The sequence below is a fragment of the Curcuma longa genome, chromosome 14 (genome assembly GCF_044706935.1).
Source record: "Curcuma longa cultivar G26 ecotype Majalengka, Jawa Barat chromosome 14, ITB_CL_G26_1.1, whole genome shotgun sequence".
NCBI classification, from domain to species: Eukaryota; Viridiplantae; Streptophyta; class Magnoliopsida; order Zingiberales; family Zingiberaceae; genus Curcuma; species Curcuma longa.
The window spans coordinates 9,659,629-9,731,717 of record NC_133874.1 but is presented as its reverse complement, the minus strand read 5'-3'; the positions used below and the strand labels follow the sequence as shown (position 1 = coordinate 9,731,717).

General features: G+C 36.4%; 4 protein-coding genes across 4 annotated transcripts in view; 1 reads left to right on the top strand and 3 right to left on the bottom strand.

Annotated features, from left to right (window-relative positions):
- Nucleotides 1-14,317: 14,317 nt before the first annotated feature.
- LOC141844682 (uncharacterized) lies at nt 14,318-15,053 on the bottom strand. Its single transcript, XM_074732682.1, has one exon. The coding sequence runs from the start codon at nt 15,051-15,053 to the stop codon at nt 14,400-14,402; it is 654 nt and encodes a 217-aa protein (XP_074588783.1). The 3' UTR covers nt 14,318-14,399.
- An 18,369-nt stretch (nt 15,054-33,422) lies between these two features.
- Nucleotides 33,423-36,068, bottom strand: LOC141844869 (uncharacterized). The gene is made up of 4 exons (XM_074732847.1): nt 35,584-36,068; nt 34,225-35,479; nt 33,576-34,135; nt 33,423-33,444 (listed from the first exon to the last, which is right to left on the bottom strand). The coding sequence occupies exons 1-4, from the start codon at nt 36,066-36,068 to the stop codon at nt 33,423-33,425; spliced, it is 2,322 nt and encodes a 773-aa protein (XP_074588948.1).
- Nucleotides 36,069-42,347: 6,279 nt separating this feature from the next.
- Nucleotides 42,348-46,501, bottom strand: LOC141845501 (respiratory burst oxidase homolog protein B-like). Its single transcript, XM_074733556.1, has 10 exons — nt 45,689-46,501; nt 45,437-45,596; nt 45,304-45,352; nt 45,117-45,230; nt 44,232-45,050; nt 43,929-44,140; nt 43,750-43,852; nt 43,615-43,685; nt 42,736-43,310; nt 42,348-42,651 (listed from the first exon to the last, which is right to left on the bottom strand). Exons 1-10 carry the CDS (start codon nt 46,353-46,355, stop codon nt 42,542-42,544), a joined length of 2,880 nt encoding a protein of 959 aa, XP_074589657.1. The 5' UTR covers nt 46,356-46,501; the 3' UTR covers nt 42,348-42,541.
- Nucleotides 46,502-69,567: 23,066 nt separating this feature from the next.
- The window catches only part of LOC141845592 (putative GPI-anchored protein At5g19250), a 5,445-nt gene continuing 2,923 nt past the window's right edge, over nt 69,568-72,089 (top strand). The window contains exon 1 of the mRNA XM_074733655.1: nt 69,568-69,744. Coding sequence (XP_074589756.1) covers nt 69,675-69,744 — 70 coding nt within the window. The 5' untranslated portion in view covers nt 69,568-69,674. The remainder of the gene's footprint in view (nt 69,745-72,089) is intronic.

The following is a 72,089-nucleotide window of genomic DNA, read 5'->3' as shown; positions in this document are numbered from 1 at the left end:
TCATGATCATTCATCAAATAAGAGAGAGTTTAAATTAATTTAATGGAGTGAATTTACAATTTAAAACGCTTGGTTTAAGTCAAAATATAAATGATTCTTAGATTAATAAACATGAATCATTAACATGAATCACCTGTATTAATTATTAGAACACCAAATAATGTTAGCAAACAATTATTGTATACATCAAAAACAAAACAGCAGATAACAAGGTGCATAAATTAACAAGAATAGCTGCCTAATTAACAAGATCAATTTGAAGATAATGCGTCATCCTTGTGACTCCCCTGTGTAGAAACATCTTGATACAATATTTCTTATCTTTACGATGGAACCACGTAATATGAGATTGAGATTTTCTGCAGATAAATTTCAACCATTTGATCAGTTAGGACAACAATATTCATCATGACTAGTTATACACCCTATACTTTACCACCATGGATGTGCATGAAAGACGAATTTATATTTATGACTGTGTTTATTCCAAGTCCAACGAATCTGAAAGAGAAGATTGATATTTTCTTGCAACCTTTGATTCCCAAGTTGATGAATTATGGAATGTAGGATCAAAGACTTATGATGTTGCAAGTAAAATCAATTTTACCTTGCATGTTACCTTATTATGGATAATTAGTGATTTTCAGCATACTCAATGTTGTCAGAATGAAACATAACTGGTAAATGAACATGTCCACATTGCATGACAGAGTCTAATGCATTTTCATTACCATGCAGTGGGAAGATATCTTGGTTTGATAATCATCGTAAATTTTTATTAGTTGACCACACTTTCAAGAGAAATGAAAGAAATTTTTTAAAGAATATTGTAGTCAGAAAACTGCCGCCAATAATGAAGTTAGGTGCAAAAATCATTTACCAAATGAACAGTTATGAATTTGTACCATTATATGATCTTAATTTTGAGGAGATAAATAAATACATTATTAGGATTTGCAAATATAGTTAGAAGAAAAGAAGCATTTTTTAGGACCTATCATATTGAAAGTTGATTCGATATAATTTAGATGTGATGCACGTCGAGAAATTATAACTTAACCCCTAGGGGCAATGGTGCCGCGGTAGGACATCCAGTTTGTCACCCAGGCACCTGCGGTTTGATCCCTAGCTACGGCGTATTTGCAGAAATTTTCCTCCAAATGGTGAACGCAATCAAAGGATGCTGGGCATCTGGGCTGGCCGCTGCGTGCACTTCCCGATTTACCATGATGGCCGGTGGTAAACTTCCGTGGGGCCGGATCGGTCACCCCTAAAGATAGTCATTGGGACTAACTGGGATTTATCTTTTTGAATAACTTAACAAATTCAATATATATATTTATGAAATAATCGAATCATGATACAAGTTAACCAATACAAACTTAACAATTTCAATATCTTAAATCAATCCAGTCACAACATATCAAACATAACAAATGAATACATTCAATATGTTAAATATCTCAAGTTAAATTAATTCAATCACAATACAAACACAAATATGAAATATCTGAATACAAGGGATAACATATCAAATATCTTACTACAATGATAGTGTATCAAATGTCTAAATATAATCAAACCTATGAAATATCTAAACTCATCAAGTCAAAGTATCCAATCCTGCAAAAAAAAATATAATAAGATAGATAGTAATAATTCAATGATATGTATCTATTTTCATGAGTCATAATTAAAAAAAGAAAATTTATAAATGTTAACATACCTATGAAGTAGCTACTAATCATGATCCTGAGGGTCTTAAGGGTCCTGAGTCTCCTATGAATCAAAGTCATGCGGCGGCTATGACGTTTGACTTATGCAAACCATGAATTCGTGCATCTCCCGCGTAATATCCTCGTATCACAATTGAGCTTGGCGAGACTCTTGAAATGTCGCCTCTAATGCGGAAGGTCGATTCTTTAATTCTTGATTTTCTTACTCTAGGGCTTCTACCATAGTAGATGATCCACCGACCACATCATAATAGATCTTATAATAGATGATTTTCTTTAAGTCATAGGGATTCTTTCGCTTGGGCTCTAGATGATAGAGAGTGGAGCTTTTCTTCCTCCCACCGACCACATCATAATAGATCTCATTTACCTGGTCGGTAGAGAGAGCCTGTATGTCACCTCCCTCTCTATCAGGCTGAGACGTCTATGCTACTCTGGCACTCATTTCAGTCTGTTTAAAAATAAATTCATATAAAATATAAAATTAAAAAAGACAATCATTTTTAATAGTTAAATAAATTTAAAATTTAAAAACTTACGTCTAATGCCAGCAATCGAGGATCGATAAATATGTCATCCTTAGACTTGTATATCTTAGTAAAAATCTCCCAACAAGTAAATGATCGTTGTAGCTCATGCTCTGAAGATTAAAAATACAATTAAATTAAAATAAAATTATTCATAATTAAATAATTCTAATAGAAATATATTAAGTGTAAAGTCATCGAGGCCATGGCGGCATGCTCGACGATGGAACAAGATCCGGGTGTATGCCTTGTGGTCCGGTGTTAGGGTCAACCAGCTCGGTGTTTCTGTTAGCTCGAGTTGTCGTCGAATTTGATTGTCATTTTTCTGTAGCCCAAATTGTTTACAATGGATCTCAAATATCAACAGGGATAAAAGATGGTCTTATGCCCTTTCATCTGTATTTGTAGAGTAGATCCTTGTACAATTTGGCACAGATATTAATTATTCTATATTTCTTTAAATGTCTCTTCGTGCCCTGACTCCCAGGTACACTTGTTTTGTAAAAAAAAATTAAAAATTACTATAAACAAATAAAACTTTTGTTAATTAAAATGAATTACCAAAAACTCCTGATAGTAAACGTCTCGCATGCCCTTGTCGACATGCCTCTGAGTAATACCTGAAAGGCAGACTCTCTTTTTAAATTTAATAGATATGTATGCCACAACTCGGTGACCATCTGGAGTAAAACTATTTTATAACACATATAAATATTAGACATATGTTATAAAAAATTATATAAATTGAAAAGTACTAATAACACTAATACTTACCACCCCCAACAACTCGCAAGGCAGTTTAGCCACCGGGTGTTGATGCCTGGTCTAACATATCAATATCTACAAAATAACATTATAGCACATACACATTCAAAATAATAATGAAATCATTAATGAGATATACATGTAACAAAACAAACAATTTTAACTTGTTCTGAATTAATTTACAATAATGCTAATATTCATTCATCGTTACGATCTAAATCATCAGCATTAACATTTTCAAGATCCTCCCTGCTAGACTCAATTAGTTCAACAAACTTCTCACTGTTTGACATGTTTCTATTATCCATCTCCTGGTAAGGTACACTAGCATCTACAAATAAGACGGATGTTGATTGAATCTGAAAATCTACTAAATGTATCTCCATTTCTTCATTTTAAACTGCATCATGGTGTTGTGCTATGATGAAGTTTGATATTTCTTTGGTCGAACGAGCCTTTGTACGATAAATAGCTTATTATTCACTAACTTTTATTGCCTTCGTCGTATATTCAAGATAGAAAATCTGACCCACCTAGACCGCAAAAATGAAAGGTTAAAACTTATTGAACATTTTGTTTGCATTAACCTTGACTAAATTATAGTTTGAGTGTATTCTGGTTTCTGTTCTGGGAGTCAGATCATACTAAGAACATTTAAATAACACACACATTTTTATGGGTAAGGCAAGATATTCAATCTCAATTATTTCTTCAAGTCTCAGTAATAATCAAACTCTAAATTATTATTGTTGATAGATCCTTTTAGGTAAACACTGGAATTAAAGGTCAGTCATTGTAAATCTCGTTGTGCCACGTGAAATTTGAAATCAGTAACGTAGTAACCAGAATATACTTGTATCTTGCAGAGGGGTCCAGATACAAGATTGATTATCCTTCCATCTTTCACATTTGATATTCTATGATCGTTCACCTATAATAGTAAGTATGATATAAATTAGATCAAAATTTGATACTGATGTATAGAAAATTATTTCCTCTTTAACTTACATAGATTTAAAACCATAATGCAAATTTCGTCTCTAATTTTTTGTCGGCTTCACTTGCACTGATTAATAGATTTTGATACTGAAGTTATTGTTCGTAAAGACTATAATGGATGAAAGGTAACTTTAAGACAATTGAAATACCAAATATAACTAAAAATGCATTAGTAGTACTCAAGATATCATGTTTGATATATGTTGTGATTGAATTGTTAAATTGTAGTGTTGCTTATTTAAGTTGTTAGATTGTATATATTGTTAAAACTATCGCTTTTACATTTAGTTATGGAAATATAAGCAGAAAATTGTAATAAACAAGTTGAATATTATGAAAAATTAATTAGTATTAGCGACGGAATATTAATGAGAAGTAATAATTTTAACTATTATATGTATGAAACATGTGTTTGCATCTCTAATTCTCGACATAATCCTCAAATTAAATCTAAAACCTTAAAATTAAAAAAAAAACCATTAAAAATGGATCCCACATATAATTAATTTATCTTGCTTCTTGAACAATTAACGTTGGACGCTTACTTTATATATATAATCAATCTCTTTCATTAATTTTTGTTTTTCAATTTAAAATTTTCTTATCGTATCGAATTACCGTGGAGTTATGGGAACTATAGCCATGCATGTATTCTTTATTATTAAACCAGTTACTTATTTAGAAAAAATTTAATAAAAAATAAAATTCACCGTCCCAACCGTTCTATACGGAATTTAGAAAAATAATTATTGTTGAAATGTCTCTCTCATCTAATTTTGAAAATATTGATGGATTCAATTTATAAAAAAATTTAGACAGTTCATTTTTTTAATCGACATTTATGTGTCTCCTACAAAAATAATAAATCTCAATTAGCTCTATTGACTATATATCTTTGAAGGTGGCCAGCTCAGCCCTACGGAAATTTCCCACCGGCCACCATGATAAATCGGGAAGTATATGCAGCGGCTAGCCCAGATGCCCAACATCCTTTGATTGCGCTTCCTATTTGGAAGAAAATTCTTGCAAATACGTCGCAGCTGAGGATCGAATCGCATGTGCCTGGGTGACAACTTAAATGTCCTACTGCGACCGGGACATATGTTACAATTAGTTAATTAAATGGATGGATCCATATATCGCTTAATTATTACGCTAGCTGCTCTATATATTCTCATCGCATCGCGCCATCCTTTCCATCAACTGAAATCGAGTCGAAGTGGCATTTCGTCGAGCAATAACATGGCATTGTCCAAATCCGCCGCCGTCGGTTTCCTCTGCTTCGCCCTGTTCACAGGCGGCGCGGCCCTGTTCCGATGGAATTAAAATATCTCTATAATGGCATGATATTGTCCACTTTGGGCCTAAGCCATACTTTATTTTTGGGCTCTCCCCAAAAGACCTCATATCAATGGAGATATCTTTCATCCTTTTAAACCTATGATCTTTTCCATGTGTTTTAGATGTGGGACTATATTTGCACCCTTGCAACCCAACACAAGAAACCTGAAAAATCTTCGTAGATGGGTCATCCACCAAAAAGGAAAGTGGAGTCAGAATCTTATTATGTTCTCCTAATGGGGATATGTTACAGATAGCCATAAAACTTCATTTTAAAGCATCTAATATTGAGGCTGAGTATGAAACCTTAATTGCTGGGTTACAAGCAGCTAGACATGTAGGAGTAACTCGAGTTGTTATCTGTTCAGACTCTCAATTAGCTACCTAACAGATTGAAGGAACTTTTGAAATTCATAAAGATAGGCTTCGAAGGTATATCAAGGCCTTCAAGAAATTAAAGGCTTCTTTCTAGGAAGTTACTATTCAAAGAATACCTTGGGCTGAAAATTAAAAAGCAGATGAGCTAGCTCGATTAGCTACTCCTTGATTAATTGGGAACAAGAGGAACCCATAGTACATGATCAGCTTATAGCCCACATTGACAGGTCACAGAAATAAGTGAACTTGCTGGTTCCCATCATTGCCTCTCTTAAAGATGGGACCTTGCCATCCAACTCCAATCAAGCTAAAATCCTCAAAAGGTGTGTAACTAGATTCACTTTAGTGGGAGACATCCTATACAAACAATCCTTCTCTCGACCTCTACTCAAGTGTCTTGATACCTGGGATGCTAAGTACGTTATGTAAGAAATTCATCAAGGTATTTGTGGAAATCATATAGGAGGAAGAACTCTAGCTAGAAAAGTATTGTTAGCTGGATATTTCTGGCCCACCTTATAAGTTACATAATTCGGATGACTAGTGTCTGCCTAAATTACTAAAGACATTAGAATCTTCCTCATCATCCTATAGAGTTGTTAAGAACTACCACTTCTTTTTGCCCCTTTGATCAATGGAGTATGAATATTGTATGTCCTTTCCCGATAGGACCTAACCAGAAAAGGTTCTCTTGGTAGCTGTCAATTACTTCTCTAAATGGGTAGAAGCCGAATCATTGGCAAGGAACACCGAAGAGGCTATCTTGTAGTTTCTATGGTAAAATATCATTTGTCAATACAGAATCCCTTACAAGTTAGTATTAGATAATGGACGACAGTTCCAAGGATGCAAGTTACAAGAATGGTGCCAAGAACTTGGGATTATACAAGCCTTCACTTTTGTAGCATACCCACAAAGCATTGGACAAGTGAAAGTGGTTAATAGAGAACTCGTTAAAGGTCTCAAGATAAAGTTAGATCAGGTGTAAGGTAATTAGGTGAATGAAATACCCGATATTCTATGGGCATACAAAACCACCCCGAGAGATAGCACCCGGATGACTCCTTTTCATCTCGTCTATGAAGGAGAAGTAGTAGTTCCTATGGAGATCAGGGAGGAATCATCACGGATCCACACTAATGGAGATGACAACCCTGACAAGCGATGTGCAGAACTCGAGTTCGTTACTGAAACCATAGAGTTGGTAGCAACCATACTCACTTCATATCACCAGCGAATATTCTAGACCTACAACAAGCGAGTGATCCCTCGTTCTTTTCAAGTATGAGATTTCGTTTGGAAGAAAATAAAACTAGTAAGTGACGTCATGAAATTAGAGCCACAATGGGAAGGATCTTATCGAGTTAATTCAACGACTCAATAGCAGATCTTATTATCTGGAAGATACTAGAGAAGAACGCTACACATCTTAGACCTCATCATACTTAAACTAGATTTGACTTTGTCTTGATTTGCTTATTTATTTTTCTTAGCAATTTATGATAAAATATCATGAATTTTTCTACTTCATGATCTTGTCCACTTTTCGTCGAGCCCCGAGCTTGCAACTTTGCCTTACGATAGACCCGGAACACCGAGCCCTGAGCTAGCAACTTTGCCTTATGACAGGCCCAGAAGACCAAGTTTCGAGCTTGCAACTTTGTCATACGATAGGCCCAAAACACTGAGCCCCAAGCTCACAACCTTACCTTACGATAGGCTTGGAACACCGAGCCCCAAGCTCGTGATTTTGCCTTACAACAGGCCCGAAACACCAAGCCCTGAGCTCGCGACTTTGTCTTATGACAGATCCAAAATATCGAGCCTTGAGCTCGCGACTTTGCCTTACGATAGACCTGGAACATCGAGACCCAAGCTCATGACTTTGCCTTATGACAGGCCTAGAACATCGAGCCCCAAGCTCACGATTTTACCTTATGACAGACCCGAAACACCGAGCCCCGAGCTTGTGACTTTGCCTTATGATAGGTCTGAAACACCGAGCCCCGTGCTCATGACTTTGCCTTATGATAGGCTTGGAACACCGAATCCTGAGCTTGCGACTTTGCCTTATGACAAGCTCAGAACACCGAGTCCTGAGCTTGCAACTTTACCTAATGACAGGCCTGAAACATCGAACCCTGAGCTCGCGACTTTGTCTTATGATAGACCCGAAATACCGAGCCCCGTGCTCACAACTTTATTTTATGAAAGGCCTGAAACATCATGTCCCGAGATTGTGACTTTGCCTTACGACAAGCTCAAAAAATCAAGCCCCTAGCTTGTAACTTTGCCTTACAACAAGCTCAAAAAAATGAGCCCCGAGCTCACGACTTTACATTATGACAGGCCCAGAACACCGAGCCCTAAGCTCACGACTTTACCTTACAATAAGCCCGAAACATCAAGCCCTGAGCTCGTAACTTTTCCTTATAATAGACTCGGAACATCGAGTCCTAAGCTCATAACTTTTCCTTACAACAGGTCCAGAACATCAAACTCCGAGCTTGCGACTTTGCCTTATTACAGACCCAAAACACCGAGCCCTGTGCTCGCGACTTTATCTTATGACAGGCCTAGAACATCGAGTCCTGTGCTCGCGACTTTGCCTTATGACAGGCTCGGAACACTGAGCCCCATGCTCACGACTTTGCCTTACAATAGGCCCGGAACACCGAGTTCCATGCTCGCGACTTTGCCTTACGATAGGCCTGAAACACCGAGCCCCAAGCTCGCGACTTTGCCTTACGATAGGCCCAAAACACTGAGCACCCGAGCTCACGACTTTGCATTATAATAGGATTGAAACATCGGTCCCGAGCTCGCGACTTTGCATTATAATAGGACTGAAACACCGAGTTCCGAGCTCACGACTTTGCCTTACGATAGGTCTGGAACATCGAGCCCCGTGCTCATGACTTTACCTTACAACAAGCCCAGAACACCGAGCTTCATGCTCATAACTTTGCCTTACTGCAGACCCGTAACACCGAGCCTCGAGCTCACGACTTTGCCTTACAACAATCCCAAAACACCAAGTCCTCAATTTGTGGCTTGAATTTTGATATACCACCACCCCGGGTAAGTACTATCGTTTGATTATGTAAAGTTATTATTTAATCTTTACATATCCTTGTCCTTCACTTAGTTCATATTCAGGGTAAGCAATATAGTTTGTTTGAGTAGGCTAATATTTAATCCCTATATGTCATCGTCTATTACTTTGTTTATATTCCTAATAAGTAGTGTAAATTTATTAAAAGATTTAAGTTCAAAGCTTTAGGAAAAATCTTACAACTATTAAAAAGTTGTCTAGCATTAACATTAGGAATAATGATAAACACTTTCAACAAAAGTAAAAGACAATAACTGAGATTATTACACCAAAGTAACTATTCTAATTTTCTCGGAAGGAGGTAGATCATCCCAAACATTTTGAGGGTTTAAGAAACTTAGGTTGGCCCCTCTTGGAATAAGCCCTGATTGAAGAAATTGGCGACCTGATCCTTCAAATTCGTATTTTAACATCTTGCCAGTCTGAGTCCTTAGCATGCCATAGTACTCCTGGGAAGTAAAAAAGGTTGTCTTCCGTTCCACCCAACGCTCTGCTTCTCCTCCTTTATAATCTACCAGCTCTTTCTTTATTGACTCTAAATTGGAAAGAATTTTTTCTTTCTCTTTTCTCTCCTTAGAAAGTTGTCGCTCTAGGTCCTATCTTTTAGATACTGTCTCACAGAGATCGCGGTGAACTTCTCCTTGTTGGGTATGAAGGGATGTTAGTTTTTCTCTGGCCTAGTCAAACTTGTTCTTAAAAGCCTTAGCTTCTTCCCTGGCTTCTTGAACTTCTCTCTCAGCCTCTTGAAGGGTTGACTTAACCTTCTCTAGAGATTGCTCTCTACAACTAAGTTCTTTTAACTGGAGCTTAGCGGTTTGATGCATTTTTCCATCTTTGCTTGAGATGTCTCGACATCTAGTTTGGCAGCCTCTACTTCTAAACGGGTCTTTTCCACTAAAGCCCTAGCCCTAACTTCTTCAATATCTCTAGTCGGAGCTTTCAACTGGTTCTTGTGTTTAGCCACTTGGGTTTCCAGTTGTCGGCACTCCAAGGTAGTCTGAGGAAGACGCCTCAGAAGCTCCTGTCATTCCTTAAGAGTCTACACACATCTTTGCGTTAGTATAACCGCCTTAAAAATAAGCAGAGCTGTAGATATCCATACCTTGGCAAAGGAAACATTAAGGTGCTCGCTTAGAGCCTCAAGGTCCAAACGAGGCAAGATCTCAGTTTCATAGCGACAGAAGTTATCTATGACTTGTTTAGAGCGCTCATCCAACTTATCATAAGTAACTTGGGGGGCGGGGCACGAGGAGGAAGAGTACTAGATCGATGTGACCGGGTCTCAGATATTGATCGAGTAGAGGTACAATATGGAATTGGAATTGGAATAGTTTTGTTCCTCTAGTCATGCCGATGCTTGGTACTACTCTCAGGATGCATATCTCGAGGAAATGGGGTCATTGGAGAATTTTTTTCTCTAAGGAGATTGCAGGGACATCAGCAATAGGAAGATCCTTAGACAAATGGTGGGTCACCCCCCTGCTTCTAAGGAAGAGGCCTGTAAATTAACCCAACTTCTTTTCTTCGATCGAGTCTTGGGGCAAACCTCGGGGATTGTTCCTATGTCCTCATTAGAAGTTGTAGCTTTGGAAGGTTGATCAGGAAGTTCTTTTTGCAATGAAGAATTTGTGGGTTCTGAAGTCAAGGCCTTAGAAGCCTCAACCTCCACTGGCTGGCCACTAGACACTACAATAGTTGAAGAGTCTGCTACATATTTCGAAACCCACTAGCTATCGGTCGTTGTTAGATCACATTTCAAAATCTTATGAACCAAAGCGCTCAACATGGTATGGTCTACACAAAATTAAAGATTAGTTAGTATGAATAAAAGAATAGTAGAGAATAGAATCCTTACTCAGCCTATCTTCTATAAAGATAACATTTGGCTCAAATCAGCTAGTACAAGAGGGCTTCATTGTTCACCAAAATGTTCACGTCGAATTTCATTCTGAAGAAGATATCCACTGCGGATAAATAAGCAAACTCTAACTTATATTGTCCCAAGTCCGGTTGAGGAGGCATCTCGGAATGCCAAGTGGTGGGCCAAGTATAAGGGTGAGGAGATTTGATGAAGAAATACCTATTTTCCATCCCTTGTGGGAAGTAGGGTATTTGTCTAAGAAGTTGCAACTTGGTCTTGCTACCCAATACGTTACTCCGGGCTCTCCTCATTTCGGAGAGAAAAAGTAGTGAAAGGTAGCTCAGTCTAAGGGAACTTGATATACACGCGAGATGATACGGGCGCTACAAATTAGGCAGATGCATTTGGAACAAATTGGGAAAGGGAACACTGAAAATAAAAGCCAAGTCTTGAATAATTGAGGGTATGGGAAACCTAAGACTGCTCACTAATTGACCTAGGAAGAAGGTGACATAGTCTGACGGTGGCTCATGCAGACGGTATTCTGGTGTCGAAATTCAAATCCAATGATTCGAGGGAATACTATATTGTTCTTTGAGCATTATGTCATCACCATAGGTACATGTTGATCTTTGAGTTTCATACCATGGAATCAGAGCAGGGTCAATCGCTATGAAGAAGAGGAAGAGAAGGGGGAATAATACTAAAACTTACTAGGATATAGTTGTTGTCGAACACTGAAGATGAAAGAGGGCACAAAAGGAAGAGGAGGCGAATAACAAATGATGTGGTTTAAACGATGCATACACTTCGACAAATATACCTTAGGGTTGTTTTGGTTGCCCGCGAGACTGTCAGATAAAGCTGAAGAAGGATTGGATCCCATCCCATGGTCACGTCATGCGAAAATATCTCTCTTATCTAGGACTGACATAATAATGCCTCGAAAAATGTGAAGGTTTAAATTCGACCATTAGATGTTCAAAAATAGAAATGAGGGAGCATCTGTGTTGTTCAATTTGTATACACGACATCAGTATCACCTGTACACGTCTTCGGCAAGGCATGGTGGGCTTGCGGCGCAAGAAAGATAGCGCATGTTGTCATTTAATGAGACTAGAGAACACACCAATGAAAAGGTTGATAAGCAATTCTCAGTATCATATGCATTTAATACAATAGCTTATCTTGGTACCATGTCTATAATTTGATTCATGAAACATGTCCTGAACGATTCAAAAACTCAAGTCCAGTCAGTCAGACTATGCCTCCTTCGACTAGACTAATCGAGAAGGCTTGTGATGCAGTGGAGTCTCTAGACCAACACGTGGTTGCTGTTGGAACATCACATGGCTGTAAAATAGGAAGGAGTAGACTCATTAAGAAAGATTAGATAAAATTTGAAAGGCAAGTAATTGATAAACTTACACCCCATAGGTCCTATTGGTAGTTGTCCCTAAGGTCTAAGGCCTAACCTCAACACTTGCTCAACATCACGTGTCGACCTTATCTCGGCCTTGAGTCCTGATCTTGAGTTTCAACCTCAACACTCACTCAGCATCACTCGCCGACTCCATCTCGGTCTCGAAATCTGACCTCGAGTTTTGTTCTCAGCACTCACTTGGCATCACGTGCCGATCCGATCTCGGCCTCAAATTTCGACCTCAACACTCACACAACATCATGCACCGACCTCATCTCAGCCTCGAGTCCTGACCTCGAGTTCCAACCTTAGCACTCACTTGATATTACGCGCCGACCCTATCTCGGCCTCGAATCTCAACCTCGAGCTCCAAATCAAGCTCCGGCCTCGATACTCGCTCGGTGTCACGTGCCGACTTCATCTCTGCCTCGAGTCCTAACCTCAAGCTCCGGATCAAGCTCCAAACTCAGCATTCACTCAACGTCACGTGTTGACCTCATCCTGACCTCGAGTCTCGACCTTGAGCTTCGGGTCAAGCTCCGGCCTCAGCATTCCCTCAACGTCACATGCCAACCTCATCCTGACCTTGAGTCTCGACCTCGAGCTTCGGCTTCGGCACTTGCTCGACCTCACGTTCTGACCTTATCTAGTCTTAGGACCCCATCCTAGAGCCTAAGGAGTCGATTGGTCTACACAATCTGGGGAGCCTAAGACTGTTTCTTCCAAAAATAAGAAAATATCTCTTAAAGACATAAACAATCAAAATCTTTTTCTAAAACTGGAACAAATATTTCAGAGTAATATCTTAAACAGATATGAATAACTCTATAAAATAGGACTCATACCTATCAGCATAGGTATGCACACATCAATCCTAATTTTTTCAAGTCATTAAACTCTTTCTTCATATAAAATCCTAACTTGAACGTCGAAGTGGCTTGCCGAGACTATCCTTGGCGTCATTGTAATTCTCTTTTTGACTATTTTTTAGGTTCCTTCGTCTTTCTCGACAGTTATCTTCAAATAGCGTGCACATCAGCAATTCGTGAACCGGTAGCTTGATCATCTACGATGTATTGGCCGGAATAATAAGTATAAATGATATGCTGCTAGAACTCATAAGAATGAACTTTGGAATACTTAGTTTAACCCTCAACTAGAACAACCATTAGTCAAGGCAATCCTTCATCCAAAAATCTCCTTAAATCAAGACACCTCTAAGTAGAAACTCACTACTCAAAACACCACTAATAAAGTCGTCACTTTCCATAATCTATAAAGATCATCTCGAGTAAGTTCCATTCATAACTAGAGACCTTCTAGCAAATTTTTACAAAATAAAACACTTCTAGATGTCCTTTAGAAACAATAAATCTATCAACAAGCAAATGCCCACTCTCCCTAAAGACAATGAAAAAAAATTTGAGAAAAGAGATTACCAAGAGCATGATTAGGACCAAATGCCTTCAACCTTATCCAAGCTCTTTGATTGACATAGACACTTCAAGTTCAATGACCATCCTTGAGCTCGAAGCTCCTAGTGACTTCTCGCTTGATCTGAATATTCATCATCCTCCAAGTTCGATCTTCGATATTCAATGTTTACACAACCAAGTCAAGCAGTCGAGTTCAACAAATTGATTGACACTTGTGGAGGAGATTATGATAAAATTGTTAATGTAATCACACCCAAATAGTCAACTTTCACCAATTGATTTTAATGTTTGAGTAAAAATTTAAATTATACCTATATGTATTTATTGATAAAGATTGTTGTGAAGGTGTAAGTTACTCATAAAATTATTACAGGTATAATTGATGAAGTCCAAATTATAAAGATTTATTAAATATTTGACAATTAGAGAAGAATACTTGACAAATAGACATCTAAGTAAGTTAAGAGCTACTAAATGTTTGATATCTAATAAATAAGAAAGAAAGACCTAAAGGTGGATCATTGGGTTCTTTAACAGGCTTAGTTTAATGGGAAGACTAGTGACGTAGGATGTCTTAGTGCTCTCCTAAATTAGCTTATCAAAGATGAAAGATCATGAGAATGATTTATCAATTCAGTTCCTGATGTTAAACTACTTTTTGAGTAAACCCTAATTTACGGTCAACATTGCATGCACACATCTTTACAATTTACACGACAAATCTTTTGGAAGAAGAACAAACAAAAGAGAGAAAAAAAAAGAAGCAGAATTTGAACAGCATTGCCAGAAATATATGTAATGATGCTCTTTCTAGCTAATCAATGGCTCTCCTTCTTCTTCCGCCTCCTCTTGAACGGTTCGATTCCCCTCCTCGACCTCCTCTCTGATTCGCTTATCGTCTCCAGCTTCGGCGTCCACTGCCTGGACTTGCACCTCACCAACGTCCTGTACTCCTTCTCCAGCGCATCCGTCGTCACGACTCCTCCGCCTCGTCTCTGTTCCCCATCGCGCTCCCTTTCCCCGAGGAACTCGTCGGAGAGCGTGATCTGGAGCGTTCCCGACGCCGTCTTCCGGATGTCAAACGGCCGGACTGCGGCGGCGCCCTTGGCGCCGCCGGGCCCGACGAGGGAGGCGGCGAGGGTGACGAAGGAGAGAACGGAGTGGAAGAAATGGGAGGGGAGCAGGAAGTAGGACTGCCCCGGCTGGAGCCGCACGCCGGCAGCCAAAGACGGTACCTTTTGCCCGATGAAGAAGGCGTCGGAGCGGCACACGAGGTGGCGAGGGTGGTCCTCCATCACCTCAGCCACCGTGACCGGGCGGTCGTAGACTTTCACCAGGCCGTCGCAGGCGACGACGCGAACGCCGGAAGCATCCGGCGCGGGGGTGGGGCTGGTGCGGGTGGAAGGCGCCCCGCCGCCGACCAGGTGCCAACACCAGGGGATCATGCCCGCACGGAGAGACTTCAACCCCATACTTCTCACCTCAACTCCGGCGAGGAGCTGAGGAAGATAAGGATGAGAAGCGACAGCTGTGAGGCGACTAGTTATTTATACAACGGATTAGAATTCAGAATGAGGAAGAGCTAGAGGAGGCGCCAGGATCAGAGTTTGCTGTTCAAACAAACAAAGCTGAAGCCTGACAGAATAGTCAAATGGGCGTCGGCCTGCGGCACCTTTACCAACTTTTTTATCGGGCGGGGCGCGGGCGTGAGGGGCGTTCCATTAGTTTATGCATGTCTCCTTTTTCACTTCAGTTTCAGTTCTCGACTGATTCTTCATCTTCGTCTTCGTCGTCGTCGTCGATTCAATCCGCCGGTAGCTGGATTTGGCCGTGAATCTCTAGAAGGTATCAGCATCGCTCAGCTCTCCGCGACGCCGGCGAAGGCCCGGAGTTGCAGTCGGGAGCTGCAGATTCTCTGATCTCTTCGATCATCGATCGGTAGCTGATTCAAAGTAGAAGAGACTATATATTTTATATATACGAAGTACTGCAGCGGCAGCAGACACATGAATAGCCTCGGTCGTTGAGGCATCCATGGCAATATTAATTAATTGCTGAGCTTGTTTCCGATGAACTGTGCAGGTAGGTGGATATATAGCTGGGTGGTCCTGGAATTGGCCACGGGTTTAGTGGATCATGTAGCCAATAAAATTAAGATTGCAAGGAACGATGCCATTATCTTGATCATATCAGCTAGCTAGCTAGCTAGCTAGCACATCGAGAAATTAATTAATTAAAACTACTTTTGTTTAGACCAAGAGAGAGTAAGACCCAGATGAGAGCTATTAAGAAGCTTTCTTTATTTATCGGTTTTTTTTACTAAACAGCGCCGCGTAGATTTCAGAATTTCTTATTTTATGTACTTACGTTTTATAATACTCAAATCACTTAGAATATTTTTAAATACTTCTATGTCCATGAAATTAAAATTTTTTGAATCATTTTAAATCAAAATTAATATATGCTAAAAAACTTTTTTACTGTATTTATGCTCTCGATAGTGTAAATTAAAAATAATAAATTTTTAATCTTATAAACATTTGATAAAATTTATCATAAATTCATTATAAAGTATAGGACAATGATACTCACTAGCTAATATCACTAATAAATTTTTAAAATTTTTTTGATTCAAAAAATATCAAACTTTTAAATTTTAAATAGTATAGGTTTTCATTCAAAATTGACTAATGGACCTAAAGAATTTCAAATTACTAAAGACTAAAAATCAATATACTCCTGAAGTCTCCTTAATATATATTCATACCCTCATATATGAATTCGATAGTGTAAATTGAGAGTAGTAAAATTTTAAACTTATAAAGACCCGATAAAATTTATCACAAGTTCATTATAAAGCCTAGGACAATAACACTCGCTAATCAACAACACAATCAATGAGTTCCTATGACTCTTTAATAAAAAATATCAAACTTTTAAATTTTTAAACAGTGTAGGTCTATCGACTAATTTCGTCCGAAATTGACTAATAGACATAAAAAACTCTGAATCATTTCAAATTAAAATCATTGTACTGTATATTTGAAGTGTCCTAAGGTAATCACCTTACGATTATACTATTTATTGGATAAATTGGATCTTAAACTCATTTACTGAATGCCCACAATACGATTCATAGCATAAGAGAATTTATGATTGGATCATAACTAGTGAGCATCTTTACATGTGCAATTATGAATGTATTGAAATTATCCTAAGTCAAGGAATTGATGAGTACGAACGTCATCGATTCTGTGGAGACTGGTACGTTTTAAATTCCTTGATTTACCAAATAGCCAATCTCACTAGCTGGAGACATTGGACGTTGAGAGTTAAATGTGGATGCTAGTTAAAGGTAACTAGTTTATTGGAGTGACCTGCCGTGAGACTTCATATGGTTCTATACATATGTCAATGAAAATTTCAATGCAGCTTAAGTGCGAGTTTCCTTTGACTTGCGGTATTCAAGTCACCTTGGTCATGGAGGCTTATACTTTGACATCTTAAGCAAATATCTTCAACGAGGTGTGGACTCGGGATGATTGGGTATAAGTCAAAATGCCCGAAGGTGTTTGGATAGCCCATAATGGATTCACTGCTCTTTGAAAAAGGAGATGTATACCCTGCGATGCTTATTAGGATTGCTACTAAAAGTCTTTGGTCAAAGCATCACATGTTAAGAGTATGACACTTTTGGACACATGTACAAGTAACATGAATCCACATGACAAAAAAATAAGTTTGGATTAGATGTGATGTAGTCAGCCTAGTGGGGACTAACACATATAAACTATGTCCTGAACTAAGCGGGTATAAGATGGTGAAAGGAACGAGGTACGTTTCATTATAGCTGCTAAAGGGCTTAGAAATATTCTAGAATCAATCATTGATTTTTTGATCAATTGGGGATCATCTTCTACTATTAGGTGTCGCTCATGATCGTTCCATAATTAATGGTTAATTACGGACGATCAACATAACCAGGAACCTATTGGGTCACACACACTACAAGTTCTTCGAATGACTTAAGACGAGTTTGAGAATTATATTCTCAGATTGAGAGAAATAAAATCTGGTTGAATCGGACAAAAACTAAAATGATAGACTTTGTTTTATGAAGACGAAATAAACAAAATTAGTTTGGTTCAAATCAGAGGTGTTTTGGTTATTGAACCAAACTATTCAATTTTGAATCAAATTGAACCAACTTGGTTTGGTTCATGATAAAAAATATTTTGGCAAAACGAAGGTAATGAGGGGTTTCATCTTGTGAAGACGAAATGAACAAAACTAGTTTGGGTCAAATCGGAGGTCGTTTGGTTATTGAACCAAGAAATTTAATTTTAATCCAAAAGAAACCCGATTTGTTAAGTGCTGGTTCGGTTCACAACAGTAACAAAGCTAAACCCGATTTAGGTTATGAGTCAGTTTACTTCAATTTTTTTCTTTCTCAACCCAACACCACAAAACCCCTAAATCGCACTGTAGCTTCTCATATAAGAAAGATCGTGATTTTTGAAATCGTGGCTTTCCTCCCTGCCGGCGATCGCACGCCTCTACGTCAGCAGTCACGCACCTCTGCTCTAGTTGGTCACGCGCCTTTGCTCTCGTCGGGCGTGCACCTCTACTCTGCTCGGTCGCGCACCTCTACTAATCATACCAATTATACTAATCATTCCACATTTATTACACCACATTCATTCAATACAAATCTTTAATCATATCATAAACACAATCACACAATCTATTCTCCAAATTATACATATAACATGTTTATACAACAAATTCACTACATGCATGATACCAAATCAACATCAACATGATAAAATCCAATCCACTACATCCAGTCATAATATAAATCCACATCCATATAATACAAATAATATAAAGAAGTCTGAGGACAAGAAAAAGATATAATAAAATCGTCGTCGTCGTCTTTGCCCTCCAGCGACTCTGCTTCCTTCTTCGTCAATATCTTTTCTCATCCTGCATAAGAAAACGAAGAAAGAAAAAGTATCATTCTTAAAAATAAACTGAAACTTATAAACTATATATGTAAAGACTTACCTCTACTTCTTATTTGGCTTCACCAATCTTGTTTAAAAAGAAATTAACAGTGTTAATAAAAAATATATAAATTAATAACTTAAAATTTAATAAAATGATAAATATTAATAATACTGATTGTAAAAAAATTCATACAAAATAAACTCATAAAGAACCACCACCATCATTGTCATCGTTGTCATCATCACGAGGAGCGAAATGTAACTGAAGATATTGCATGATCAGATTTTGTTGTCGATGTAATTCATTAATTTCCTAATCTCTTTGCCTCATTTCTTGATCTCGTTGCATTAACAAAACTTTCAAATGGCTAACCTTTTCAGTCAAATTATGGATTTGTGTCGTTATGGTTGGAGAGATGGTAGAAGATGTATCAATAACTCTTTGAGTTCTGCTCAAAGAACTCATACCCAATATTCTTCCACCACCTTTGGATCCCCCACTGGCCTTCAGCCATAAACGACTCAGATCATTCTGAATAGAGGACTCAGATCCATCATTTTCAGAGTTAACACTTGAATTTCGATGTGCTAGCTCAAGCTCATCATATTTTTCCTATATTATCATAAGAAATATTAATATGTTGTAATATTTGAGAAACACATATAAAAATATTTAGATACACATCTAAACCTTAATTGATTTAGCTCTGTCCCTGCTCCAAGTCTTGTCTTTCTTTTGAAATATGCGAGTAAAAGTATCTATAAAAAATGGCTCTCGCCTCATTTCCTTGGCCTAAAAAATCATAGTTAAAAATAATAAAATAAAATTAAAATTGAAGTGGTTGAAAAAAATTACCAATATGTATGTATACTCATCGATATTGATTGAGCCACTCGCATATGTCGCAGATAAGTCTCCAGAATTATAAGCTTGATTAAGTTTATTCTGATGACTCCTATTTTTGCCTAAAATTGACAAATTCTAACCCAATTCTCCTTGGTAATGCATGATAGCTTTTTCCCCTTGTTTTTTCATGATTAAGCACATAGCGGATGTGATCACCACATTTTTTTTAAAATCTTCTAATTTTCAATTCATCGTTAGGGTCCCAAGTGAACACCCACTGAAAGGAGAAATAAATAATTTATTATATATTCAATAATAATATTATATATAAAATAAAGTGGATAGTTTACCTTAAATTCATTCCATCACAACTCTTTGGTGGGATCGGAAGTACTTGTATATGTCATTGAATCCCCTCGCCAATGGTTATTCAGGATTCGATTAATACCGTAAATAACACGTATAGAATTAGCAAAACTATAATATAATATGAAATAAATGATGTTAAATAATTATAAAAATTAGCAATATTAATTAATTTAAAATACTTATGAATCGCCGAGAGGGGATCGATATAAACTTTCGAGTATCGGTGATCTCTGCAGCTGATTGTCGAGTTGAAGGATCTTCCATGGATACTTGGGAATGGGAAAGTCCTGGTGAGTCATATGTCTAAGATGGTCCTGCACCTGAAGGAGTGGGGGTCGTAGGTGCAGAATGGTCATGACTCATGCTGTGTCGACCACATCGAAACTGTAAAAAAATATTAGGATAAAATAAATAAAAATTATTTACATAATGAGTAATATAAAAAAAACTTACCATTATGCTATCTTTTTTAAAGATTGCGCTAATCAACACACTACTAAGTCACCTCTAATAATCTATAGGAAAAAAGATAATGCAGTTAAAATATGACTTTAAGACAATAAATATATAACCAACAAAATAAATTAAAAATTTTATAAATCTATCTAGTAAATCAAAATTTGCATACTCTGAAGATTAAAACTAAATTTACAAATTAAAATGAAATATACACCTACACTTCAATATTCATATATTAAAATAAATTATTAATATTTTTTTAATTTAACCTAACTTACTCATCATGAAAAATCAAAATCATCATCGTCATCGTCGTCGTGGGCATGGTCATGGTCGTCATCATCATCATCATCATTGTCGTCTTCGTCTTCGTCTTCATCGTGATCATTTTCATGAATTTCACTTGTATCTATGTGTATCACTACTCCGTTGGGATCTTGTAATGTAGGAATATGATATTCCTCAGTTTGAAATGTGATTACAACTTCGTCTTTTTGATATGCAATATCTTGCCAATGTTCTTCAATTTTTTTCTATGCTTTTGTTTTACAAACAACAAACTAATCATTTTTGTCTCGTTTCAAACTAGGATATGAAACATAAAATACTTGAATTGCTTGTTGTGCCAACACAAATGGTTCATATCTTTTATATAATCTCTTATGATTGATTTCAATCAAATTATACCGTGGATGCACCTTCATCCCTCTAACAAAGTTAAACCAGTAACACATAAATAAAACAACTCATATTTCTGGACCTGAGTATTCCACCTCTATAATTGCATCCAATAACCCATAAAAATTATTACTTGCAGCTTCATCATTGGATAATTTAACACAAACACCACTATTCATTGTAGCCCTCCCCATTCCATATTCCTGAATATAAAATTATATCCATTTATGAAATATATTGGTTAAGTCCGTACTATTGCTTTTGGACCCCATGAAAGATGGAATAACAGATCTTGCTCAACATGAGTTTGATTAGCTTGAATCTAAAATCAAATTTCAAAATTAATTAAAAGTTAAAATATGTATAAATCAAATTTAAATTTTATACTCACATATATTTTGAACCATGATGCAAATTCTTCATCGCAGAAGCTATTAAACTCTTGTGTTGACATTTCAGAGTTTAAATTCTAAAAAATCCTATAAAAAATAATTATAACATAAATTATTTATGATCGAAGAAAAAAATATAAAATATATACTCACTCAAAATACGATGTTACTTCTGGATAATTCAGTAAAATATATGTATGGATTGCGCGTCATTCTTAACCAATTAAGTATCTCTCTTTACATGGTCCACTTGATCGACCAAAATAATTAAAAATTAAAAATGATGTTAAATTGGGATCAATAGAACCCTAATTATTTCTTTCTGCTTTTCGTCTTTTTCTTCGGACGGGAGGCTCAAAATAATATGATGCAAAAGTTGTTACTTCCTCCACAATGTATACATTAACAATAGGCTTCAACATATGCCTTATTTTTTACTTTTTTCTTCAGATGATGTAGAAATCTGATTGTAATAAAATAAATGTATTAGATATTAATATATATGAAATAACGAAGTATATATAAGTAATATGATTTTACCTTTCAAATGGATACATCCATTGAAAATGTACATGACCTCCAACTTTAGTTTCAAAAGGCAAGTAAACCAAAAGATGTTCTATCGAATCAAAAAATAAAGGTAGAAAGATTTTTTCTAAATTACATAAAATTATTAAAATTTCTCTCTCTAATGTCTCCATGTATGCAGAGTATCTCAAAATTGTTGAGCAAATATCATTAAGAAAAATGCTTAACTCCCCATACAAATTTTGGTAACAACTTCTTAAAAGTGATAGGAATAAGTCTTTTCATGAATATATGACAATCATGACTTTTTAAACTAATCAATTTACATTCCTTTAAATCGACACATCTTCCAAGGTTAGAGAAATAACCATCTGGAAATTTTAATTATTTCACTTATTCACAAAGAATACATCTCTGATCTCTATTCAATGTATAAACTGCCTTTAGTTTTAGTCCCCTATTACTTTCATCGACATTAAGAGTGGGTTTTTTTATAAAAGAGTTGCATATCTTTTCTTGCATTCAGATTATCTTTTTTTTTCCAGGGATATCCATAGCTGTATTAATCAGATTATCAAAAATATTCTTCTCAATATGCATTCCATCAAGATTATGATGAATTAAATGACTGTACCAATATAGTAAATCTCAAAATATACTTCGTTTAATTCATTTATGTATACTTCCATTTCATAAGGTGTACCATATGGATCTTCAATAACAGATGAAAAATTATACACTCTATACCAGATTTGTTAACCTATTAATCTCAATAGCGGGGGTGTTCTTTCAATTCTATTCTTTGTGAATTCTTCTTTATTCCTTCTGAAATTATGATTCGATGGTAAAAATTATCTATGACAATCAAAATAACTCAGCTTCTTCCCATATTTCAATCTGATTGATTTTGATCTCTCCATACATAATGGACATCCTAAAATCCCATCGGTATTCCATCCTAATAACATACTATAAGCCAAAATGTCATTTATGATCCAAAAAAGTGCAACCTTTATTATAAACATCTGATTAGTATGCACATCATAGGTAGGAAAACCTTCATTCCATAGTTGTTTCAACTATGCAATTAATGATTGCATATAAACATCTTTTAACTTCTTCAGATTTTGTGGACCAGACAAAACCAATGTTAAAACATATGTAGTGTTTTCATGCACATTATAGGTGAAAGATTATACAGAGTTACAATAATTGACCAACAAGAATAATTGCTTCCTAATTTACCAAATGGTGCTTCCTAATTTACCAAATGGAGCAAATCCATCAGTACAAAGACCTAACTGAATGTTTCGAGTTTCCTTCACAAGTTCAGGATATGTTCTATCAAAATTTTTCCACTGCTGTCCATCTGATGGATGACACATTGATCCCTCTTCTGTTTGATGAATTGCATACTAAGTCATGTGTTGAACAGTGACTTTTGATGCATAAAGTCTTTATAACCTAGGAGTTAAAGGCAAATAAAACAACTAAGTGTATGCTTTACGTTGTTGTTGACTCCTTCTAGTAGTCTTGTATCTAGCTTGATTACAGAATTTATAAACTTCTGCATTTTCATCATCACCTCAATATAACATACAACCATCTCTGCAAACATTAATTATTTCCACTGGAAGACCTAAGTCTTTGACGAGTTTTTTCATATTGTAATAATCATTGGGCATTATGTGATCACGTGGCAATGCCTCTCCAATAACTTGAACAAAATCATTAAAATAATTTTCAGATACATTATGTTCTACTTTGACATTCAACAGTCTTGTTGTAAAAGATAGTTTAGTGTGATTGTCATAACCAGTCCACAACGGTTCATCTGTAGCACTCAATAATTCTTGAAATTTGAGATATAGTTCATTATTCAAATTTTCACCAACTCTTGGTATTTCTTGTTAGACATCAAAACGACGTTGGGGGGGGGGGCTTGTGGTCCTTTGTTTGAGGGGGAATTGTCAGGTTGCAAGGGTGCAAAAATAGTCCCACATCTAAATTACATGGAAAAGATCATGGGGTTAAAAGGATGGAAAATATCTCCATAATGGTATGATATTGTCCACTTTGGGCCTAAACCCTCATGGCTTTGTTCTTGGGCTCTCCCCAAAAGGCCTCATACCAATGGAGATACTTTCCATCCTTTTAACCCATGATCTTTTCCATGTAATTTAGATGTGGGACTATGTTTGCACCCTTGCAACCCAACAATCCCCCCCTCAAACAAAGGACCACAGGTCCCTCCCAACGTTGTTTTGATGTCTGAATCCTCGACCCACCAGGACTTTTTGCCCATCAGTCCACCCGACCTACTAGGACTTCCCACCTAGCCGCACCTAAGACTTTTTGCCCCTCGGTCCACCCGACCTACTAGGACTTCCCACCTAGTCGCAACTAGGAATTTTTGCCCCTCAGTCCACCCGACCTACTAGGACTTCTCACCTGGTGTCTAGTCCTCTTGATTCAGACACGGGAGCACCCACTTCCTTTGTTTAAGGTTCAAACCACATGGTTAGATCTGGATCATGGCTCATCCGGTGGTTAGTCCGATGAAGAGCGGTCTCGCTCTGATACCACTTGTTAGTACCGATGGAATCAAAATATCTCCACAATGGTATGATATTGTCCACTTTGGGCCTAAACCCTCATGACTTTGTTCTTGAGCTCTCCCCAAAATGCTTCATACCAATGGAGATACTTTCCATTCTTTTAACCCCATGATCTTTTCTATGTAATTTAGATGTGGGACTATGTTACGTTTGCACCCTTGCAATCCAACATTTCTGTCTCCTCCAATGGTGATGCATAAGGAGTAAACATTTGTTTAACCATTAGAGAAAAACTAGAACTTGAACCACTCGGTTTAGTAATGAAATTCTGTACTGCTGCATCTGTTACCATCATCTGATATTGATTAAATTAATCATAATAACTCTGATCCCCCATAAGTGAGTATTGTATGTTTTGTCCATAATCCTCATCGCCTATGAACGGTTCACCATGACAAGTCTAATTATAGTAATTGGGAGTGAAACCAAATCTACAAAGATGTTCTCGAACTTTATCACACTGTAAAAATTTACCATTGTGGCATTTTCTGCATGGACATCTTATCTTATCTTTATCCATAAACTCAACATTACTTAAAGCAAACTCCAAAAATTATTCTAACCCCATAATAAATTCATCAGTTAAACCTTTACATTTAGATAAATTCTTTTTATACATCTAACTTCTTGCTTTCTGTATTTTTCTTGAACCCAAAAATTTTAACATATTAAAATATAATTCATTCTTACTTAATTGTAATAATTTTTATCTACTATAAATAAAAATTATTACAAATCTCCTCATCAATTGCATAAACATAATTAATTCCTACTAAATTATAATAATAAACACTAATATTCAAATAAATACAATTATAGCTAAATATTTTTATATTTTCAAAAATAACTATAATTATAAATACACCTAAAGTCGATGAACAAAAACGAGTATCTCTCCAAGTGCTTTACATCCACGCAAATTGCAAACCTGCACAAACAACATTATAAAATCAACACTTAAATTTAATATGCACAAACAAAAACTACAAAAGCTGAATTAGTTTCGAGTTTACCGCCAGTGACCACTGAACGCGGCAACCACCGATCATTGCCAACGCAGCGAAAACCAACCATGGTCAGTGGCTAACAACACCCATGGCCAGCGGTGACTGCGGACGGTTGTCCCAATTCAACGGCAGCCGACCAACTGCCAACTGCCGCCAGGCAGCCGGCGCAACCACTGGTCAGCGACCGGTGCCTTACGGATCGCGCCTGTTGGCTTGCAGGTCGCGGCCGCTGGCCCCATGGCCTGCGGGTTGCTGCCGCTGGCCCTTGCCTGTTGGCGGCCAGCTGGGCGTTGGCCAGTTGCGACCCACCGATGCAAGGGGTCGCGACCCGCCCTTGGCCACTGACACCGAAGCAAATCCGGCGTCGAGAAGCACATCCGACGTGCGCGAAGTGAGGAAGGGAGGAAGGGAGAAGCTTACCTAGCCTTAGACGCAAGGAAAACTTGGAGAGATCCAGCAGAAGCGACGACGGCGGTGATTGGCGACGACGGAGGCGTGCTGCGGGAAGTGAAAATGCGAGAAGGAAGAAAGGAAATAAGATCGGCAAATCTAGAGTTAATGCGAAAATTTGGCAATAAATTTCAAGTTTCGTCGCCAAATTGGCGACAAATTTCAAGTTTGGTCGCCAATTTGGTGACGAATTTGATTTTCGTCGTCAAAATTTGACGACAAATCAAGTTTTCGTCGCCAAATTGGCGACGATTTCTCTATTCATCGCCAATTTGGGCGACGAATAGAGAATTCGTCGCTAATTTACGAACGAATTTTTTTTTGCATCGCAAATTAACGATAAATTTTGCGATAAAAATATTTTGCATAACGAAATTTGCAACGAATTTAATATATTATAGATTTAGCATCAAAAATTTTTTCGTCATAAAATTTATTGCTAATTAGCTATGAAAATATTTTTCATCATAAAATATATTGCAAATTTAGGATAAAAAATTTTTGTCGCTAATTCTCGTCCCTAAAAAATCATTTTTTTTAGTGACCAATCTCAGACGAAATTGACAGATCAATATAAAACAAAAGGAGAAGTATTTCAACAATACACTACGTGATTTAAATATTATAAAAATTAGATACTTGAAATAAATATGAGAAATTCTGAACTCTATATCCACTATTCAATTAAAATCCGTTTATTTATTCACCTAATACATGTATACTCTCCACGAGGGAAGGGGACTGTGAAAAACTTGTGAGCCCCAAACTTGAAAAGCAGAATCTGAAACAAACAAACATACATATATACAGTTTCAATTCTAAGGCAATTAAATGGCATCTTTTATATTGAGACTCTGGTCTGATGAGGGGTGACAAGAATATTTCCAAGTCTCGAGGCTTCACCCTGACCTAGGTCTTGATATCAGAAGATCATTAGTTTAGTTGTCACATGTACGATAGCAATGTGAAGAGTGCAGCTAGATGAAGGCATTAAACAGATAATATCCTCCAGCAGATGGTGCAGGCATGCCACGCACGGTTTTGCTGCGTTCGAGGTTGCATGTCCCTTTTAGGGTTTATATATAGCAGTGCTACTCTACGTCATCAACCGAATCTTTGCCATACATCGGCTTCTACACGTACGTCCATACACATGCACGCTTGTTTTTGCTCTGTAGTGTTTTTGTTTTTGTTTTATAGCAGATATTCAGATCTTCATCTTAGCGATTCCATACGATCGGCCCTACGACCATTTATAAGGAGGTAAATCGAGAAACTACAATTGGTCATTAATTATGAGATTCAGTATCCCGATTAATTATGAGAGTAGTCCAAATTGGATTTTACAAACTAATTAAGCACGACTTCCCTAAAAGAAACCAAAAGAATTAATCAACTTAGTAATTAGGTTAGAAACCAAAAGACTTGTCACAAAAATACATGAAAATATATTCTTGAGAGTATTCTCTTGTAAGATGAGAATATTTTAGCTCTAAAAAAACTTATAATCTCTCTTACTTTGAAGTAATAATTTTTTTTATCAAGACATGCCCACATGACCTTGCCCCATGTCAATTAGGACTCTCAAGTGCCCCTACATAACTCGGCTTTTTAAGTTCCTCATCCTACTCAATCTAAAGAGTTCACATAATTTGACCTCCAAAATATATTGAACAACTTAATGAGGTGGAGGAACATTACAAAATTTTAAGATTCTATTTTTTGTAATTGGTGTTAAAATCATGTATATATTAATTGGACTTCCCTAATGCTCATAAATTTGTTCTAATATTAATTAAATTTATTTGTATCTTTTAAATGAGACAAATCATGCATGTACTCATGTCATAAGGAAATAGATGATCGGGTTGTTAGAAAATGAATGGTCATTTGACAAATAGTCTTTCTATATATAATCCGCTACTCCAGCGGCCTCACATGATCGCCTTACAACCATCTGTGAGGAGGTAAATCGAGAAACTGCAGTTAGCCATGACGAAGGAGGGTATTATTTCAACTTCATCGAGATTCGAATTCTTGCCCTCTTCTGCAACTCTACTTCTCGCCATTATCTCTTAATTATGTTGATAATAGATTATGTCAACTCTTATACTGTTCTAAGCATGTGATAGTGTCTCATGGTAACCGAATAAAATTAATGATTGGGGTGCTGAAGCATTAATAATAAATGCAACCTAACATGAATATTTAATATGATTTGGAGGTCCCCAGCTCACTTCTAGGGAACGCAATCAAAGGATGTTGGGCATCTGGATTGGCCGCTGTATGCGCTTCTCGATTTACACTGGTGGTCGGTAGGATTACCATAGACTGACTGGGATTTATCATTTTTTTTTAATATGATTTGGAGGCTCACCTTGCAAATCCACTATTACCACTCTTTGAAACAACAAAATGGAGCAAGCCTTTATATGAAAGGCTCACAATCTTCAAGGATAAATTGTTAGAGCTGTTGAAGTCGTTAGAGGGGGAGGGCTGGTGGTGAATAGTGATTCGCATTTCTTGTTCGTTCGTTGATTGTATGTTCATCAGAAAAGATTAATACGTAGAGGGAAATAAAATTACAAAGCATAACAACAAACACTAGAACACCTAGATTTTACATGGTTTAGAATGTTCGATATCTACTTCACGGTCTAGAGTCCTAGCACGGTCTAGAGTCCTAGCGATAGCATCGCTATTCTTCTTCCTTGTCTGACACCTTTAGAAGGTAGAAAAATGTCTTACAAAATATGTTCTTATAAGCAACACAAATCAAATACAAAAATAAAGATACAAATGAATACAATATAAATAAACTGTATAACTTTGTTTTGGTCATTGTTTGTTACTTGTAGATTGCTCCCTAAAAGTCTGGAATGCAGCAATATTCACCCACGAACCCTCAAGTATCAGTCTTATTGAAATCCTTATGAAAATCCTCTTTTATAAAGTAGTTATCATGATTGAAATCCGCCTAGCAATTGACTGATCACCATCATTCAAACATTGTTGTAGCTTTGGCAATCCAAAGCTGTTGGGATCCATTTGGTACGACATTATGCATGTTTACACATTTCACAAACATGCGTAGCGAAAAGAAAAATAATAACTAAAGCTAATTATTATAACACTCGCAACACACACATGTACAATATAATAGATATATGACATAATTGAAAATTTTAAATTTTAAAATAATGATTTATTCTATGTATACCTGACATATGACACTCAGCGGGAATGACATCAATCAAGCGGCTCTGTCGAAGTTCCGCCTCTACCAGTGATTCACACCAGATTCTCTTCCAAATGGCTTCTTAAGCCACAAGTCGTGTTATCATCTTCGGTACTAGCTGTCAAACAACAACGATCGATACAAGAGAAAACTCTAATATCGAAAACATGTAACAACACACGTTGCGTTTATTTTCGGGGTATTCTAACTATCGCCGACAATCGTGTTTCCGGTATAGTTACAGTAGTCAACCTTTGACCACCGATTTAGGATAAAAACTCAAAACTATTCCGACGAGTATGGAATGATCTTCGGAACCTTCATGAGTTTCCACGACAATCCCTAACAATAAGCCAGCAGCTGGATCCAACAGCGAATCCACTCCAACAACAACTTCAACGGTGGCAACAACTTTGGTAGTGGCTTGAGCTCCTCGACGGGCGTGGAAGAGGCTAATCAGGAGAAGGCAACAGGATCACCTCTTCCGACAGTCGAGTGCGGGCGAGAGAACCTAGTAGGGAGGAGCAATGGAGGCTCAAGAAGCTTCAAAGAAGAGGTGACGACGATCACTTCCTTCACACTGTCGGCAAACCCAAGAGTAGAGTCCGATCGAGATGGTGAAAGAGGTGGCTGGCGATGCTAGGGTTCCTCATGACGATGAAGGGAAAGGGGCTGGCGGCGCTAGGGTTCGCTCTTCCTTCTCCCACGCGGTCCAAGGTGGCCTTATAGTGCTCTCCTCGCGATTTTATTGCCGGTGGATGCGGGATCACGAGGAGAATCACGACCTTATCACCAACAGAAACGGAATCGCGAGGAAATTGCGATTCACACGTGCACGTGCGGCAGCCAAGCAGAGAGAACTGAGAAGAAGGAGAAATTGGGTTTGGCTTGAACTAGGCTTAACCTAGGGTTTACTGTAGCGAACCGATCCGGTTATTATAGCAAATCGGACTGAGCACTGTAGCAAATCGAGTTTAATGGGGTTTAAGATTTGAATGGTTGTAATTGATCCTAACCATTAGAATTTAATGCCAACCGTTTATTCCTTTTTGATATTATATATTAAACAACATCTTATTGGGTTTGGATCTAATCTAAAAACTTTATCCCCTATATCGATCAACTTAAGTTCGGTTCAAAAATAAACTAAATTGTTTTGTTTAGTTCAAAACCAAATCGTTTGGTTCAATAACCAAAACACCTTCAATTGAAACCAAACCAATTTTGTTCATTTCGTCTTTAAAAGATGAATTCCAGCATTGCTTTCGATATGTCAAAATCCTTTCCATCAGGAACCAAATCAATTTGGATTGTTTCATCTTCATAAGATTAAATCCATCATTTTTGTCCTTTGTCTAGTTCAATCAGACTTTCTTTCTCTCGTTCTGAGAATCCAATTCTCAAACTCGTTTTAAGTCCTTCGGATAAACTTGTAGTGTGTGTAACCTAATAGGTTTCTGACTATGTTGGTCGTCCATAATTAACCATTAATTACTAAACGATCATGAGTGACACCTAGTAGTACATCATGATCCTCAATTGACCGAAAAATCAATGATTGATTCCAGAACATCTTCTAAACCCTTCAGTAGCTCCAATTAAACGTGTCTCATTTCTTTTACCGTCTTATACCCGCTTGGTTCAGGACATGGTCTATGTGTCGGTCTCCACTAGGCTGACTACGTCACACCTAGCCCAAGCTGCTTTCTTGCCCTGTGGATTTAAGTTACTTGTATATGTGTCTAAGAGTACCGTACTCTTAACATGTAATACTTTGGCCAAAGACTTTTAGTAACAATCCTGACAAGCGGCCGCAGGGTATATGTCTCCTTTTCCAAGGACAGTGAATCCTCTGTGGGCTATTTAAACACTTTCGGACACTTCGACTTATACCCAATAATCTCGGATCCACACCTCATCGGAGATGCTTGCTTAAGATGTCAAAGTATAAGCCTCCATGACCAAGATGACTTGAATACCGCAAGTCAAAGGAAACTCACACTTAAGCTGCACTGAGATCTTCATTGGCATATGAATAGAACCATATGAAGTCTCAAGGCAGGTCACTCCAATGAACTGGTTACCTTTAATCAACATCCACGTTTAACTCTCAACATCCAATGTCTCCAGCAATGAGATCAGCTGCTTGGCTAATCAAGAAGTTTAAACGTGCTAGTCTCAACAGAATCGATGACGTCCATGCTCATCAATTCCTCGACTAAGGATAATTTCAATACATTTCAATTGCACATGTAGAGATGTAGAGATACTCACGAGTTGTGATCCAATCACAAATTCTTTCATGCTATGAATCCTATTGCGGACATTGAGTATTTGAGTCTAAGATCCATTCAAATACATATGAAATGTGCACTCAAATAGTGAATTACTATTTATCCAATAAATAGTATAACCGTAAGACGATTGTCTTAGGACACCCCTCAAATTTAACAGAAAATTCAATAGGAAATTAACAAGTGAAGAAGTCCAAGTGGGTCACGATTGATCGGACACTTGGTAGTTAAAAATTTAACAGGAAGTTTGCAAAGGCAAAGTACAAGTAGATTATGAAGGATCAAACACTTGACATGGGTAAGTCCAAGTGGGACAAGGTTAATTGGACACTAGGCAATGGTGGAAGTATTAATAGGTCATGGAGGATCAAATATTAAGCGTGAAAAAAGAAGTCCAAACAGATTAAGGTGGATTGTATGTTTGGCAATGGCGAAGTCCTTAAAAGTCAAAGTTGATCAAATATTAGACAAGAGATGAGAAGTCTAAACAGATCAAAAAAGATTAGATGTTTGACAATGGAGAAGCCCCAACATATTAATGTTTATAGGATGTTAGACATGAGATGAGAAGTCTTAGTAGGTTAAAATTGATTAGATGCTAAGCTGGTAAAGTTTAGTAGGTTGAAGTCAATATAATACTAGGCAAAGATGATGCCCTAGTAAGTCAGGATTAATCGATACTAATCGTACGAGGAAGTTTTAGAAACATAAGGGTCCTTTAGCATAAATGAATTCGGTGTGAATAATATTTTCAATACTTCTATAGAATTTATGCTTTAGTAAAAATTGATTGACGAAGAGTATCAGTCGACTATGAATAGTATTTTTGTTATAATGTTTCTACTATTCAGAATACAATTAAAATTACACATTAAAAATACATGAAGAAGATCATGGATTTATAAGATGAAAGATATCTCTATTGATATAAGGTCTTTTGGATAAAGTTCAAAAATAAAACTATTAGGGCTTAGGGTCAAAGTGGACAATATCATACCATTGTGGAGATATGTAGATCCATCAGTCCAACAAGTGGTATTAGAGTCATGGTCTAATAGAGCCATGTAAGGAACTTCAGAAAAAAAAAATGAAAGAGGTAGGGGAGGCCCGGACTATAGGAATAATGGTAAGGGAGCTCTCGGCCTAAGCAGGCAGTGCTCCAGGTAGTACACGTAAGGTGTGCACCCAGGGGCGGATCCAGAAATAATTTTTGGCGAGGGCTAATAAATTTTTTTTTACAATATAATAATCATTTCAAAACATTCTAAAATCATAAAACAATAGGTAAAGTTTCTAAATAAATTTGGCACATACTTATGGAGCAAGTTCTTAAGTAGTTGAATCAATGATGAGCATCAGTTACCCCTACTCCAAGACCTTGCCTTAACAATCTATTTTTGTTGAGAGACATGTAATATTATTGTAATAATATCAAGTTGAGTTTATTGTTTTCAGAATTAGATCCCACAATAATATACTCAAGCTACAGCTAGTGTTCTTTTTAAACCTCAAAAGTTATGTAACAAAGCTCTAAAATCTCTATTTCTTGACCTCTCGAACATTATGAACACATCCAGAAACTAACAAAATCCACTTGAATGCTAGTAGTTAGAAAATAAAATAAATATCAGCATGAATACAGTTCAACCTCACATAAATTTCAGCATTTAATAAGTAAAAAAATAGAATAAATAATTGCATGCCTTAATAATGCTTCAAGTAATCTTTACCACAAGATATCAGGTTGCAAAGCCGAAATTTGTGTTCTTCCACCAGCACCAGTGTCTTCATATTGTGACCTAAACAACCACTTTTAAAATTATATGAAGTGCAAAAGAAAATATGGAGCCAAGTAGCCAACATATAAAATCTTAAAAGTCATACCTCTTTTAGTGAATTAATGTAGCTTCATTTCACATATTCTTCACCTTCATAAGGTGTCAAAACTTCTCTTAGATATCCTCTAAAATGGACCTGTGAATATAATACACCATTTACATCTTATAGCAAAAGCAACTATATACAGAATAGCAAAAACAACCATATACAGAATAGCAAAAGAACATACCAGGACAACATATTAGTGTTGGCTGTGGTCTATAGACCTTGTGGTCTTCGGATAAGAAAGAGGAGGCAATTGCATCCTGCGACTTTTCATCTTTTGAAAACGTTGCAATATTTGTTCATTTTCAATTGTTGAAAAGATATCCTTCTCGATGTATACGACTAGACTGTCATTCATCCACTCGTCTCCCATTCTATTGCGTAAATCAGTCTTTATCGTCTTCATTGCAGAAAATACTCTTTCAACGGAAGCAGTCGCAACTGGTAGAACTAATGTCATCTCAATCAGACGATAAACCAATGGATAAGCTTGATTTTTTAGAGTTTCAACCATTTTCTGAGCAAGACTTCCCAAATCTTTAATTTCAGAAAAATTTGAATCTCGTCGTATATTATGAATGAAATTCTGAAGTTGTTGTTCAATAACTATACAATCATTAGTTGAGAAATCCTCAGGATATAAATCACAAAGTCGAACTAGTTTCTGAACATTGAATTCAGAAAAAGAATTTCTTGGATGAAGACATGCCATACACCTAAGCAATTCTGTGCCAACTTCGGAAAAGCGAGTATTCATCTCTTGTATAACTGAATCAACAACCTAACATTATAATTTGCAACAATAATAATTAATTAGTAAAGAAAATCTTATTAGCGAATATAATAATGTAAAATTTTTAGAAATAATACCTGATAGAAAATCTCCACACGATAATAATGCAAATTGGTGATAAGTTGCTTTCTGCGCCTGCTACGACCACCAACCAAACAATTATCATTCATATCCAACACTGGGATCTCATTCAACTCACAAAATGTATTGACTTTATCCATAATTGTATACCATCCTTCTTCCCTAAATATTTGAAATTGATCTTTCACACTTTCAATCAAACTTATGGCTTGGACAATATTTTGATCCTTTTGTTGCAAGACAAGTGACAATTCATGTGTCATTCCCAATATCATCTTCATCAAGTGCAATATGAAAACAAACTCATAATTCTCCATTTTCTGAATCAAACTTTTGGCAACCCCTCTACTATCAAAAGAACTAGAATCATCACAAATATTCTCCATAACTTGTATCACTGAAGGCCACATAGATAATAGACGAATCAATGTCAAATAGTGTGATCCCCAACGAGTATCTCCTGGCCTTGCTAAATTAGTTTCTTGATTTTCACCACTGCCAGTACTAATCTCTCCACCCTCTAACATTGCAACAATTCTATCATGTTCAATTTGTCTAAGTTGATCTCTCCTTTTACATGATGCTCCAGTCGTATTCACAATCATAGAGACATAGTTAAAAAAATCACTTACATTGATATTACTTTTGGCAACAGCAACAATAACTAATTGCAATTGGTGAGAAAAACAATGAATATATCTTGCATATGGATTTTCTTGCAAAATGAGAGTTTTCAATCCATTGAATTCACCCCGCATATTTGAAGCTCCATCATATCCTTGACCTCTTAACCTGGATAATGATAATCCATGTTTCACAAATAAAGCATCGATAGCATCCTTCAAAGAACGAGAGCTAGTATCAGATACATGTACAATTGCAAGGAATCGCTCAATCACTTGTCCTCTTTTGTTCACATATCTCAAAACAACTCCCATTTGCTCCTTCACTGAAATGTCTCGAGACTCATCAACCATTAAGGAGAAAACATTATTTCCAATATCTTCAATTATGGAAAGTGTGATCTCAGAGGTACAAGCGTGTGTAAGATCTTTTTGAATTGCTGGAGAAATCATTTGATTGTTTCCAGGAGCATTTTGATTAATAACCTTGGAAACTTCTTCATTTCGTTGACTGTACCATTGAAGCAATTCAAGAAAGTTTCCTCTATTTAAAGAATTACTTGACTCATCATGTCCACGGAAAGATAGTCCCTGCTTCAAAAGAATTTCAAAAGAAATCGCGTAACATCTAACATTACTGTTAAACGGGTACGATAAGAAACCTTCATATCTCGCCCATGTGCTCGTAATATATTTGAAATACCATGTCTTTGATCTTGAAAAGATTCAAACTGTATTCTAGCATTATTATGACAACTATCCACAACACCAATATGCAAATTAAATCTTTCTAATGCATTTTTCCAATTCACGAATCCTGTTTTTATAAAGACATCCTCTTTATATCGACCTCCTTTATTTGTTGGTTTAAAAAGATAACACCATAAGCAAAATGCCGCATCTTTTGATATGCTATATTCTAACCATGTATATATTTTATACCAACTTTCTTGGAAACTTCTTTCTTGATTACCAAAAGCTCTTTTTGGATACACATGCCCAATTGGTTGACAAGGGCCCCTAGTCAAGTACTCTCTTCGGACTTGATCTCGAATAGAAATATCAAATTCTTCAATTGACTTTCGTAATCCTGGATCACTAACAATATCATTTAAATCTAATTCGACATGAGATTGATTTTCCACAGCTTCACTAATATTAGGATCATTGGAAGAATCCTCGTTACGAAAACGTTTAGGTTTAAAATACCTCTCCATAATCTACATAAATAAATAACCCTAATCAATTTCTGATCAATGCATCAAACTTCCTAACTAAAACCAATTTACATTCAAGGTTTATCTCTATTAATCAACTAGAAGCAACTAGATTTTACCTCAGAATGGATTCACAGCTTTCCTCAGATTGAAGCCCAATCTAGCTCTAGATTCCTCTTCCTCTCTTCTTCCTTTTCACAACCGCAATCTCACTGTTCTGTTCATAGAAAATAGGGCAGCTTTATCATGCCGACACACAACAACGCATAAGGATCTAACCCTTTCAAAAATCCAACCAACTTAATAAGAACTTACCAGATTTGAAGCCCTAGCCTTCCTTGACGTAAAATCCAGCCTTTTCCTCCTTCTCAACCACACCAATTCCGTTCAAATTACAGCAACCATTCAAATCACAGCAACCAGCTGTGAAGGAAAAATTAATCAAAATCCTAGAAAATTGAAACCTATCCAACCCTAAATCTACCAAAACCCTTACCTATCTTCCTCTTTGATCTTGCTGCCAATCCGCCTCCCAACGAGTTCCTTAATCCTTGGACGCAATCAAAGGCGAAGTCAAAGGCTCCAAATCGCCCTTGCTGACCACCGGCGGGGCAAGCTCGACGGCGCCGGCGTCGGACGGAGGAGGAACCGCGAGGAACCCGAACCGCGAGGAAGGGAGGAGTGGCGGTGTCGGCGGCCCGCGGCGATGGCTTCGGCTGGTGAGGAAGACGGCGCGAGAAAGCAAAAGAGAGGTGGCAGGCGGCAGGCGATGGCAGCGTCGGGCGAAGATGAGGAGGAAACAGAGTGTCGGCGAACGGGCGAATAGGTTTCGACGTTTATTGGTTCTTAACGGGTTAACGGGTTGTATCCATTAAACTATCCTATAACCCCTTAATCGCATGCCTTAACTCCAGCGGGGCGCTCTGCGCTCAGCGATGTGCTCGCGGAGACGCAGAGTCGCGACTGAGCCATGAGGCGGCGACGCAGGCCACGCGGCGTTGGTGAAATCGCCGTCCCCGTCTCGCTGTCGCTGATCGCCTCTCCCAGTCTCCCTGCTGGCTGCTGCAGTGCGGCTCGCCTGCTCCAGACCTCCAGCCGGCCAGGCGCCAGCCCTCTCCAGCCCTCTCCACTCTCCAGCCCCCTCCAGCCCGGTGAAAATGCTGGTCCCAGTATTCCCCACAGGCGGCACTGGCGATCCTGGCGAGGGCTTCAGCCCCCTCCAGCCCTCGCCTGGATCCGCCCCTGTGCGCACCCAACCGCAGTGGAAAGGAGTGACCTCGATTGGATTATGGTGGTCCTTCATTTAAGAGAAGGATTGTTGGAAGTACAATTAAAGTCTTACATTAGAAATATGGAGAATATCATGAATTTATAAGATGGAAGATATCTCCATTGGTATAAGGTCTTTTAAATAAAGCTCAAAAATAAAACTATAAGAACTTATGCCCAAAGTGGATAATATCATACTATTATGGAGATATATGAATTCCATTGGTCCAACATCTGCTATAGTAACAACGAATTGATGAATTGTATCTGTCAAGTACTATAGTGTTTCTGCTACAGTGCAATCAATTGATTCACAATAAGAGTCGACTAATTACAACTATCGATTGTTTAGACATTAATCTATTGATAAACAATAATAGTCGATTGTTCATGGTAAATCAAATTTGGTAAGAGACATTATTTAAGTGCAACAATTGAATTCAATTGAGCAATCGACTGATAAATGAAAATCAGTCCTGACTTGAAGGTTATAAAGGGAGGGCTTCATGGAGATTTTTTCAGTTGGTTCTTAGGTGTTTTGGAGAAAAGTGTTACTGTATTTCCAAGGCAAATTAAAGAAACTAAAAAAACCTAAAGTAAAGTTTCATTAACGTAAACTTGTTATTTTCATTATATATACTTATATTTGTATCTTTGTTTTGTTTGTGTTGCTTTGTATAACAACAGATGTTTAAGAGGTTTCTCCACTTCTGAAAGTTATCCAACAAGGAGAGAGATAGTGGTGATTTCATTAGGATGATTGGCAATGGAGTAGGAACTAGGGCATCTGAAACATGTTAAATTAGTTCACTTTTGTTTTTGGTTTGTATTTGTTTTATATATATTTTTGTTGTGCATTAACTCCTTGTAGATGAGCACAACGAATGGCAATCAACGACGATCAAAGAATCACTATTCACCCCCTCTAGCGACGTCATCTATTCCAACAGTTTGAACTCCATTCATACGCCTAACATTTGATCCTCCTTAGTCTATCAAGACTTTACTCATACGTCTAACATCTAGTCCTTTATGACCTATTACGACTTCACCACATATCTAACATCCAATCTTCCATGACTTGTCAAGACTTCAACAGCGTGTCCGACATCTGATCATCCATGACTTGTCAAAACTTCCTTTCTCATGCCTAACATCCGATCCTTCGTGACTTGTTAGGACTTCACCTCATTATCAAGTGTCTAGTCAACTGTGATCCACTTGAACTTTGCCCTTGTCAATTTTTTGTTGGAACTTTCAACTGCTAAGTGTCTGATCAATCGTGATCCACTTAGACTTCGCTCTTGTCAACTATTTATTGGACTTTCAACTGTCAAGTATTTGGTCAACCATGATCCACTTGGATTTCTCCGTTGCCGACTCTCTGTTGAATTTTCAACTGTCAAGTATCTGATCAATCGTGATCAATTTGGACTTTTTCATTATCAAGTATTTGATCAATCATAACCTACTTGACATCTCGCTCAACCATCAAATATATTGATCAAATATCGAAACTCAACTCAACTTGAGCTTGGTCAACCATGACCGAGGACAATTGCATCAGCATAATCTTCTTAACCAAAACATTGAGATTTTGCAAACTCACCTCAAGCTTAACCCTAAATGAGATTTTGCAAGCTCTACTTGAGCTTGATCCTAATCGAGATTTTGCAAGCTATCTTTGAGCTTCCCTAACCAAGATTTATCTCAACAAATAGTCCTCATATATTTTTATTTTAAATGAAATTGAAAAACCATGGAGAGAAGATAAATTACTTAGAGCTTTAAATGTTGAAGTCTTTGGTATTAATATTGATGCAAACTCTAAATTTCCTTGGGCATTCTATCTTGATAAGCACAAGAGCTTTTGGATATTATTCATGAGTTCTTAGTACCCAAAGTAATCATAAAGCCTTATAAACCAAGGCTCCTACATTTATTAAAGCCATGCTACCAAGAAGTCATTGGTCTACCAAAGCTTTCTTAAAACAACCAAACTAACCATTAGGGGTTGATTTTTAAACCTTAGTCAACCAAGCAAGCTTTTCTTAACCTAATGGAACTATTTGGATGACATCCCAAACTCCATGACAACTCATCAACCCCCTTTCAAATATTTCAAACAATGTATATACCCAAAACAAACCCTAGATTACAACAACATAATTAATCACTCACATTTCTTTGGGTCTTCAATTCCTCAGTTTGGACTTCCAACTATCGAGTATTTTGAACACACCTCAATCTAGTCTTTAAACCCTAAAGCCCATCAAGCTCATCTTTTGATATGGCATCCCTATCCTCAAGTATATCGAGCGCCTTCTTGATTTGGATCACTTGCCTCGAATTCATCTTGCCTACTTTGAGTATCCCTTTCATTTGAGTTTTTTACCCTAAGTCATTAACTATTCAATTCAGATTGTCTAGCCTTGAGTACTAAGTCTCTCTAGTATAACTAAGTTTGCACACGTGACATTAACAACATCAATTGCATATCTAACTTAACTCATATGGTTAAATCATCAAATCAACACAGGGGAGGGATCATTTTCTTAATAATAATTATTACATCTAGAAATTTTTTACAAATATGCCGTAATTGGAGATCAACTCCCTCTACCGTTGCATCATTGCCCCGGGGACATCATTTTCTTAATAATAATTATTACATCTAGGACTTTTGTTAGGACTCTTATCTCTTTGGGTCAATACCTTTGAAAAAAAAAAAATTTAATCTTTTTAAATACAAGATTAGGAAAAATTTTGTGATTCTTTCTAGTCAAATTGTTAATAAGATAATAATTTAGCCAACTGACAACCAAATTCAATGTCTGTCACCTCTGGTTAGGTCTACACGGATAATAACACCATCCAAAAATCAACATCCAATCAAACAACCTGTTAAGAGAGAAGAGAAAGTGATCTGCTGCTCGATTTTGACTGGAAAATGAGTCAGCAACCAACCAACCAACCAAGCTTTTTTCAAAGGACCATAAATTTTCAACTTTGCCAGTTGAACACTGTCCCTTAACCTAACTTTGGGTTGCAGAAGTTGACCACCAGTGGATGTTTCATAGTTGCTCTCCATCACTTCTAGTGGCTATCTAAGAACCAATGATAGCTTCCAAAGTGAAGAGCCCCTTTCCCTTCATGAGAATATACTCTAGTTTTACACCTCTTGTTGCCACAAGCATCAAATGCAGTTTCAGAAGAAATTGGTTCCTTTGCTTGATTTTGACATGGAGAGTTGAGCAAGTGAATGGGCCTTCATAATGCTGTGAGTGGCATGGGTTCAGTGCGTCACTACGTGCGGAGCAGGCTGCTCTTTAGCTTTACCTGTCGATGAGGCCAGTGATTGCCTTTGCCCGGCCTACGTGACAGATTTTGATTAGTCTTGTATAGCAGATATGGTCAAAGGATGAGCTAATATGTTAAATCAAAAAGTCAATAGTCAATCTCAAGTAGATCGATGCCTCTCTACATCGGCCATTCGACCATTCCGATCTGAGCCGTCGCGGCTACTTGATCACTCGACTACTCAGTCTCTCGGCCATACGACCTCTCAGTCGTCTCGGTCATTCGGCCATACGACCTCTCAGTCGTCTCGGTCATTCGGCCATCCCGACCTAAGACGTCTCAGCTATTCGGTCTCGGCCATCTAGGTCTCAATCACTGGGTCTCAACCACTGGGTTTCGACCACTCCACCCCATTCCTTCTCGGCTACTCGATCACTCAGTCATTCTCGGTCATACGACCTCTCAGTCGTCTCGGCCACTCCATCCCTATCCCTTCTCGGCTACTCGATTACTCGACTACTCAGCCTCTCGGTCATACAACCTCTCAGTCATTTCGGCTACTTGGCCATCTCGACCTCGGCCGCTCAATCAATCCACCTCTTGATCACTCGGTCACTCAACTAATCCACCTCTTGATCACTCGGCCACTCACTCACTGCTCAACAACTTGGCAGCCTGGCTCTTGGATGTCTCAGTTCCTCCACCTCTCGTCCTCTCCGAATCCTTCAGTTAAGCGGCCTTTCGGTCCACTCGGTCTCTTCACACTCCATCTCCGCCACTACCCCTACCTCACACAGAAACTGTCAAAATCTCCCAAGTGTGCGAGGTCTATCAAGGGATCAAGGTGATTATGAGGTTATCAGGTCCGATTCCCTAGATCCCCTCGTGCCTACGCATATATACAACCAAAAGGTAAGAATAATTCAGTACTGTCAAGTCATAGGACGGTTACGAGATTGACAAACTTTGTCCTCCAGATGCCTCATGTGGGAACCCCATGTCAACAACCTGCAGAATTGGTCTCCTCGGCCCTAGCAAAGGTCTTCTCTCAGGTAGACGTGGAGATTCCTTTCTCGTAAGTATATAAATCCTTTCATAGATATGAAAACTTTCTCTCAGCTAGTTCAGCAACTTCACATACTTTTTTTTTCTTCTTCTACCAAGATTGACTTGAGCGTCGGAATGATTTATCGATGAGAATCCCCGACACCTATCTAATCTGTTCATTCAGTTTCTTTTCAAATCCCTTCATATTGAGGTAGGAGCAACTGTCTGTGAATTGGAGTTTTTTTTTACTATTGACTTGACTGTCCATGATATCCTGCCGGAACACCTGCCTTTCTCACTTAATTCGATCTGATCAAGGGAAATCGATGGAATCTGAGCTGATGTAAAAAGAAAAAAGTTCTCTCTATTTTTATGACTTGAAGTGCTTTATTTTGGTCCACTAGACAGATAACATGGGACTTCAGTCTTGCTTAATTCGATCTGATCAAGGGAAATAGATGGAATGGAATCTGAGCTGATGCAAAAAGAAAAAAGTTTTCTCTATTTTTATGACTTGAAGAAGTGCTTTATTTTGGTCCACCAGACAGATAACATGGGACTTCAGTCTTGCTCCTCACTGGGAGCCAGTTAGAACCCCACTGATGTGCTCAGGTCACCAGCCACTCCAAGGAATAGTTTATCATAGACATTAACCTAAAAGAAAGAGAAAAAGACAAAGAAGCATTTGATCAAGGAAAATATTGGTGACAAATGCTGTGTAACTCCAATCAATATCTTATGATCGACTCATCCTACATTCTCTTTCGTTGTCAATCTTAATATCTTATTCAGATCAAAAGGCTTTCAGATATGGGTAATATTTATCGATCGTGAGATTACTGAATGAGTACGTGCTTCTAAAAGTTTTCTTTGTGGAAGTCAAATTTGGTGCTGGTCCGCCGTGAGAAATCCGTGGACAGCTGCCGGAGCTCCTTCGTCAGCGCCGGGGCGCCGCAGTAGAACACGCCTGCAGGCAGATTGAGAAGAAAATGAAGGATGAGACATTGCAGGAGATGATCGGAGGGAGAAAAGAGAGTTGTTGGGTGCGGACCGATTCGCTGGTCGCGGTGGTTGAGGGCGATGCGCTTGAAGACGTTGCGCCAGTTGGGGCGGGCGAAGTGGGACTTGACGCGGGTGCCGGAGACGATGTCGAGGCCGTTCTTGGCGTGGTTGAGCGACTGCAGCATGACGATGAGCGCCGACCGGGCGTCTCCCTCCTCGTACACGCTGGTGCAGAAGTTGTGCAGCTCGATGACGCCCTTCTTGTCCGTCTCCGCCACCTCGTTCATCACCCCCCGGAACCACTCGAACGACCCCTGCTCCCGCGTCACCCAGTAGAAGTACGCCCGCCGCGTCTTGAAAGACGACGACCACGACGACGACAGCGTCGTCCCCGCGTGCCTGCTTCCGCCGCCGCCGCCGCCGCCCTCCCCGGTCTCGGAGGAGAAGGACCCGTCGTCGTCGCTCTCCTCGGGCTCCAGCCGCTTCATGTTGTTGACGATGTCCTTGACGATGCTGATGAAAGGGGTAGCGCCGATGCCCAGCCCCACGAGCAGCACCACGTCGTACTTCTTGTACTCCTGGGCCGGAGCACCGTAAGGCCCATCGATCAACACCTTCGGAAAGCTGCAAAGCCATCAACTGCGTTGAGCAAGTCATAAAATGCATAATTTACTCGCCGATGAATTGATAGACATCGATCGATTGCGATGGCAAGACAGTGGGGACAAATTATTTGTTGTTCCTATCATTAGTACATGTATAATTAATTGGGACGGAGGAGACGCAAAGATCAAGGCCGCTAGGATGAGGGAGCAACAGCGACAGAATAGAAGGCGATGGAAGGACGAGGAGAAACCGTCAAAGACAGAGCAGCATATTCTTCTCTACTTGTCGTATGCCTGATCTTATCAACGTCTAAATTACTTACATGAGGCTGTTGTTTCTGTCGTAATCCGACCTCAGAAGGCCGCTCTGTCCACTTGCCGGTGGCTGACACACCTGCAGATAACCATAGAAGAGATGATGATGAAACTACGCCACAGACAAGTCAAGCTTCGTCTACCTCAGAGAAAACGGCTTTGAGCTGCCTAGTCCAGTCGCCGATTGTCCGTATGTGGACGCTGATGTAGTTGTCCTGCGGGGCCGACGTGATGGAGAATGGGTGCCTGCGCTTTGACGGACGGCAAGAGCAATTATTGATGGAGAACAAGATTGATTCGCAGGCGTGGCTTGGAAATATACCATTGGAAAGGAGAGACAGCAGCGCAGTTGACGAAGATGTATTGTCCGCTTCTGTACTTGAAACCTTGAGGTTTGGACATTTGAAGAGTCAAAACGTTGCCCGGGTACACCGCCACCTTCAAAATTTTGACCGGCCGCACGCTGGACCGAAGCGCGCGGATCAATCGCTCGCTGCCGTAGAGGATCACCGGAATCGCCAAGTACATCCATGTCTGCAAATTGATGTTTTTATTTATCAGTGAATGTGGTCGAGCAAGGAAGGAGGAGGCTGAAATTGGGCAGCAGGTTTGTGGTCTCGCCTACCGTCTTCTTGTACCATTCCTTGGTGAGGTAGAGGAAGGTTCCGTGGACGATGAGGAGGACGTAGACGACGACGAAGAGGTGGTGGGAGTACCAGAAGGCGTTGAAGCCGGTGAGGCGGTTGAAGGGGAAGGGCAGGCGGAGGCGGTTGCGGCGGAACCAAGGAGTGGCGAGCGTGAAGGCGATGGCCATGAGCACGACCATGACAACCCCGGTCCACCCCTCCGTGCCCTTCACGAACCACCAGTAGTCACCGGGTTGCGAGTCGCCGAAGAAGGGCCGCATAGGCTGGTACTCCTGGTTCGTCGCGTGGAGCATCCGCGGGAAGTCGCACGTCAGATGCGAGATGGCGTGGAGGCAGACTCCGACGGCGACGCCCGCAGCGATGACCTTGTGGAAGTTGAGGTTGTCGTCGAAGGGCAGGGCCTTGCCGAGGAGAGTGTGGGCTCGGAGCCAGGTGATGGCGTTGCGGCAGACGGGGAGGAGGATGAGGGCCATGTTGAACTTGAGGGTCTCGGCGCCGCCCTTGGCCACGCATACGCAGTAGCCCATGACGTCGTACACTGCCCGACGCCGGTACTGGACGAATTTCCAGCAGAAAAGGCCGGCGCAGGCACAGAGCCACAGCGCCACCACCCACACCCGCTTCCAGTGGTCCTCCAGGAAGTAACGCACTTCACGATACCACCGCACCAGGGGATTCGGCTCCCTCGTCGGCCGCAGCTTCTGGCTGAGCATCTGGCTGAGATTTCGACTGTTTGTGGTGCCGATCTGCGCCGAGTAGGTCGGTCCTTGGATAAGCAGCATCTCCAGGTTGTATATCTGAAATCATCACCCCCCCGTCAGTAGCTCGATCCACAGCGTAATTGATCACAAGGCATGCTTTACCTCAATGTATCCCAGATTGTCCGGGTCCAATTCCTCCATGATCAGCGCAGCGTACTCCTCCGCTTGCTCCTGAAGCTTAGAGAGATTGTTGGCCGAAGCGCTCAGCAAGATAATCTGCTTGCAAATTGTTTGTTGGCTGAATCAATTAACAAATAATTGATAGGGCAATGCTCGAGTACTCGCTTACCTCTTTCACTTCCTCCTCCGTGATTCTTCCGTCTGCGTTCTTATCAACCCTGTGAATTGGATGAGCGAATTAGGACTAGTGTCTTTTGCAAAGTTGGGAAAGGTGGAAAACAGAGGATTAGTTCAATATTTACATGTCAAAGAAGGTCTGAAGCCTGGAATCGAAACTCTGATCAGAAATCTGGTCCCAAAACTCTTTCAGCTCAGATTTTGTGATCTTATCGCCGATTATGTGTCTCCTCCTCGTCAATGCATCGAACAGCTCCCCAGCAAACTCCTTGGAATCCTTCATTCCTGTGGATCGAAAATTTCAAGATTTTTTAATCAAGAAGAAACGTTTCTTTCTGGAGGAGAAGAAAAGAGCGGGGATTTGATAGAGAACGGACCGATGCACTGGCCGAAGCGAGAGCGGTGAAGCATGCCGTCGACGGAAAGCTCTTGGAAGCGCTTTTCGACGGCCGTCCATCCGGCGGCCCCTTCAGCCTTGCTGATGAACTTGAGGCCTCGGAGGGCGTGCGCAGCGGCTGTCTTGTTGCGGTCGAGCTTCCCCGGCCCCTGCCGCCGCGTGAACGACGCCAGCCGGCGGAGCTCCTGGGACACCTGCTTGAACTTGTACGAAGCCGTGCGAATCATCGACTTCCCGAGCCCGGCGCGTCTCTCCAGCTCCTTAGCCAGCGCAGCCACTTCCGGGTCCGCCTCCACGTCCCCGCCGCCGGTCGCCGCCGCCTTCAGGCTGTGGAATGCCACCTCGTCGTCGCGCACGTCCAGGGTGATCTCCACATACGTCTCATCCTCCTCCTCCGCTTCCTTATCGCTCTTCACCTTCCCGAAGGAGGAGGCCGGCGAGGCCGGGAGGCTGAACCGGGCGGGGCTCCTCCTGCCGCCTCGTCCGTCGAGCGGGCTGCCCAGGGGTCCACTGAAGGAAACTCCTGGGCTCTCCACCTCGATCCCATCCACGGAGCTCTCGCCGCCCCTTCCGTCCTTGCTCGACGCCACAGTACTCCTCATCTCCGATCTCAAGCCTGCGCCTCCACTCTCCACCAAATCCTTCATCACCAACCCAACGACTCCATCAACCTCCAAATCTCTACAACGACAACCGACGATGAAGCAGAAGCAGAAGCAGCCACTCGGATGAGCAAAATCGTGGCTTCGCTCCCGGCGGAGGGACGGAAAGGCAGTGGCGGCTCTGCTCTTCCCACTTTATCCTATCTATTAATTAAATAACTTCCCAGCGTGGGAGTAAGTAGTGCTTTCCAAGCCGGGAACCGAATCGAATCGAACCGGACTAATTAAACCCGGTCCATGTGGTAGGTAAGGTTAATTCTATACACGTCAGCAGAGAGAGTCCACCGTTAGCTGCGTGCGGTGTTTGACTGGAAAGGCTCCACTGGGTCGGCCGGCTGGTTCTTGGCTTTGAGACGTGATTGACTACTCCTCCAAAGTAAACACAGCATTGATTACCATGAAGATTTTTTATTATTATTAAAGATAAAGATATTTCATCAAATAAAACGCATAAACATACAAAACCGAAGATCCTTGACGAAATATCCGATCTGTAAAGATATCTGGAATATGAATATGATGTGCAAATATTCATATATGTACCATCAGTCTCATAATTACCCTAGACTTTCTCTTCTATTCTTATTTGTCCTTGTGGTAGTGGCTTCCAACTATATTCTTGTACTTGTCGTAATTATTGTGTATCAAACACCTGTATAGTATAATATTCCTTGATTAAGAAGTGTACAAGTTTAATAAGTTGAGTATTCTTAGTGTAGTAAACGACTAAGTCTAGCCGTAGCCAAATTTTCTGATGTTTAAATTTACTTTATAACGAGTCAAATAAATTGTCCAATTTAAAATAAATTTATTTAAATTTAATTAAATTTTTTTTTTTTATGAATGTTTGGTTTAAGTTTGAGTTTTGATTCGTTGAAATGTTATCAAATTCTCAATTCAAATTTATTTGATTATTTAAAAATTTAAAATTTATTTAATTGAATATTAAATTTGATAATACAAGATTATTTATTTATTTTAAAATTTTTTTATTTATTATTTATATTAATAAAAAATTTATTTTTGTTTAAGAATATTATTTATGGATATTATTTATAAATTTTATTCATGAATATTATTTATGAAAATTCACTCTCTATTCATTAATATTAATCAATTGAACACACACACACACACACACACACACACACACACACACACACATATATATATATATATATATATATATATATATATATATATATATATATATATATATATTGCATGCTTTTTTCATTTAGTGTAATTTACTCATGACCGTTTGATTCATTTATAACCTTAACTATTCTTATCTTATTCTATTCAACATTATTTTTTTTTTTGGATAATATAGATACTCAAACTATTCGAATCCGTAGTCAGTATTCCAGAGTTATTTTTTCATTAGAAGAAATTAATCCACAGTACGCTACAGTTAGGAATTGACTCATAAATGTTTGATTAACACCAAAACGCTTTATTGTTGTACCGGTAGCCCTAGGGGTAAGGTTTAGCAAGAAATAAATTATCAATAACTTGAGGTTGAAGCCTTTAAATTCTTTTCGAAGCTCTTGGATTCCTATGGACACCATATCAACTTTAGCATAGGAGAATTGAGATGTAAACAATGGATCTTTAGCACCTATAAACCTTAATTATATAGATTTGGCACTAATGTTGATTGGACAATTCAAATATGAATGTTGAAGTCCAACGGTTGTATCTTCAATTAACTAAAAAAAAATCTTTTAATTGATTGCACATGTTGCTAGTTGACTAGAAACTCTTGCATTCAATTGTTGCTCAAATAGAACTATCAACCCTTACCTGATTGACTAGTTTACTCCAACACACATGGGCACTCTCCCTTACTTCACTTATAACTTATTGCAAGCCTATGTAAATATTTAGGGCTTGAGTGTTTGGTCAACAAACATGACTTAGGTACCTCCTACGCTTCCTGTAAAAGTCATAAGATTTCAACAATTAGGCCTGCGGTAGCTCACTCATTATTTATTCAATTGCAAAAATGTTGACGATCATATTATTTTGATGTGATTAATAAAGGTTTTAAATTAGATTTATATTATTGTAGTGACATTGTACATCAAGTGTTCAAGTTTCCTTAATAGTTACATTGTAGATGCAATGAGAAAGTCTAATAAGAGTTGGCAAAAGTCCAAATGGGTCGAAATTGATCGACTGTTTGATAAAGGATGTCTTGCAAATGCTAGCAGATATGGAAACATCAATAGGCATTCACAAAAGTGCAAGTGAATTGAGATTGATTGAATATTTGACAAAAAAAGTCCTGATAGGTCGAGGTGAATTAGATACTCAACAAATGAGAGATTTGGAAGTGAGGGCTCTTGGCAAATGAAAAGTATCAATAGGTTAAAAATGACCAAGTACCTAATAGATGTGGAAAGCCAAGAGACAAGGGCTCTTGGTAGACAAAAGTCTTATAAGTCAAGGACGACTAGGTGCTTGGCATAGAGGAAATTTAGGAGGTATTAACATATGAGCTGTGAGAGAGCAACCTATATTTTGGGAATAGGTAATTCTCTTGCTTAGGCCATGACTTAACCTAGAAACAAATGTTTGAAGGTCAAAGTCAATAAGCTAATCGATTGATAATCACTTTCAAACTACTAAAATTTGATTTGAAATTGAATTATAGATTTTCAAACAAATAGTTGAGTTTAACAATCGACTGTTTTGTTGATTTTGATTGAATATGATTGTTTTAGTCATTTAAGCTCATTTTTAGGTATTTTAACTACCCCTAACCCTATAACATACTTGGATAAACATTCAAAGCTAGTAAAAATGAGAAGGGGATATTAAAGGTATGAGAATGAGCATTTGAGAGGGAAAGTTTATATTCAAGATTGAATTTTTAACTTCATGACATAAATTTTGCAATTTCTTAAAGATTTAGAAACTCCAAAATATTATTAGTGCAATGATTGAAGTGGAGCATGCTTTGAGGGAGAGGTTTACCTTAAAGATATAATTTTGATATAAAAGAGGGAGAATGAAGGATTTTGATGCAGGGTTGATGCAATAGGAGTTGAACTTCAATGGGTCATAACTTTTGACTCGGGTATCAAAACGAGACACGGTCAGTTGCTAATCAAAGCTCTTTCAAATACCTTTATTTGGTATTGGGTATAACCCATACCACCCCACTTTCAGGTCCATTCAACATTTTTTAGTGCTTCTTTTGAGGATCCAAACTTATTTTTTACTATTTATAGTAATTTTTTATTTTTAGAATTTTTGGATATTTTTGACTTTTTAAAGTTAGGGTTTGATTTATGGTCTATTTATATGCATGATTAGCCATTTTCACCCAGTTTGGATGATTGAATAAAAAAAAATTTCAACAAAAATCCTAGAGATGGCGTCATCGCGGCTTCTCTTAATTTTTTCCAATTTCTCGTACTTATTTCTCTACAATTCTCCTCTAATTTTCTGCCTCCAAAATAATCACTATTCTGTTCGACATTAGATTTTAAATACTAAGAAATGAATTAAGACAAGATGGAGTTTTAATGGAAATGAAAGGTAGGGAATCTCCATTGAGATGTTGGCAAATAAAATTTGAGGAGATTTTTTGATGTATGCCAAAGGGGGAAAATGAAGGGTTTAAGTTAGAAAATTTTCATTTATATTTTGACATAAGAAGTAGGATGTTTAGATAATGAGTTAACCTAACATAAACATATTGTCAAATATTAAAAGGGAGAGATTGTTAGGGCAATCGACCTCTAATCAAGGTTGACTAAGCTCAATTGACCAAGCTCGAGTTGCATCGAATTGAGTTTGATATTTAAATAATATGTTTGTTGGTTGAGTAAAGAGTCAAGTAAGTCAAAGTTGATCAGATACTTGACAATGGAGAAGTACAAGTAGGGCATAGTTGATCGGACACTTGAAAGTTTGAAGTTTAATAAGGAGTTGGCAAGAATCAAGTCTAAATGAGTTGAGATTGACCAAATACTTAACAATGAGGGAAATCGTAACACGTCATGGAGGATCAGATATTAGGTACGAGAAAGTGAAGCCCTAACATGTCAAGGTTGAACAAATGTTAGGCACAAGATGGGAAGTCATGGAAGGTTAAGGTTGGTTAAATTCTAGACAACGATGAAGTCCTAACAAGTCAAGGTTGATCGGATGTTAAAAAATGAGGAAGTCTTAATAAGTCATGGAGGATCGAATGTTAGGCGTGAGAAGGGAAGTTCAAATAGGTCAAGGAGGACAGGATATTTGGCAATAACAAAGTCCTGACAGGTCAAGGTTGATCAGATGCTAGGCAAAAGATGAGAAGTCATAGTAGATCAAGGTTGACTAAATGCTAAGCAGGTAAAGTTCTAGCAGGTTGAAGTTGTTAGAACCCCAAGTGGTTTGAACGATGGCTGCTTTGATGCGTTATCAAACTAGTCTAATTAGGTCTTGCTTGTGTCACTAATTTGTGTTTCTAAGTATGCAAGAACTTAAGAGAACACACAAATATTTGATGGCTCAAGATCCGGTGAAATACAGTGAGGAACGAGAAAACAAAAAGGATGAGGAGTATCAGAGATGGTGAATCTTGGCAGAAGACATAGTGAGCGAGAAGGATGAGATGGGAAAGGAGCCGACGAGCTCAGTGCATCTGAGGGACAAAGATTTGCAGAAGAATATTCTGACATCTGAGGTGCACGAAGCCGGGAGGAAGACTGATTGGCTAGGAGGCTCAGACTAGTGGATCAGTCTACCGAACCAAATTGGTAGATCGAATCATATTGATCTACCGAACGCCAAGTAAGCAAACGGTTAAGCAAGAACCGTTGAGTAGATGACTTCGTTAGTCTGCTACATCAATAAATGGTGGTTGCATCAAATAAAGTTATCTGCCATGTCAGCAAATGGTTATTGCAACAGATAAAAGTTTATCCACCACATCAACTCACCACGTCAGCAAACAGTCGACCAAGGACCGTTAAGTGGATAAAAATTGATCTATCACGTCACCTAGATTGGTAGACAAATCTACTTGATCAATGTACCAAACGTGCCATGTTGGCACCTCGAACAGTGGCTATAAAAAAGAGATGAAGAGTTCAGTTGAAAGATATACACTCGAACTACATTCTATATTCTATTCTTTTAACTGTATTCTTGTACGCAATTGGTGTAACAGGCTTCTCCTCCTTCGGGATATTTTCGAAGAGGAGATTTTAGGGCACTTTCTATAGTCTTAGACTAGTTACGAACCAAGTAAGACACCGAGTCTCTTTCCACTTATGTTTATTTTATTTTGATTAATGTACATGTGTCCTTGCTAAGTTGTTAGCAAGAGAAATCGAAATTTTTATTTACAGATTGCTATTCACCCCTCCCCTCTAGCAATCTGAATCGCTTCTGCTGCACCAATAATTAGTATCACAGAAGGACTGCTCAGAAGGATTATCTGTTGACTTAGCAACTAGATCCAGAGAAATGGTCGGGTCGGCATCCATCCACCAATGTTTGAGGGTGAATTTACTATGTGGAAGAAGAAAATAGAGGTATTTTTTAAAATTGACTTTGAAATATTATGATTTTTATAAATTATGGTTTTGAAGTGCTTAGAACGAAGATGGAGAACAACTCGAGGAACCCAGATGGACCATGAAGTAGCAAGATGAATTTATGGCTAATGATAAGGTAGAATTCTATTTACTAAGTGTGTTACCAGTGCAGAAACTCAATCGGATTGGTACTTACAACTCTGCTAAAGAGTTCTAAAAAAAGTTTCTAGAACTTCATGAAGGTACCTCAAAGATAAAGCTAGCCAGAAGAGATCTTCTTAGAATCAACTTGGCAACCTAAGGTTGGAAAAGAGGGAAACAATGACTCAACTATTTGTGTAGTTCAAGGAGTTATTAACAAGTCTTCATAATCTCGATAAAAGAGTGTCAAATTGGGACACTCTAACATATGCATTGAATGTTTTTCCATGCACCCCAGAATGGATGTCTATAATAGACTCCTACTATATTTTGAAGAATCTAGAGGTAAGCAATTTAGAAGATCTACTCTCTACTTTGGAATTACACAAATCTAGATGTGCAAGTTTAAAAGAAATAGGAACATCAACCCATCACCCTGCAAGCAACAAAGAACAAATCGGATTCAGAGTCATCAATGGGTGGAGATGAAAGCCTATTTGGTAAGAAAATTTTAAAAAAAATTAAGGTTAACAATTTTGACAGGAAGCATCAAAATTACTAAACTGAAAATAAAAATGGAAGATAAGGTGCTTCAACTGTGACAAGGAAGGTCACATCAAAGATAACGGTCCAAAACTCAAGAATAAGGGAAAAGAAAATACTCTTCCTAAGTTAATAAAGTTATCCTAAAGATGTGTCAAATTAAGAGGAAGCCTTGCTCTTTTAAAAAGTGTGTTTTTCAAATTAAATATTGATATAATTTTAGAAAATTTATTTTCTTTTCTTCAAATTATTTTCAAAAAGATTTTGAAAAAATAGTTTCAACACAAATTTTTTCTTTTCGAAATTTTTTGAAGATACTTTCATGCTTCAAAATTTTCTCTTTTAGAAAATATAGTTCAAAATCATGCTTTAGAATAATATTTTCAAAGTTATTTTTGAAAAAAGATTTTTCAAAATAACTTTGAAAAAGAATGAAAAGAAGTTTTGAAACACTTTTTGAAATATATAGATCATTTTCAAAACCGTAAACAGTACATGTTGGAAATAAGTGCTTATTTTCAAATATAGATATTTCAAAATATAATCCACTAAATGGTCTTTCAAGAAGTAGACATGAATATTTTTTACTAAGAAAAATTATCATTATTGGTGCAATAACAAGGAGGTCATTAGTAGTCAAAAAATATATAGACTTTTCTTTTCAATGAATGCCAAAGGGGAAGAAGAATGATTTAAGTTAGAAACCCTAATTCTTTAATTTTGGTATAAGACTTGAGAAGTTAGGTTAAGTGATTAATCTAACTTAAATATATTATCAAACATCAAAAAGGAAGAGATTGTTATACAATCGACCTCTCGATTTTGATGTTTGTTTGACCAATATATTTAATGGGAAGTCTGGTCAAGATTGGCAAGTAACTTGGAAAAGATTGATCAAGTTAGTATAGAGTCCAAGCAAGTCAAGGTTGACTGGATACTTGGAAGTGAATGGTAAAGTCCAAGTAGGTCAAGATTAACTAGATGCTTGACACTCGATAGAAGTCTAAGGTGGTCAAGGGTGACCATATGCTTAGCAGTAAGTGAAAAGTCCTGACAAGTTGACCTAGACATGAGTGGAAAGTCTAGGCACATTAAGGTTGATTGGACGTATAGTAAGGGAAAAGTCCAAGTAGATTAAGAGTGATTAGATGTTTGGTAAAGAAAAAAAAATCTTAAATGAATAAACTCTAGGTAATGAGAAAACTTAGAGGAGTGAACTCTAAGTAAAGTAAAACCCCTAGGGGAGTAAACCCTAGATAGTGAACTCTAAGCAAGAAAGAAGTCTTTAGAGGAGTAAATCCAAACAAGTAAATCTAGTAGGTTAGGTAGACTAAGTACTAGGTTTTGCATATTGTTTGTATGTTTATTTTGTAGGAAGTTAGAGTTGGATGAAGACTCAGAAGATCGAAGCTTGAATCCAGGAAACCAACTAATTTCAGACAACTTGAACTAGTATGAGCGATCGGAATGGTGAAGTTTGATTGATGCAAACTTCACGATCAACATATTAGGTTTGACTAAGATTCAATCGGCTAAAAGTTAGCTTAATCTAGAGTCAAAGTAGATCGAGATTATAGCTGAGTCAGCGAAGGTCGAAGAGATCAAAAGAGTCTCCAAACAACCAGAATAGTCTCGACAACGCTCTATAAATGGAGGGTTGAGCCACTTGTTCAGAAATCAACAAAGCAATCAAATCTTCTATGTTCATTTTTTGTTCTCTCATTCTGTGTCAATCAAGTGATCCAAGAGGTTACAAGATAAGTGCATCAACATTCAGGATCTCTAGAAGCGATCCACATTTAGTAATTTATTTATTTGCTTTAATTTATTTATGTTTATTTAATTTATTATTTTATGTGTGCTTGCATTGATAAATTTGTAAGAGGGGTTTCTCTACCACTGAAAGTGTTTGGAAAGGAGGAAATTATAGTGGATGGCGTTCGTGCATAGCCTTGGACGTAACAACTCTAGGGTTGTGAACCAAGTAAAATTTGATCTTGTTCTTTGTCTTATACTTTATTTACTTTTATTATTTCGCTGTGTACTAATTTATATAGAAGAATGACACGAAAATGAAGAAAAAACATAGGCTATTCACACCCTCACTCTAGCATCAGATCAGTCCTACATTGCTTGCATAGTCGAACAACTCCTCCTCTAACAACCTCTATGTCATCCCGATCGTGCTTCGTCATTGTCTAACTCAGGATCCAACATCAGTGACATGTTTTAGCCGCATCATTTGGGCACATGAATTTTAATGCAGGAGGATCCAAAGATTTTATCTTTTTTAGAGTAATTTTTGTCTTTTGTATTTTTGGAATTTTGAGTCTATTTAGAATTTTTAAGATTTTAAATCTATTAAGAATTTTTTTTCTTTTTTTTTGAAGGATTTTTTCTTTCTATTAAGAAATTTTTTTCTTTCTTTGCGTCTTAGGGTTTGAGTTTATTTAAGTAATTGTCTAGTTGTTGTTATGTGAAGTTTTTGATTTAATAATATTTTTGACAGTGTCATTTATTTTTCTATCTCTTGGTATTCTTCCAAATCAATAGGTTTTAGAAGATTATTTTCAGCGTTTATAGTTGAACCAATGGAATCAATACTGCCCACAGCGTAATTGCTATTCTGTCTAGCGTTACTCAATATCAAAGCTCTAGATCCCCTGGATGGTCGTGATAGGTAGGTTTCGGTTGAAGAAGTCTCACACCGTGATCGTAGCACTCAGGACAAGATTCATGATCTACAGAGAAAAGTTACAAAATTAACTGAGCATCTGGCAATGCGAGATCTTGAAGATCATAAGTTCCTTTATCTTAAGTCTAGTTCTACTCTTAAAAAATTCATAATTTTCAATGAAGGAAAGATGTCCAATCGCAAGTTTGATTTTGAGGGATACAAGATCAACCACCCTGCCACCTACAACTTTGAGAAAACGCCAACCCCGTAACACCTCTACGTCCCCATTACTCTATGGTAGCAAAAACAACTATGAGGATGCAGACCTCGACAACATTGAGTATGACCAATCGTACTCTCCCTATCATCTGATCACAAGAGGCGGTAGAGACCACGACAAGATCAAAATATTTAATGATCTAGTTTATGACAATGATGAGGTGAATGAAGTTGTCGATGAAGTTAGTATGAATCTTCAAATTGAGGAAAAAGTAAAACAAACTGAAGAAGTCATTGGCAAAATTTTTAGTGAACTGAAGAAGATAGATTCTGTTGATGAGAACATACTTTTTGGTAGGTTAATTTATTTTTTTGTTCTATGATTAATTGATCGAATATTTTATCTTAAAGGGCAGCCCGGTGCACGAAGCTCCCGCCATTAAAATCCATTTTTACCTTGCCTTTGGCAAGAGGCTGTTTCATTGGCATGTCACAGAATATTGCAAGATGTCATTGGTAAAATGGTTGCACGAGTTTTTTCTCAAAGTAAAAAATTTGATGGTAGTCTTACAAAGCTTCTTGATTTTGTCTTAGAAAATTCGGAGTAAGTATTATTTTATTCTTTTTTTAATTTGTGGGAGGATTTTATCAATGACATCATGACATCTTAGATTCAGTATTTTAATATTTTTTAATAATCAATTATTTTACTATTTTTAAAAATAATAAGCTATCTTATAATCCAGTATTTTACTATTTTAATAATCATGACATCTTACAATTTTTTTTCTAATTGTACAATTTATAGCCAATTTAGCTTATTTATATTTTAATTATTTATTCAAACACTCATACTTACTAATTTTAATTGTTAATTATATAAAATAACGTCCCGTGCATTGCACGGGTGAAATACTAGTAACGTGTTAGAGTAAACTAGCTTATGCTTAATCTAAATTAATATACATGGGGCACTTTTATTTTTAAAAAAATATCAACTTGATTAAAATTTCTCAAATTTGATTACATTTATTTTAATTTTATCAAAATTATTTCAAAATTATTATAACAACTATGACCATAGTTACCACAACTGTAACATATATTATAGTTTTGAAATTATTTCAATCAAATTTAATAAATTTTAATTAAGTTGGAATAATTTTAACTAAATTAGTAAATAATATTTTGAAATAAAAGTTCTCCATTATATTAATTTTAATTAAATTGAAATAATTTTGCTATAATTATAGTAATACTAAAATAAATATATTTTGAAAATGAAAATAATGTTCATATTTTTTAATATTAAGTTATAGTACTTTACTGTACTTTTAAGAAGTATTTTTTTAATATTTAAAAAATAAGGTGCTCCTCTAACTTTCTATTAAAATCCTCATTTTACTTTGTACTATCTGAATTCAACCAATAATTATTTAGTTTGATAAAAATATATGAGATTTATAAAATTTGTATTAAAATTTAAATCTCTATATCAACGTAGCATCACGGATGCAAGAATTAGAGATGAGTTAGACTTTGTCTCCAAGACATAGCTGAGTTGGTTACGACGGAGTAGACTTGTAGAAGAGGATAAAAATTTGAATTTCGGTGAAGCCGAGTAATATCCTCCTTCGTTGTAACCAACTACAGTTTCTTGATTTACCTTCTCACAGATGGTTGTGGGCCGACCGTGTGGGACCGTTGGAATGACGAATTTTACTTTTTTGCGGAAGAGATGAGTTGAACTTTGAGTGTGAAAGAAGTGAGTTAAGTCTCAAAATAAAATGAATAAAAAAATAAGAAAGAATGAAAGAACAAATTAATTCTGGATGTAAGAAAAAATTAATTCTGGATGTCAAATTGTAAATTATAAAATATTTATATAAATTTTTTATATTTGATTAGAGTTCAAGACAACCCTATCTTATCTTAGATGGCCCCGGTTCATGCGTAATCTACATTTTATCTGATATTGACACTGCATTGTAATATAACATCTTTTTTTTCAATATAAAACACATTGATACATGTTCTATCTCACACATAGTATGATCTGTTTGTTTTAATACATATGATTAATTCGATCAATTAAATCTTTTTTATTTATTTTTTTTTATATTCTTCTCAGTTAAGACAAGCTGAAATTTTATACCTATATTTCATGTTTATTAAAAAATTATTTGTAATAAATTTAATTGAGATTGATTGTATAAATCTAACTGAGAATTTGAAGCACGAGATTCAAGGATGCATGATTTTTTTTGGGCTGGACTAGAGTGCAAGATAGCCCTAACGTAAATTCGTCTCTGATTATATTCACAATCAATATATTCACATTATTATCAAAGAAAACAAAATCCTTTGTTCATCCCCAATCAAAGTATGAAAGGATTGTGCAACTTGTTCTTTCTATCCATCACTATCTTTCAAGTACTGACTTAGAAGCCTCTCCTTAATTCCCTCCCTTAACCTGATCAAGGTATGAAATGTTTGACAACTTGTTCTTTCCCTCCATCACCTCTCTCTCTCAGGTACTGAGAAGCTTCGCCTAACCTCATCAAAAGATTGGCACATTTTTCTTTCTGCATCACTCTCAAACACCTGCGCTAACACGTCATATTTGACTATGACATGAGACAAAATAATAATTATTTTAGATATTTAAGTATAGTAGAATTTTAAAGAATACATCAAAAATCATCAAACATAGAAACATCATATCTAGATTTAACCAAATAAAATTGATTCAAAATAAAAGATAATGTCATAACAGCAACTAAACCAATGTTTAAATAGTCTCAAAACTCTAATAATGCAAAAGATGAAAATAACCCTGATACAATGATAAAAATTATTCGGAGCCTTTGAAAAACTTTAAATTATATTCTTTAAAACTAAAATTGGATTGTTGTGAGTTACACCCAGTAACCATTTGTAGATCTCTGAACGAGCTTCGATTTGATATATTAAAGGTCCCGTGATTCAATCCGAGTCAAAAGTTATGATCTCTCACAAAGCTCGGGTTCTCCTACATCACAAAGCTTTCTAAGTTTGGGCCACTGCCACTATGCCACGGTCATGTTGGTAAACACTGCCAGCGGGTTAGATCGTGTTAGCTACTGGAACATAACTAGATTGTATTCGTAGGGACAGAGCCAGAAACGAGGGACAAATGGAGAGAGCGAATGGGAGTGGGGGGCAACGACACGGTTGCCCCACCCCCGGCCCTGCCCCCTCCTTCTTCTCAACATAAACACATATTTTTCACCTCTCCCTCCTAATATGAAATTCTTGACTCCGTCCTCGCGTGTTCGACTCTGGATTTCTCTTCGTCATGTGACAACAAGAGATACAATCAATCCATATTTGATGATGAAAATCTTAATTGTTGTTTCGTTATTGCACCAGACTCTTTAAGAGCAGCTTACCAAATTTTCACTTAACTATATATGTGCCTGCAAACAATACAATTTATCACATCTACATCTTGTTCATGCGTACAAACAAAGTTATAAATTAAATAGGGGTTTGAATATGTGTTTCTCTATATGCTTCTATAAGTGGAATCAATCAGTTATGCAGAAGCTAAATATAATAAAATTAGGATTAAAAAAATATATATTGAACGAGGTGATTGTCTATATTAAGGAAAGAAACTGTCTTTTTGTTACAATATTCAATCTGATGATACTGTTAATGATAATAATAATAATCAAATGATGAAACAATTTCATCTTACCTTGTGAAGATGCGTTAAGCAACACACTATACTTGGTCCACGTATTACCTAACTTGGATGTGATAGCGTTCACCACAGTGAGAAGGGAGAGAGGATTGGCATTGGGGCTTGAACTAAGAAAGAAAATTTTTAATAAATTATTTAGTTAGACATTTTAACTATGAAAATTTATTTAGTTACAACCTTTGTAAAATTATTTTAAAACTATATAACACTATATTGATTAATTTTACAATACTTATAAAATTAATTTGAGTAAAATACAATTTGTTCCTTGCCATTTTTATTGTGGATTATCTTTCCATTAGAGAAAATTAATTCACAGTAGTTAGAAATCGATCCATGGATGTCTAATTAACTACGAAAGTACTTTACCGTTGCACCGTAGATGTTAATTTCACAATTAATCTCTATTAATTTAATAAATTTAATAAATATAATTAATAAATTATTTATTACTCTTCTCCTTCCTGTATGCATCCTATGTCAAAGGTTCCCATTTTATGTGTGTTACACTATGGAACAACCTAACAAAGTAATAAAATTCTTTTATCTCATATTAAAATTTTCTTCAACTTTGACCTTTAGTAGCCACTGTTTAAGAAATAGAGATTTCTATAAACCTTTTTTACAATGTGGTTACTATGAAAGATACCTCCTCTAGAACTTGGAATAGTGTAGTCCTAGTAGGACAAATTCAAGTATTTATTCAATGAAGTTATTGTTGGGATTGATGGCATCACTAGAGAAGAGTGAATAGTAATTCATGACGCTTTGATTATCATTCGTGTGTGCTCATCTACAATGAGTTATATGCAATAAAAACAAACACATACAATATAAAAGTAAAGATAAGCAAAGAAACAAATTGATTTAACATGATTTAGAACCCCTGATACCTACTCCATTGCCTACTATTCTAGTGATGATTTCACTAGAATAGTAGGCAATGGAGTAGGTATCAGGGGTTCTAAATCATGTTAAATCAATTTGTTTCTTTGCTTATCTTTACTTTTATATTGTATGTGTTTGTTTTTATTGCATATAACTCATTGTAGATGAGCACACACGAATGATAATCAAAGCGTCATGAATTACTATTCACTCTTTTCTAGTGATGCCATCAATCCCAACAATAACTTCATTGAATAAATACTTGAATTTGTCCTACTAGGACTACACTATTCCAAGTTCTAGAGGAGGTATCTTTCATAGTAACCACATTGTAAAAAAGGTTTATAGAAATCTCTATTTCTTAAATAGTGGGTACTAAAGGTCAAAGTTGAAGAAAATTTTAATATGAGATAAAAGAATTTTATTACTTTGTTAGGTTGTTCCATAGTGTAACACACATAAAATGGGAACCTTTGACATAGGATGCATACAGGAAGGAGAAGAGTAATAAATAATTTATTAATTATATTTATTAAATTTATTAAATCAATAGAGATTAATTGTGAAATTAACATTTATGGTGCAACATAAAGTACTTTCGTAGTTAATTAGACATCCATGGATCGATTTCTAACTACTGTGAATTAATTTTCTCTAATGGAAAGATAATCCACAATAAAAATGGCAAGGAACAAATTAAATTTTACTCAAATTAATTTTATAAGTATTGTAAAATTAATCAATATAGTGGTACATAGTTTTAAAATAATTTTACAAAGGTTGTAACTAAATAAATTTTCATACTTAAAGGTCTAACTAAATAATTTATATATATATAAAAATTCTTTCTTAGTTCAAGCCCCAATGCCAACCCTCTCTCCCTTCTCACTGTGGTGAACGCTATCACATCCAAGTTAGGTAATACGTGGACCAAGTATAGTGTGTTGCTTAATGCATCTTCACAACGTAAGATGAAATTGTTTCATCATTTGATTGTTATTATTATCATTAACAGTATCATCAGATTGAATATTGTAACAAAAAGACAGTTTCTTTCCTTAATATAGACAATCACCTCGTTCAATATATATTTTTTTAATCCTAATTTTATTATATTTAGCTTCTGCATAACTGATTGATTCCACTTATAGAAGCATATAGAGAAACACATATTCAAACCCCTATTTAATTTATAACTTTGTTTGTACGCATGAACAAGAAAATTTGTATTGTTTGCAGCTGCTCTTAAAGAGTCTGGTGCAATAACGAAACAACAATTAAGATTTTCATCATCAAATATGGATTGATTGTATCTCTTGTTGTCACATGACGAAGAGAAATCCAGAGTCGAACACGCGAGGACGGAGTCATGAATTTCATATTAGGAGGGAGAGGCGAAAAATATGTGTTTATGTTGAGGAGAAGGAGGGGGCGGGGCCGGGGGTGGGGCAACCGTGTCGTTGCCCCCCACTCCCATTCGCTCTCTCCATTTGTCCCTCGTTTCTGGCTCTGTCCCAATCTAGTTATGTTCCACTAGCTAACACGATCTAATCCACTGGGAGTGTTTACCAACATGATTGTGGCATAGTGCCAGTGGCCCAAACTTAGAAAGCTTTGTGATGTAGGCGAACCCGAGCTTTGAGAGAAATCATAACTTTTGATTCGGATTGAATCACGGGACCTTTAATATATCAAATCGAAGCTCGTTCAGAGATCTATAAATGGTTACTGGGTGTAACTCATAACAATCCAATTTTAGTTTTAAAGAATATAATTTAAAATTTTTCAAAGGCTTCGAATAATTTTTATCATTGTATCAGGGTTATTTTCATCTTTTGCATCATTAGAGTTTTGAGACTATTTAAACCTTGGTTTAGTTGCTGTTATGACATTATCTTTTATTTTGAATCAATTTTATTTGGTTAAATCTAGATATATATGATGTTTCTATGTTTGATGATTTTTGATGTATTCTTTAAAATTCTACTATACTTAAATATCTAAAATAATTATTATTTTGTCTCATGTCATAGTCAAATATGACGTGTTAGCGCAGGTGTTTGAGAGTGATGCAGAAAGAAAAATGTGCCAATCTTTTGATGAGGTTAGGCGAAGCTTCTCAGTACCTGAGAGAGAGGTGATGGAGGGAAAGAACAAGTTGTCAAACATTTCATACCTTGATCAGGTTAAGGGAGGGAATTAAGGAGAGGCTTCTAAGTCAGTACTTGAAAGATAGTGATGGATAGAAAGAACAAGTTGCACAATCCTTTCATACTTTGATCTGGTCAGGCTTGTGGGGGTTATAAGCCAAAGGATGAACAAAGGATTTTGTTTTCTTTGATAATAATGTGAATATATTGAATGTGAATATAATCAGAGACGAATTTACGTTAGGGCTATCTTGGACTCTAGCCCAGCCCAGCTCAAAAAAATCATGCATCCTTGAATCACATGCTTCAAATTCTCAGTTAGATTTATACAATCAATCTCAATTAAATTTATTACAAATAATTTTTTAATAAACATGAAATATAGGTATAAAATTTCAGCTTGTCTTAACTGAGAAGAATATAAAAAAAAATAAATAAAAAAGATTTAATTGATCGAATTAATCATATGTATTAAAACAAACAGATCATACTATGTGTGAGATAGAACATGTATCAATGTGTTTTATATTGAAAAAAAGATGTTATATTACAATGCAGTGTCAATATCAGATAAAATGTAGATTACGCATGAACCGGGGCCATCTAAGATAAGATAGGGTTGTCTTGAACTCTAATCAAATATAAAAAATTTATATAAATATTTTATAATTTACAATTTGACATCCAGAATTAATTTTTTCTTACATCCAGAATTAATTTGTTCTTTCATTCTTTCTTATTTTTTTATTCATTTTATTTTTGTACTTAACTCACTTCTTCCACTCAAAGTTCTCAAAGTCCAAACGGTCATCTCTAATTCTTAGTTGGTTACAACGAAGGAGGATATTACCGTGATACTACAAGTCTACTCCGTCGTAATTGATATAGAGATTTAAATTTTAATACAAATTTTATAAATCTCATGTATTTTTATCAAACTAAATAATTATTGGTTGAATTCAGATAGTACAAAGTAAATGAGGATTTTAATAGAAAGTTAGAGGAGCACTTTGTTTTTTTTTAAATATTAAAAAAATACTTCTTAAAAGTACAGTAAAGTACTATAACTTAATATTAAAAAATATGAACATTATTTTCATTTTCAAAATATATTTATTTTAGTATTACTATAATTATAGCAAAATTATTTCAATTTAATTAAAATTAATATTATGGAGAACTTTTATTTCAAAATATTATTTACTAATTTAGTTAAAATTATTCCAACTTAATTAAAATTTATTAAATTTGATTGAAATAATTTCAAAACTATAATATATGTTACAGTTGTGGTAACTATGGTCATAGTTGTTATAATAATTTTGAAATAATTTTGATAAAATTAAAATAAATGTAATCAAATTTGAGAAATTTTAATCAAGTTGATATTTTTTTAAAAATAAAAGTGCCCCATGTATATTAATTTAGATTAAGCATAAGCTAGTTTACTATAACACGTTACTAGTATTTCACCCGTGCAATGCACGGGACGTTATTTTATATAATTAACAATTAAAATTAGTAAGTATGAATGTTTGAATAAATAATTAAAATATAAATAAGCTAAATTGGCTATAAATTGTACAATTAGAAAAAAAATTGTAAGATGTCATGATTATTAAAATAGTAAAATACTGGATTATAAGATAGCTTATTATTTTTAAAAATAGTAAAATAATTGATTATTAAAAAATATTAAAATACTGAATCTAAGATGTCATGATGTCATTGATAAAATCTTCCCACAAATTGAAAAAAGAATAAAATAATACTTACTCCGAATCTTCTAAGACAAAATCAAGAAGCTTTGTAAGACGACCATCAAATTTTTTACTTTGAGAAAAATCTCGTGCAACCATTTTGACCAATTTTAACATAAGATAAAATATTCTTGACATAGAGGTCACGGAAAAATTTTAAACTATAAGATAAAATATTCGGTCAATTAATCATAGAACAAAAAAATAAATTAACCTACCAAAAAGTATGTTCTCATCAACAGAATCTGTCTTCTTCAGTTCACTAAAAATTTTGCCAATGACTTCTTCAGTTTGTTTTACTTTTTCCTCAATTTGAAGATTCATACTAACTTCATCGACAACTTCATTCACCTCATCATTGTCATAAACTAGATCATTAAATATTTTGATCTTATCGTGGTCTCTACCGCCTCTTGTGATCAGATGATAGGGAGAGTACGATTGGTCATACTCAATGTTGTCGAGGTCTGCATCCTCATAGTTGTTTTTGCTACCATAGAGTAATGGGGACGTAGAGGTGTTACGGGGTTGGCGTTCTCTCAAAGTTGTAGGTGGCAGGGTGGTTGATCTTGTATCCCTCAAAATCAAACTTGCGATTGGACATCTTTCCTTCATTGAAAATTATGAATTTTTTAAGAGTAGAACTAGACTTAAGATAAAGGAACTTATGATCTTCAAGATCTCGCATTGCCAGATGCTCAGTTAATTTTAACTTTTCTCTGTAGATCATGAATCTTGTCCTGAGTGCTACGATCACGGTGTGAGACTTCTTCAACCGAAACCTACCTATCACGATCATGACGACCATCCAGGGGATCTAGAGCTTTGATATTGAGTAACGCTAGACAGAATAGCAATTACGCTGTGGGCAGTATTGATTCCATTGGTTCAACTATAAACGCTGAAAATAATCTTCTAAAACCTATTGATTTGGAAGAATACCAAGAGATAGAAAAATAAATGACACTGTCAAAAATATTATTAAATCAAAAACTTCACATAACAACAACTAGACAATTACTTAAATAAACTCAAACCCTAAGACGCAAAGAAAGAAAAAAATTTCTTAATAGAAAGAAAAAATCCTTAAAAAAAAAAAAATTCTTAATAGATTTAAAATCTTAAAAATTCTAAATAGACTCAAAATTCCAAAAATACAAAAGACAAAAATTACTCTAAAAAAGAAAAATCTTTGGATCCTCCTGCATTAAAATTCATGTGCCCAAATGATGCAGCTAAAACATGTCACTGATGTTGGATCCTGAGTTAGACAATGACGAAGCACGATCGGGATGACATAGAGGTTGTTAGAGGAGGAGTTGTTCGACTATGCAAGCAATGTAGGACTGATCTGATGCTAGAGTGAGGGTGTGAATAGCCTATGTTTTTTCTTCATTTTCGTGTCATTCTTCTATATAAATTAGTACACAGCGAAATAATAAAAGTAAATAAAGTATAAGACAAAGAACAAGATCAAATTTTACTTGGTTCACAACCCTAGAGTTGTTACGTCCAAGGCTATGCACGAACGCCATCCACTATAATTTCCTCCTTTCCAAACACTTTCAGCTAGAGAAACCCCTCTTACAAATTTATCAATGCAAGCACACATAAAATAATAAATTAAATAAACATAAATAAATTAAAGCAAATAAATAAATTACTAAATGTGGATCGCTTCTAGAGATCCTGAATGTTGATGCACTTATCTTGTAACCTCTTGGATCACTTGATTGACACAGAATGAGAGAACAAAAAATGAACATAGAAGATTTGATTGCTTTGTTGATTTCTGAACAAGTGGCTCAACCCTCCATTTATAGAGCTTGTCAAGATTATTCTGGTTGTTTGGAGACTCTTTTGATCTCTTCGACCTTCGCTGACTCAGCTATAATCTCGATCTACTTTGACTCTAGATTAAGCTAACTTTTAGCCGATTGAATCTTAGTCAAACCTAATATGTTGATCGTGAAGTTTGCATCAATCAAACTTCACCATTCCGATCGCTCATACTAGTTCAAGTTGTCTGAAATTAGTTTGGTTTCTGGATAAGCTTCGATCTTCTGAGTCTTCATCCAACTCTAACTTCCTACAAAATAAACATACAAACAATATGCAAAACCTAGTACTTAGTCTACCTAACCTACTAGATTTACTTGTTTGGAGTTTACTCCTCTAAACTTCTCTTCTTGCTTAGAGTTCACTATCTAGGGTTTACTCCCCTAGGGGTTTTACTTTACTTAGAGTTCACTCCTCTAAGTTTTCTCATTACCTAGAGTTTATTCATTTAAGATTTTTTTTTCTTTACCAAACATCTAATCACCCTTAATCTACTTGGACTTTTCCCTTACTATACGTCCAATCAACCTTAATGTGCCTAGACTTTCCACTCATGTCTAGGTCAACTTGTCAGGACTTTTCACTTACTGCTAAGCATATGGTCACCCTTGACCACCTTGGACTTCTATCGAGTGTCAAGCATCTAGTTAATCTTGACCTACTTGGACTTTACCATTCACTTCCAAGCATCCAATCAACCTTGACTTGCTTGGACTCTATACTAACTTGATCAACCTTTTCCAAGTTACTTGCCAATCTTGACCAGACTTCCCATTAAACATATTGGTCAAACAAACATCAAAATCGAGAGGTCGATTGTACCAACAATCTCTTCCTTTTGATGTTTGATAATATATTTAAGTTAGACTAATCACTTAACCTAACTTCTCAAGTCTTATGCCAAAATTAAAGAATTAGGGTTTCTAACTTAAATCATTCTTCTTCCCCTTTGGCATTCATTGAAAAGAAAAGTCTATATATTTTTTTACTACTAAGGACCTCCTTAGTTATTGCACCAATAATGATAGATATTTCCTTAGTAAAAAATATTCATGTCTACTTTCTTGAAAGACCATTTAGTGGATTATATTTTGAAATATCTATATTTGAAAATAAGCACTTATTTCCAACATGTACTGTTTACGGTTTTGAAAATGATCTATATATTTCAAAAAGTGTTTCAAAACTTCTTTTCATTCTTTTTCAAAGTTATTTTGAAAAATCTTTTTCAAAAATAACTTTGAAAATATTTTCTAAAGCATGATTTTGAACTATATTTTCAAAAAGAGAAAATTTTGAAGCATGAAAGTATCTTCAAAAAATTTTGAAAAGAAAAAATTTGTGTTGAAACTATTTTTTCAAAATCTTTTTGAAAATAATTTGAAGAAAAGAAAATAAATTTTCTAAAATTATATCAATATTTAATTTGAAAAACACACTTTTTAAAAGAGCAAGGCTTCCTCTTAATTTGACACATCTTTAGGACTACTTTATTAATATAGGAAGAGATACTTAGATATCTAGGAGTAGAATTTTATGGTTATATATATATATATATATATATATATATATATATATATATATATATATATATATATATGATAACTTTATATTTTTGTGAGATGGATATTATTTAATTTTTTATTGATTAATTTAAAATTAATTTGTCTAAGGTAATTCAATCTTATGTTAGATTCAAACTTTATTTTGAGTCTGTCAAATTAGTATTTTTAGAATAAGTTTCTAGGTTGTGACAAATCTAAAGGGGGCATCATTAAAGTAGTCGCGTATTTTAAACAAAACTTTTCTAAAACAACTAGTCCAAAAGTCTTAATACTAAATCTTGGTCTAACTAGCCCATATTAGATTAAGGTAGCTTCAGCTAAATCCACAAAGTTGATTGTACCAAATAGAATACTTCATTCAACCTAGACATGCATCAACAAAGTTTTCTTAGCATACTATCATCTCAACCCTTTCCAATATCATTGATCAAGATTAAACTTTTTTATCCCATCTATCCATTCTAAATTAAGCACCTAATAATATGGATAGTATGCCTGACATGTTAAGCATGACATATAACAATTAGGTTAAAGTATGCATGAACATGACAAGTGAAGCATATCAAAGCCTATCAATCAAACAAATTACAATTAAAATATTAGTTTCTAATAATATATCAAATACACAATTTAGAGGGGAGAGCTCAATGAGGTCTAAGTATCACCCATTTGGCTTGGCTCTGAGTGATGTTGACATTTTGAAATGTAGTATCATTTCCAAGCCCTAGTGGGGTGTGAAATGTCTCTTTTAATGGAGGGAGCATATTCCATCTTCCCTTAATGTAAGGCCTCAATGTCTAGCTGTTGGTACTTAGCTATCAAGTGAAGGCCTTTGAGGTTGATATTGGTAAGATACGTTTGAGAGAGAGTTTATTCGAAGAGATTTGAGGCATTGTCGCTTTACTAGGCCCCCTGATAAGGGGTTCTCCCTGCTAAGCTTTGGTTTCATCCATTAGTTTATCAACAAAAAAAAAAAAAAAAGTAAGAAACTTTGAGCTCTAACATCATTTGCTTCTTACATGAAGCAACCTCCTTAGGGTGTGTTGATGCAATTCAAGTACTTGTAGTTGAAGTGGACAACTTATTGAAATGGGCATCGAATCTCGACGAAGTCGACAATGCCCTCCCTCGTAGTGGCCAATTATAGTTTTCGATTTACCTCCTCACAGATAGTCGTGAGATCGATCGTGTGGGGTCACTGGAGTGACGAATTCCACCTTTTTACTGAAGTTGATGCAACTCAAGTAACATGAATATCGTAAGCAAAAAAATATTAATATTAATGGGGTTGATGTTTAGTATTGTTAAGAAACTTTGAGCTCTAACATCATTTGCTTCTTACATGAAGCAACCTTCTTAGGATGTGTTGATGCAACTTAAGTACTTGTTGAAGTGGACAAGAGTCGAATCTCAACGAAGCCGAGACAATACCCTTCCACGTAGTGGTCAACTACCTCCTCCTCATAGATGATCGTAGGCTCGATCGTGTGAAACCGTTGGGTGGGGAATTCCACCTTTTTGTTGAAGTTGATGCAACTCAAGTACATGAATATCATAAGCAAAAAAAATTAATATTAACGGTATTCATGTTTAGTATTGTCTTTGGCCTTTTAATCAAAAATTATAATAAATACCCAATCAATTCTATAAAATATTATTTTTCATACGCACTAATAATAATAATAATAATAATTTTATAAATATTTCTATTTAATTTTCTATTATATCATCATTAATATTTAAATAAATTTTATAACTAAATACATGCTCACTAAATATAAAAATATTTTCTAATAAAATTTAGAAACACACTCAAATAGTAAAAAAAATCACAAAATTTTTATAAATAAATGATTTTTCAACACGCAAATAGAGCCATATGAAAACTTTAATATTACTAATGGGCCTCGCGCAACCGAACTCGCCAAATGTACCTTAATAATTTATTCTTGCTCTAAATTAAGTCTATATATTATTTGTTAGCAACTTCTCTTCGGATCCCAACTGATTCGGAAAACGACACTGCAACGAAAACAAACCCACAGGCTTAACCTTAAAGGAAAGCACAGAAAAGTCTTCAAAATGGCGGTGGGCGGTGGTTGTGAAAGCTCTGGGCAATCCTCCATGTGCAGATCCACGCCGCACTATCCATCACCTGCCTCCGCTTCCTCATTTTCCACTTCTCAGGCCGGGAAGGAAGCAGCAAGCAAGAGAGGAGGGCGCGGCGCTGAGGAATGGGCTTCCAGATCTCCCTCTCCTCCTTCCTCCTCCTCGCCTTCCTGCTTCATCCAGCTAGATCTGACGGTAATGGACCTGCGTTTCCTTCCTCACCCTATTTTTCTTTTCGTTTATGTGCTGATTATGGTGGCATTTGAGATCTGTTACTGAATGAGGTGGGTGATTATGTTTGTGATGTTTGGTATGGTTGAATCCATCTACTTTTCAAGAAGGTTGGAATTCTGTCAAAAATGGAATTTGCAAATCCCCCCCCCCCCCCCCCCCCCTCATTTTAGATTTTGCAAATCATGAGGTTGTCTCCTTTGCATCTGATTTCTTTCTGTTCAGTTATCCATTTCAACAGGTCGTCTTTTTGTTGAATGTTAGTTGCTATAGCGGTTAACAATGATCACCACCTTGTTTCTTTGTACTGTCTCATTGGCCTGGATCACAAATTTAATTTTTGTAACTGGAAATCAAGTTTTGAACATGTTTACATGCTTATTAGATGCAACATACAACAACAACAACAACAATCAAATTTTATCTTACTAGATATGGTCGGCTATATAGATCCTTCTATCTCATTGGACTCTATCCCCTACTATATGATCATTTATATTTAAATACATTTCATCTTATTTTATTGTTGCTAACTAAATCATTTTTTATCTTCCCCTTCTTCGTTTGATGTGCACATTTGTCATAGTTTCACGTCGTCTAATTGAAATATCTATTGGTCGTCTATGTACATGTCCGTATCATTTTAAACGTGTCTCCCTAAGTTTTCCCTCAATATAGGTAATCCTGACTTTCTCTCTAATATTTTTATTTTTTTTCTTGTCCATCTTTGTATGTACACACATCCACCTTAACATCCTCATCTCTACAACTTTTATCTTCTGATAATGTGTTCAAGTTATAGCTCAACATTCAGCTCCATATAACATAATAGGTCTAATCGTCGTTTTCAGCTAAAACTTTCCTCATTATAAAATTTTCGTGTTACAGGTACTTTACAATCACAAAGAACACTTGACACACTCTCCTCCATTTTAACCATTCAACTTATGTTCTATGTAAGATATCTCTTTCAATTCCTCCATCCTTTTATAAAAATAATCCTAAATACTTAAAACGTATTAGTTATAGATAACTCATCATCTTCTATCTTAACAATTATCTCATTACGTCTAATATTACTAAAATTAAATTTCATATATTATGTTTTTACTCTACTAAGCCTAAAATCTTTCACTTCTAGAATTTCTCGCTAAGTTTTGAGTTTAACAATTACTCTTTTACATATCTCATCCAACAAAACAATATCATCTGCAAATAATATACACTGTGATACCATATTTTGAATGTGTCCAATGAGTTCGTTTATGATTAGTGTAGAAAAGATAGTAATTTAAAATTGATCCTTAATTTAACCCTATCTTTATGACGAATATTTCGATTAATCCATCTGAAATTTTCACTCTTGTCATTACATTCTCAGACATATGCTTAATTAGTTCAATATACGTTGTGCTAACATATCTATTTTCTAGAATTCTCCATATAATTTTCCTTGAGATTGTCATAAATTTTTCTAGCTCAACGAATATCATATGTAAGTCTTGCTTTTGTTTCCGATACTTTTCAATTAGTTGTCTGAGAAGATGTATATTTTATATTGTTAACCTTTCAGACATAAATCCTTTCGATCATTGTGGTCTCCTTTCTTAGTCTTTTTTCTATTATTCTTTTTCAAAATTTTATGGTATGACTCATTAGTTTAATACCCCTATAGTTTGCGTAATTTTGTATATCTCTTTTATTCTTATATAAGAAAATTAGAGTACTTACTCTCCACTGATCGAATTTTTTTTGTTTTTAATATCAAGTTAAATTACTTTGTAAGTCATTCAATACCTTATTTCCCTAGCTACTTCCATACCTCTATTGGAACATGATCCAATTATTTTTTTATTTTGCATCCCATTTAAAGTTTGTTTTACTTCTAAAGTTTGAATTCTACAATAAAAATTTAAATCTATACTCATTTGACCTACTTAAATTATCTAAGTTAACTTGGTCACCTAAACCTTCATTAAAAAGTCGATGAAAATATCTTTTCCATCGCTCTTTAATTTTCTTATCATTTACTAGTAACCTTATTGCTTTCATCTTTAATACATTTTATTTGAATAAGATCTCTTATCTTCCTCTCTCTCGCTTTAACTATTATGTAAATGACCTTTTTCTCTTTCTTTTGTATTCAATTTTCGATATAAATGTTCAAAAGTTTCATTCTTAGCTTCATTCACTTCTTTCTTGATCTTTTTCTTGGCTAGCTATATATTTTTTTAAGTTTTCCTCATTCTTATAAGTATATAATACCTTATAGGCTCTTCGTTTTTCGTTCACTTTCTCTTGTACTTTCT

What these genes read in the sequence shown, in the direction of transcription:
- LOC141844682 (XM_074732682.1), bottom strand. Translation starts at nt 15,053, where the DNA reads ATGGGGTTGAAGTCTCTCCGTGCGGGCATGATCCCCTGGTGTTGGCAC.
- LOC141844869 (XM_074732847.1), bottom strand. Translation starts at nt 36,068, where the DNA reads ATGGAGAGGTATTTTAAACCTAAACGTTTTCGTAACGAGGATTCTTCC. An exon ending in CATAATAATGCTAGAATACA is followed by an intron (nt 35,480 to 35,583) that starts GTTTGAATCTTT and finishes CAGTAATGTTAG; the next exon opens with ATGTTACGCGATTTCTTTTG. An exon ending in TCTTATCCGAAGACCACAAG is followed by an intron (nt 33,445 to 33,575) that starts GTCTATAGACCA and finishes TTATATTCACAG; the next exon opens with GTCCATTTTAGAGGATATCT.
- LOC141845501 (XM_074733556.1), bottom strand. Translation starts at nt 46,355, where the DNA reads ATGAAGGATTTGGTGGAGAGTGGAGGCGCAGGCTTGAGATCGGAGATG. An exon ending in TCGCTTCGGCCAGTGCATCG is followed by an intron (nt 45,597 to 45,688) that starts GTCCGTTCTCTA and finishes TTCGATCCACAG; the next exon opens with GAATGAAGGATTCCAAGGAG. An exon ending in AGGAATGGTACAAGAAGACG is followed by an intron (nt 44,141 to 44,231) that starts GTAGGCGAGACC and finishes ATCAATTTGCAG; the next exon opens with ACATGGATGTACTTGGCGAT.